The 72,089-nt window shown below is 36.7% G+C and overlaps 2 protein-coding genes across 3 annotated transcripts; both read right to left on the bottom strand.

Moving 5' to 3' along the window:
- Window positions 1-25,790: 25,790 nt before the first annotated feature.
- Window positions 25,791-41,550, bottom strand: LOC149223637 (ubiquitin-conjugating enzyme E2 variant 1D-like). 2 transcript variants are annotated; one of them, XM_089385898.1, is made up of 6 exons: window positions 41,399-41,550; window positions 41,213-41,251; window positions 27,904-28,043; window positions 27,632-27,757; window positions 27,096-27,222; window positions 25,791-26,182 (listed from the first exon to the last, which is right to left on the bottom strand). In XM_089385898.1, exons 2-6 carry the CDS (start codon window positions 41,247-41,249, stop codon window positions 26,124-26,126), a joined length of 489 nt encoding a protein of 162 aa, XP_089242024.1. In that variant the 5' UTR covers window positions 41,250-41,251; window positions 41,399-41,550; the 3' UTR covers window positions 25,791-26,123. The 2 variants fall into 2 exon arrangements, with proteins under 2 accessions (XP_089242024.1, XP_089242023.1); XM_089385897.1 differs by having other exon boundaries at window positions 41,213-41,527.
- Window positions 41,551-66,697: 25,147 nt separating this feature from the next.
- On the bottom strand, window positions 66,698-67,387 carry LOC149223638 (uncharacterized). Its single transcript, XM_089387958.1, has one exon. The coding sequence runs from the start codon at window positions 67,385-67,387 to the stop codon at window positions 66,698-66,700; it is 690 nt and encodes a 229-aa protein (XP_089244084.1).
- Window positions 67,388-72,089: the final 4,702 nt, after the last annotated feature.

A 72,089-nucleotide genomic window follows, 5' to 3' on the forward strand; every position in this document is an offset into this window, starting at 1 on the left:
AGGATTTAGCACGAAATGCTAAGGTAGAGTTGAAAAAAGATACTAATTTACAAAATAGATCCATAACTACAATACATAGGCAGCATGAGCTTTAGCGGATTATGTTGAAATGAAAGCTTCCAAGCAAAGCTAAATGGTACACCTGAGAGAAGGTGGAGGAAAAAATTCCTCAACTCATTCAATAGAAGCTTTTGAGGATTAATAGCCTCCTAAAATGTAGAGATATGATCTAGATTTGATAATTATAATTTTTTTAATCCATCTTAATGCTTTCGAAGTGGAAAAAGTGGAGGAATCAACTCACAATACCATTTTTATGGGTCGGCCCAAGTTTGGAAATTTGGGGTCCGAAACAATTTGGAAGCAGTTTGATGCATCAGATGCAATTTTTTGGGGGTAAAACTTTAACATTTTTTTGTGAAACCCCCTATAATTATTCTTTACACAAATACATGTCCAATAGCACAATAATTTCCTCAATCAAAGTCTATATGCAAAAGTTGTCACCCTAATGTTGATCTTCCTATTTCAACCACCATGATTGAAGAGAATACCACATAAACCCCAATTATTCATATAAAAGGGTTTATCCATGTGATTATGATGAAAAAGACTCTAAAAAATCTATTATAACTCTAGTTAAGAGAGGAGTGGTTCAAACTTAACCACTAGTAGGCTATCGAGCTATGTTACTCGAGAAAACGGGTTCCATTCTATTTGAGTGCATTTTATTCAATAGTTGAGCAGAGTGGCCAAGAGAGGATAGCGAGAGGAAAAATAGAGAGGGTTTGTGCATTGTTGTAGCCCACGAGCGACAAGTCTCATTTCTTCGTACTTGCATCTATTTCTATTTAAAGGAAAATAGAGCAGAGCAGTGTCACCTTCTAGCTAGGTTTTCTCCCAAAATGTTTCCTAGGTCATATATTTTGTTCTTATGGTTGTGAAAGATTGTATTTATGTATGTTCTCTATTCTCCACTTTTTCTATATTGCATGCATAAAATAGTAATTAATAAATCAATAAACCTAAGGAAAACTAACCTTCATAGTGAAAATTTCAAATCGACAAATATATTTTAGAAGATTTTTTGTGACAAACTGTCTAGCGGAATATCCATGACAATTTATGGATTGGATCACTATATTCCTCGAAGTGAACCAATTCAAGAAACTAGGTGGAAAGAAGCTCAACCTTGGATGAGAATATTGTCTATACATCAGTGAAGAAGGGGGTGAATATGAGTAACCTTCCACAACAAGAATATTAAGAAATGATTAGGCTCTTCCATATAAAGATACATGTCCATAAGACAAAAATTGATGCTTTGTTCGACTCAGAAACAAACGTGAATCTCATTTCAACAAAACTAGACAAGAAATTGGGATCGGATGTTTATGATCGTCCAAGACCATATCCATTGGAATGGGTAAATAAGGATGCAGAAATAAATGTAACTAAATAGTGCAAAATCAGATTTTCTATCAGTGTTGGTTTTATTTATGATGTAAAACTAGATGTAGTTCCTCCTGATATATATGGAGTGGTGTTTAGAGGTTACTACATGTATATGTGGGATGTGATGTTCTCACATAGAGCCAACCAGTACTACCTCATCAACGATGGAAACTCATTCACCATCAATGTGCACAAGGGAAAGTCTAAAATTTCACGAGCAAGTGTCAACCAATCCAAGAAACCGATTAGTTATAGCAAGAAGTATGTTTTACTATTTTTAAGAGAAGATCGGTGTGTAGAAGAGTTGGTGAGAGAAAATTCATCCGTGGAGGGGTGTATTAAGAAAAGAAACAACAACTAGAAGAGGCGCTAAAAACATATTTGGATGTGTTCCAAGAGCCTAAAGGGATACCACCCAAGAGGGAAGTGGTGAATGAGATCCAACTTTTGCCTAACTCTACGTTGTAAAATATTGGATTGTTCAAGTAATTTGTTATATAAGTGAGGAAAAAACAATTGTAGCAACTACTACAACAAGGTTCCTTTCAACCAAGTACCTCTCCATGTGGGTCAATCATCATCATGGTACCAAAGAAGGATGGGACTTGCCAGATGTATATTTATTACAGTGTGTTAAATAAACTTATGCTCAAGAATAGGGACCCCTTCCTAGGATAGATGATCTATTGGATTAGTTGCAATAAGCCAAATACTTCACCAAGTTGGACTTAAAGTCTAGATATCACAAGGTTTAAGTCAAAGAAGAAGATACCTTGAAGACCACCTTCAAAACCAAGCAACGTTTATATGAGTTGTTACTCATGTCAATTGGCCTATTTAATGCACTAGCTACATTATTGAGGTTGATGAATAATATATTATTCCCTTTTATAGATCCATTTGTTATTGTTTATTTGGATGATATATTGGTATATGGTGCTACCTAGGAGGAGCACATCTCACATTTTATGTAGGGCTAGAGACATTAAAGAAGCATTGGTTGTTGGAAAATTTCAAGAAGTGTGAGTTTACACAATAGTCTTTAGTGTATCAAGAATATATGATAGGTGGAGGATATCTTAAGATAGATCCTACCAAGACAAAGGCCATATTAAAGTGGTTGGTTCCTACTAATATTTCTAAGTTCATGAGTTTCATTGGGGCAGCACAATACTTAAGGAAATTCATAGCCTCATTTTCAGTGGTAGTAGCACCACTCCACTCCATAACAAGTGGTAACAGTGTCCAGGGGAAAAGGGTCAACAGAGGACCTTTGAGGATTTAAATAATAAGATCAGTCAAGAATCGTTTCTGGCATTACCAAACATGCAATATGCAAGTAGATATGTTATGGGAGCAGTCTTGATCTAGGGATGAAGGCCTATATGCTATCATTCTAAAGTATTTCATGGGGCAGTACTTGACTACCCTACCTAAGACAAGGAGCTATATGTTCTGGTGTAGATGTGAAGAAATGAAAACATTATCTTATGGGCAAGAAGACAGTAATCCATATAGATCACTAACCACTACAATACCTTGAGTTCTAGACTAAGATACAGTAGAGTGGGCATTACAAGTGGATGGGTATTTTTCAATAGTTTCATTTAGTGATAAAGTATATAAAGGGAAACACAAGCAAGTTGGCCAACATGCTTTCAAGGCCACCCACATCAAATATCACAGTTTTGGGAACTCTTATGCACATGGAACCTTTCACCCATGATGAATATAGAGATGCATATTCAACGGATGAGGACTTCAAGGAGAGGTTCAAGCAATTGCAAATCCAAAGTCATGTGCATGATAGTGACAACACAGTTGACTACCATCTCCAGGATGTGTTACTCTACATGTTGGATACCTTAGAGGAAATTTCAGCCTAAAAGTGCCCATGAAATTTTCATGTAATTTCCATATCATAATATGTAAACCAATCAAAATCCTTTAAATTTAAAAAGAGGTACATGTCCCAAATAATTTTGAATTGTTTAATTTGGTTATCCGTGAAATATTTTATAGCTAATTTGGGTATTAGTAAAATATTTTATTATTAATTTTGGTATTCGTGAAATATTTTATTAATGTTATTTACCTACCTTACCCATATGAATCGAAAAAGTATTAATGCAATGTAAATGTTGATATTAATGAAAAATCATAAATTAAAAATGCAAACTCATTTGACATTAATAACCATGCTCCTCAAAAACACCAAATAAATAGTCAAATATTAAATATATATATATATAAACAGTTAAATATAAAATATAAATATAGACAGCTATAGTTAAATAGTTTAAAATAAATTTAATTATATTTAAATATAAAATAGTTAAACGATATTTAAATAAAAAAATAGTTATAGATAAAAATAAAATATAGTTATATTTAAATATTAAATAGTTAAAAACTATATTCCAAAAAGGAGAAATTACCGAATTTCGGCCAAAAATATAAAATATAGTTAAATATAGTAAGCCCCAAGAGTTAGCTCATTCGGTCAAGTTGGAGCCTCGCCATTTGGGAGGTCACAAGGTCAATTCCCGAAAGCTCTTGGGGTCAGGTCTTGTTATAGGCCGAGGGGCGTTAGCCCTAGATTTTCCCCATGGACATAGCGCCACCCGCTGACCTAAGGTGTCCGTGAACCACGCCCAAAAAAAAAAATAGTTAAATATAGTTAAATATAAAATAGTTAAAAAATGTATTCCAGAAAGGACAAATTACCAGACTCTGACAAAAAATATAGAATATATAGTTAAATATAAAATAGTTAAACAATTTTGCCAATCATGGTGCAAGACAAATCATAACCCCTCTCAGGATCACCGTCATGTGTAAATTGGTCGATGAAAGCGTTGGACGCCGACCCGACCCATGCCCTCGCATGCTCGAGCATGAATGTGGGATGGCAACGCACATGGAACACGTTAATTGTGATGTGACGAGTCATTGGGCTCTTAATCTCTAGGTGGTAAAGGCTCATCGACCTAAGCATCTAGTTGTTTTATGGTGGATTTTGTTTCTTGGAGGAGAGCGAAGGCTCTCGGTAAGCGTATTCTTGTTTGCGAGGAAGGCCAAGCGGGTTTGCTTCTTGGACACAGTTGGTTCTCTCGGTTTCATGGCTTCCTTTGTCGGGTATGTACTTCTCTTTATTCCTCCTCTCCGACCGCGATCTACATACTCTTCTAATGTCTCTCGAAATCTAAATGGAAATCTCTGCAATATGATACTTGTGAAGAATGGGAATCGATGTCAGGAAAATTGGAAAGTTTTTGTTGTCTTGTCTTATGTAATGTCTGCTTTTTCTATGCTTGTATCCATCTTCTTTGGCATTCTTCTGTCTCGAATGGGAATGTATTGTCAATCTTTGGTCTGGAATCTTTTGGTGGATGAATGTATGTTCATTGGTGTTGGTTATATCATTGAATTATTGGTCCTGAGAATGGAAATGAGTTTGAATTCACTTTATCTGAGTTATTATGAATGTGGTGTGGGTTTTACTGAAGTTGGGCTCGGGGAGCTAGTTTGTGGAGTCTACTTCCTGAGGCAACAAAGCTATTGTGGCTTACCTTTGTATATTGATTCACTTGGACTCGAGGATTGGAACTACGGTACTATGCGTCGATGGTGGTTGTTACATTCAAACCTTAGTTTCTTTGAAAGGCTCGAGCGTAACAAATTCTGCATGTATGTTATATACCTAGGGGGGATAATATGGGGTACCAAGGGAGGTACCCAAGGTAATAATGTAATAATGGGATGGGCCATAGTAATAAATAAGGTGGTTAACCCATATCATGTAAGGGACCACAAGTAGTTAGTAATAAGGTAATGGGCCCATGGTATTAGTTTGATGGTATGAGGGAACCATGGTAATGACCCATGGTATTGTATGTATGAGGCCTATATAGAGGCTAGAGACTCCACATGGAGAGATGTCAAGGATTATTGTATGAACAGACATATGGCTTGTGGAGTGTTCTCCTTCCTTAAGGAGTGAATGTATGGTGTTGCCCTACCTTAAGGGTTTGATTAATAAAGAATCACTTCATATTATTTCTAGGTTTATTTTCATTTTCTTATATTTTCATATCAAAGTTATAACAAAGGCCTCATACATACAATACCATGGGTCATTACCATGGTTCCCTCATACCATCAAACTAATACCATGGGCCCATTACCTTATTACTAACTACTTGTGGTCCCTTACATGATATGGGTTAACCACCTTATTTATTACTATGGCCCATCCCATTATTACATTATTACCTTGGGTACCTTCCTTGGTACCCCATATTATCCCCCCTAGGTATATAACAATCTAGCTTTCATGTCATGCTATTGTGTCATGTCTTCAAAAAATTTGTAAATTCCTTGGTTGCGCACAGACAGTTTGGTTCAGGATTGTGGTTTATTTTGTTTGGTTGACAGCTTGGGGTCTTTTTGTTTGGTTAACATTTCATATGGCTCACCCATCCCTAGTGTCATTTCTTCCTAAAGAGGTGGCCAAGGCCACAGTCGACAATCAAGAAAATGCAAATACAGTGGTCCATCCTTTGACCAGCAGCCGAGAAGAATGGGTCATAAAACTGATGCTCAAAACATTAGGGAGGCAGCCCAGGCCTATTATACAAGCACTCTGGCCCAAGTTAAGCAATTGATTTCTACATGGGAAGTTGAATTGAATCAGCAAGCAGAAGCAGAAGTTCAAATTGAATATTGGCACGACTTAGTCCCTGACCCAAACCCGGGACATACCAGAGATCGCACCACTCAATACAAAGAAACTGTACATCTCTACTCGCTGATAAAGATTCTTGTGGCTATAGCTATCATGACCTCTCCAGTAGGCTCTGAAATCTGATCTAGGTTCTCAGGAAATTCCAAAAGAATTTCAACTCATCCAATTCCAAATTCAGTAGTAGAATGTTCATCTTGGCCGCATTGAAAAACACATCTCGTGTCTTCCTCAGCTTGAATTACCAGGTTCCAGTGTAAAGGACCTAGCTTCTATGGAGTCCTCTAATGAGTAGTAGTTTGATGGGATATGGTTGTACTTGTTTTTGTTTAATTTTATATGATGTATATGTTGACTATTTATCTATACTATAGCTCTTTAATTTGTAGATGGTTTCTCGACATTCAGTATTATAAGGCACTGTTAGATAGACTCAAACTATTTGGTTTTTGGATGGCATATAATGTTGTTTAGTGGCCAACAGATCTGGTTTCCCAATGGGCAAGTTGAGGCCACCAAGCGCCTCATCTATGGTTGTAACTTGCTTTTGATGAAAATGAATGAATGAATAAAAAGGTCCTGCCAAGCTGACAAAAAAAAAAGAAATAGTTAAACAATTAAAAAATATTTAAATGTAAAATAATTAAATAGTTAAAAAACGTATTCCATAAAGGAAAAACTACCAAATTCCGACCAAAAAATATATTTAGGTCAAAATTTTGGCTTTAGTAGACAATGTTGTTAAAACACACAAAAAAAAGTTAAATATAATATATATATACCGTTAAATATAAAATATAAATATAGACAATTAAATTTAAATATAAAATATTTATAAACAGTTATTTTAATAAAAGTGTCATATATTAAGGGATTTCGCTAAAAGTAAAATATTAGAAATATCTTTTTAAAAAATGTATTAAATCTTGTGCTAATAAATATTGTGGAACATAGATAAAGGTAAACTAATATTAAAAATTTGTCTACGTGACATTTTTTATTAATTTCTTGATTTTCCCTTAAGAGGCCACTTTTAGGTTGAAATTTCTTCTAATGAGTTATGTGTTCATAAAGGTGAGGTACTACAGCTTATTAGAGAGTCTCAGACATCCAAGGTTGCAAGGCACTTGGGTGTACGAAAGGCAGTGGCCAACTTCCTCTCCAACGAAAAAATATTTCATAAAGCTTGAGATTGTATTCATCGGCCTCCACATCGAAGATGCTAAAGTCAAGACACAACAACATATTAGAAAAATGATCTTTAAGTTTCCGAGAAAAATAAATGTACTAAAAATTTATAATCATTCTTAGGGTCTATATTCCATTTTTGAGAGACATCTCCTTAAAAAGAGCCCAATTTCTAAACCTCCTAGAAAACAAGCAATGGAGATGGATAGAGGATCACACCAATGCAATAAAAAGAATTGAGCATGTTGTCACAAGTTAGAATACCTATAGGTAATGGACCCTAGATTCCAAACAAATGCATATAAATCAAGATGTGGTGTGATTGTACGTGTATATGGTGAATTATGTAAATATGCATAATATGTTTGAGTAGAAATAGAGCATTAATATCATATAATGGAGTTAGAATTTTATGTAGTCATCAAAGCCTTGAAATTTTTTTGGCTTTTCAGCCTACCACATGCTTTTGTTATCCAATCTAATTAAATTGGACTCAACAAGTTTCTAACTCAAAATATCAAAAGATTGATCTAACACTTGAGAAGCACAACAATTTTATGAGATGCTGATTTTTCCTAAAGATATTTCAATGTATAGTCAAACAAATCCAAGGAAAGGATAATGCTCTCATTGAATCATCAATTGAACGAACCATTGATGATCTATACCAAGATCGAAAAGGTGAATACTCCCAATCTAAAGATGAATTAGAGCGAATTAACATTGAAAATTCCTTGGACACATCTCGTAAAACTTATAAGAGAAATATTAAATCCAAATCATCTGAAAAATTTGCATTCAATGAGTACTCAATACATGTTATAAACCTATCAAAAGAGAAATTAAAAAACATGAAAAAATATATATTCCTATTTTTTCTTTTAAATTTGCTAATGCAAATTTTATTTGGTAAAATTTGGCACCGACATTTCATAGCTAACAATGCATGACACCAATTTTCATTCTTCATTTCACTCCTTTATGTTACAAAGAGGAAATAAAAAGTAGTGATGGAATATAAATCTATGAACTATATAATTAACTTACATTATTTTAGATAATTACATTTACTAAAAAAAATAAGGAAAGAATTAATTACAAACATAATATTGATATATAAGGATGCTTAACCCATATTTCACCCACACTTTACTAACTTGAGTTATAAATTCGGGTTAATTAACTATATTTTTATGAAATCATCTCATTCTCAATTTTCATAGTAACATGATTTTGTATTAAATGACCATACAATTTTTCTTTATAGAATAAAAGGCATAAATATTCAAGCATATGTACCCCTTCCTAAGATAGATGATTTGTTGGATCAGTTGCAATAATCCAAGTACTTCACCAAGTTGGACTTAAATTCTGGATATCACAAGGTTTAATTCAAAGAAGAATATCTCTGGAAGACCACCTTCAAAACCAGACAACGTTTGTATGAGTGGTTAGTCATGTCAATTGTTCTATGTAATGCACCAACTACATTAATGAGGTTGATGAATAATAAACTATGCCTTTTTATAGATCCATTTGTTATTGTCTATTTGGATGATATATTTCAATACAATGCTATCTAGGAGGAGCACGTCTCATATTTGATGTAGGGCTAGAGACATTGAAGAAGCGCTAGTTGTTGGAAAATTTCAAGGACTATGAGTTTGCACAACAGTGTTTGGTGTATCTAGGATATGTGATAGGCAGAGCACCAGCTACATTAATGAGTTTGATAAATAATAAACTATGCCCTTTTATAGATCCATTTGTTATTGTCTATTTAGATGATATATTGGTATACAGTGCTACCTAAGAGGAGCACATATCACATTTGATGTAGGTCTAGAGACATTGAAGAAGAACTAGTTGTTGGAAAATTTCAAGGACTGTGAGTTTGCACAACAGTGTTTGGTCTATCTAGGATATGTGATAGGCAGAGGAGAGATTAAGATAGATCCTACCAAGATGAAGGCCATCATGAAGTGGATGGTGCCTACTAATGTTTCGAGGTTGAGAGTTTCATTGAGGCAATACAATACCTGAGGAAATTCATAGCCTCATTTTCAATAGTAGCAACACCACTCCATGCCATAACAAGTGGCAAGATTTTCTAGTGAGAAAAGGGTCAGTAGAGGTCCTTTAAGGATTTAAAGAATAAGATCAGTCAAGAATTGGTTCTAGCATTACCAAACTTGCAATAGCCCTTCTAAGTGGAGATAGATGCAAGTAGATATGTTATGGGATCGGTCTTGATCCAAGGATGAAGGCCTATATGCTACCATTCTAAAGTATTTCATGAGGCAGTACTTCACTACCCTACCTAAGACAAGGAGCTCTATGTCCGGGTGCATATGTGAAGAAGTGAAAACATTATCTAATGGGAAAGAAGATAGTAATCCACATAGATCACCAACCATTACAATACCTCGAGTTCTAAACTAAGCTACAACAGACTAGGCATTACAAGTGGATGGGGTTTTGCAACAATTTCATTTAGGATAAAGTATAATAAGGGAAACACAAACAAGTTGGCTAACATGTTTTCAAGGCCACCCACATCACAGCTTTGGGAACTTTTATGCACATGGAACCTTTCACCCATGATGCATATAAAGAGGCATATTCAAAGGATGAGGACTTCAAGGATATGCTTCAACAATTGCGCAGCCAAAGTCATGTGCATTATAGTGACAGCACAATTGACTACCATCTCCAGGATGTATTACTCTACAAGTTGGATAAGTTGTGTTCATAAAGGTGAGGGACTAGAGTTGATTAGAGAGGCTTCGACATAGAAGGTTGTAGGGCACTTTGGTGTATGAAAGGCAATGGCCAAATTGCTCTCCAAGGAAAAAATATTTCATAAAGCTTGAGATTGAATTCATCGAGATCCACATCAAAGATGCTAAAGTCAAGACACTACAACATATCACAAAAACTATCTTTAAGTTTCCAAACAAAATTGAATGTACTAAAATATTATAATCAATCTTAGGGTCTATATTCCATTTTTAAAAGACATCTCCTTAAAAAGAGCTCAATTTCTAAACCTCCTAAAAAAACAAACATTGGAGGTGGATAGAGGATCACACCACTAAAAAGAATTAAGAAAATGCTCAAAGCATGTTGCCACAAGTTAGAATACCTATAGGTAATGGACCCTAGATTATCCAAACAAATGCTTATACATCAAGATGGGGTGTGACTCTATATGAAGATGGTGAATTATGCAAATATGCATAAGATGTTTGAGTAGAACAGAGCATTGATATCATAGTATGGAGTTAGAATTTTATGTAGTCATCAAAGCCTTGAAAACTTTTTGGCTTTTCAGCCTACCACATACTTTTGTTATCTAATTTAATTAAAGTGGGCTCAAAAAGGTTTTAACTCAAAAGATCAAAAGATTGATCAACATTTGATAAGAACAACAATTTTATGAGATGCCAAATTTTCCTAAAGATATTTCAATGAATAGTCAAACATATCCAAGGAAAAGATAATGCTCTTGTTGTTCAATTGAACGAACAATTAATGGTCTGTGCCAAGATGGAAAAAGGTGAATACTCCCAATCTAAATATGAATTATAGTGCTTAACATTGAAAATACCTTAGACACATCTCATAAAACTTATAAGAAAAATATTAAATCCAATCATCTTTTAAATATTCATTCAATGAGTACTCAATACTTATTATAAACCTATAGGAAGAGAAATTTAAAATCATTAAAATATATATTTCTATTTTTTCTTTTAAATTTGCTAATTCAAATTTTATTTAGTAAAATTTGGCACCAACATTTCATAGCTAACAATACATGACACTAATTTTCATTTTCGAATTTCACGCCTTTGGGAATGTTACAAGAGGAAATAAAAATAAAAAACAATGATGGAATATAAATCTATAAACTATATAATTAACTTACACTACTTCAGATAATTACATTCATAAAAAGGTAAGGAAAGAATTAATTATAAACATAATACTCATATATAAAGATGCTTAACCCATATTTCACCCACACTTTACTAACTTGAGTTATAAATTCAAGTTAATTAACTATATTGTTATGAAATTGTCTCATTTTCAAATTTACAGTAACATGATTTTGTATTAAATGACCATACAAATTTTCTTTATAAAATAAGAAGCATAAACCTAACAAATCCTAACCCGTGTGTATGTGTGTGTGTGTTCAAAGTAGGCAGCCGCCTAGTAAGGGAACACACCTTGTGATGGAGGTGGGGGGTATTGTTGACATAATGACTCAACCCAAGCATAGGCAAAGTTGGCAAGGGGTTAGAACCAAAAAATATACTTAATATTTTAATCTTTAGCCACTCTAAGATTAGCTTAGCTTTTGTACTCCCAAGTATGCCAATCTCTTATCAACTGAGATACCTCCCATAGTTAAAACACAAGGCAAAGGGTGTTTCTTTCGGCTCCAAGGTAAGGTTTAAGATATTATGAAGACAAAACAAATATGTTTTCTTTGATTTCAAAGGCCAAAAACTTACTCAACCAACCTTTAAAAGATGGCTTGAAAAATGGCCACTTGTACCCCATAGTTAACAACTATTGAGAAAAATGTCATGGATTTCCTTGTGCATAGATATCTAATAAAAATAAATAAAACTATAATTAAATTATATTTATTTAATTAAGGTAATGGGAAAAAAATTGGTAGTTTTTTTTCTTGATTGCCTTCATTATCAACATTTCTAGGGATTCCATTTATAGCAATTATTTGCATAACATACAACTGAACTCTAATATACTTTTAATAATAATATGACTTGTGATCTTATAGACCATTGAAAACCTTCTCCACTAATTATGTGTAAGATTGAATGCTTTCTTTGGTGATTTTATGTTCACTTGTGATATGAAAAATACTTATGTACATATGGATTTTCAATTGAAAATATTATTCGTTAATTATGTTGAAAATAGTGAACTTACGTAAAATGTGATGATACTTGGTTAAAATTACTAGCTTCCACTTATGTCTGTAATTTTCGCTACTAGTGAGTCCATTTCATATGGCGTAATGCAAAAGAGAATATGACTTGATTCTTAACCATGCTCTATGAAATCCATTTACTCATAGCTCTATAGAAAACAAAACTAGACTTCATTAATTTTCTAACCCATGTTATGTTAAATGCACTTACAATTAAAAATGTACTCTATGGATTATGACCAAATGAAATTGCACTCGAGACAAATTGTAAAATAAGTATTTGTACTTGAAAAACTCTTGAACAAAGTTTAACCCTAGACATTTGACTACACTTGTGTGATGGCATGTTGACAAAAATACCAAATTTTGTTCCTGGTGTACAAATAAATATGTAACCCAAAATTTGAACTATTTAGCTTTCTTGTGTAAACAAACGCTGAAAATAATGTCAATGAGACAAAGTAAAGTTGTGTCATCACATACGCTGAGTGTGAGCACACACAAAAGTCTCATTGAGGAATGTGGAATACACATGCAAGTTTAATGGAAGAATGTGGAACAAAAAATAGTTGCAACCTAATAAAGTTGAACAGATAGGGATGATGCTCAACAAACAAGATAATGCTAAAGCAACATAGAGGTAGATGAGGAATCGCACAATAACTAGAAAGTTAACAATGAATGATTTGATGACAAAGATAGAGATTAGAATATCGATGAACAACTGGTAGTGGACTTGGCCAAATAATTTGGAATCATACTATCAAAGCTGATATTAGAATTGCTAGAGTGAAGCAAGTTGTAGACCATTCAAGTGTTAATGAAGAGTAGACCATTTTCCTTGTGCACACAATTTGGTATCTTATATTGTCTCATAATGTGATTATTTGAGGTTGTATTTATGCAATTTTGTTGTAATAGTGAATTGTATGTTATTGTGTATTGTAGGTGAAATAGACATGTGACATCCGCATTTGCAACAAATATCCCTTTTCTCCTCAATCACAACCCCTCTTAAAATTGCCTAACTTCATAGGTTGACTTCAATGTCCTCTAATAGGGCTTTCCCTATGAGTTATTGTACAATTGTATGTAGCTTGCCTTCTAGGCATTCTCTAATCACCTCCATCAACTCCTTTTGCTTTACTTCCTTTTGATACTCCAAATCTAATTCAAACTTTTGTTTAAGGAAATGTAACTAGGCTAAGTCTTCATAAATGTAATTTGATATTTGTATTTATTCAAGAAAAGAAAATTTATTTTTGTAATATTTATGAGTTTCTTGCTCATTGAAAATAGGTCAAGCACATTTTAAAGTGCTTCTAAAAAGTCAAAGTCAAAATGTAATTATGATAAGACCCTTGAAGGCATGTTACATCAAGTATGTCAATGTACAAGGTCATGGGAACACCTCCAAGATAAGTCAAATCCTCTCCTAGCATCAATGAAGTCTCCAAGCAGCAAAACTATGGATAAAAGTTGAATTATAGTGCAAATAATGGACAGTCAAGTCAGCGTAAAAGAGGAGGGACAGACCTCTATTTATAGAGGTTGTCCACTCCTCATTTGATACAAGAACAAGCTCTGAAATTCGCAGAAGGACGCAAAAATCCAAGGAAGCAGATCTACAAGAGAAGCAAGACAAGGAGACAAAACAACGAAGGAGAAAAGACAATTTCTAGGGTTTTTGCGGCCACACGTGCGAGGCTCAGGAAGGCATCCCTGCGGCCAAAATAGCAGAAAAATAAAAGTCTTCATATATCATTGTTTTGGGTGCAAACTAGGCCTACAAGGCCACTCTCTCCAGAGAAGAAGGAAGGAAAAGAAAGCAAGGAAAAGGAGGATTGTTTTAGGGTTCTGTTCACACGTGCAGCGAGGAAATCTTTGCAGATTTGAAAGCAGTTGAAGACAACAACATGAGAAGCCTCATTCAAATATGCATCTAGGTCTACAAAATATACAAGGAAAGCGAAGAAGTCTCTCCCTATAACGAAGTAAAGAAGCCCTAATGTTCTAGGGTTTCTCCTAAGAAGAAAAGAAGCCTAAGCAATAGAAGAAGGACGAAGTGTTGAGGAGCAAAGTGTCGAAAGACATAGTTCCATGTGCCAGAATTTATGGTGCAGAAAGAGGAAGGATTTGACTTATGCTTGGAGGATGTCCCAGTGAAAGGTCTAGGGTTTGGTAGTTGTTCAAATAAGAAGCTTCAATAAGAGAAATTACAAAGGGCTTTCCTCTCAAGAGTGGACAAGTTTTGTCCCTTGCAAAGAGCCAAAGTTTGTGTTCTTGTTATTTTGTTTTGGTAGCAGTTTGATGAAGTACACACATATGCACTAATAAGAAGAAGAAGAAGAAGAAGCATAAGCTAACAAGAAAAATAAAAAGACTCTACAAATTGTTATCAAGTAATGAAGAATCATCACAACACTACTTTGCCCTAGGTTCTTCAACATGGTATCAGAGGTAAGGTGACACATCAAGGAAAGTGCAACTCAAGAACACTCATCAAAAGAAGCATCTACAAAGTTGAAGCATCAAGCCTAAAAGTCTCAACCACTTCAAGGACAAGAAGGGTCTACAATCCATCATCCATCAAGGAGGTCTACAAAACTAACCTTACATGAAGGCACCTACAAAGAAGAAAGATTGGAGCAAGACCTACATTAAGCTACGAGTCATCAGGCAAGTCCACTTGAAGAAGGCAACTTAAAGAGCATCAAGATCCAAGGAAGAGAAGCCATCAAGCCTTCAAGGAGGAAGCAATTCCATTACATCTCAAAATCTATCAAGTAAGTACATGTCCCCTTCTGAATATACATCGTCTTTTTGTAAGGAAAGCAATAAATTGGTATGTACCAATAAATTTCTTGCATGGAAGAAGAGGATTGATCTACTTCTTAAGGAGAATGAACTCCTTGAACTTGTCAAAGGGAATATCACTATCCCTGCTAAGGATCAGACTCAAGCCTTAGCCAAGTATAATAAGGATGAGACAAGAGCTCAAAGGATTCTGATAGAATCAATCAATGACTCTCTCATTCCTTATGTCTCCAAGTTTGAGACATCGAAAGAAATCTATGATAAGCTAGTAGAGCTATTCTCCGTATCCACAACCGGAGAAGTAATATCTCTGAGAAATGAATTATACAAGATGAAGATAACAAAGGAAGGAATAGCTCCGTACTTTATGAAAATCTCTTAAATGAGAGATCAACTTCAAGAGCTTGGGGAAGTCATGTCTGACAGAGAGATGACAATTGTAGTACTCAATGCTCTCCCTGAGGAGTGGGGAAACTTCACATCAAGCATATATGCCAAAAAGGAAGACACCACTCCCAGTGAAATGTGGTCTCTATGCAGAACAGAAGAAACCATACTTAAGGCAAAAGGAGATGTGGGATCAAAGGAGCAAGCATTTGCAAACTTCGCCAAAAGATAGGGTAAATTTGGCAAGTTTGGTCAATGAAGAACAAACAACAAAGACATGTCTAAGATCCAATGTTTTGGATGCCAAGAATATGGACACTACAAAAGGAATTGTCCTAAGCTTAAGAAGGACAACAATATCAAAAGGAAGAGGGAAGAAGCTCACATAATTGAAGAAATGAAAGAAGACGGAAAGAAGCAAAAGAAGGAAGATCCTCCAGATCTCTACTATGACTAGGTCAAACTCTTTACTTCTAGACTTCTTTCAAAGTTTTGAGTAGAATAGGAGCATGTAGGAATAAATTAAAATTGCATTGCTAGAAACACCCTCTAGAATCTAGCAGCATGATCTACAATGAGTCCTAGACACTCATGTAGATGTAACATTTATGAGAAGAACAAAAATGCAAGTAGAAATATCTTCTAGAATATAAGAGCATGGCATATATAACTCAAGATATTCATGTAGAAGAAGCATACCTAGTATAGGACCTCATATATGATGAAAGAAATTTGATCATGATAAGAATCTTAGAAGACCTACTTCATCAAAAGAAAGGAAACATTTGCAAGGCAAGGATCTTTAAGATCCTATGACGGAATCTTCAAAAGAAGGTTCATGAACCAAGGCAAATGTCTTATTGGGAATCCCATTCATGGGATTCAAGAAAAAGGACGATATACAGGGAAGCTAAGATGAAGCAAGAAGGGCCACAACAAGGTCAATCAAATGAAGCAAGGATGATCAAAGGAGAATCAAGATGAGGTATGTATGCATCAAAGTTTAAGTCATGTTATCATTTGTATATTATTGAGTCATGGGTATAGTTCTATAACATGATCAAGCATGAAAGAATATCTTTCACCAAGGACATGCTCGAAGGCATGCACTACAATGCGATGAAGGTCAACAAAAGAATATGCTCACATAAGGAGCATAAGATTGTTGACTAAGAAGCAAGAAGAAATGTTGAAAAATCCAGAAAGCAAGCAATGAAGGAATGCTCTCACGAGAAGCATTAGATGGTTGACCTATCTATCTGAGGAGAAGCAAATGAAGAAAAGAGATCAAGCATCTGAAGAACACCATGATCATCGAGAATCATTATCTGACAAAGGCCTTGAAGATATCTCCTGAAAGAAGGCAAGACAACTCTGATAAAGAAAGGACCCTTGACACCTGTGAAGGCCTCGGAGATAAAAAAGGTGGAGATAACTTATTCTACTCTACAGAGATGTCGTTATGAAGAAGCCATCCAACAAAAGAAAAAGCAATATTAGGATAAAGTCATGATGGGCTACTAGGTCAAAAAGCATGTAACCTAGCAAGTACTATGAAGCATTCATGAGAAGAGTATTCTAAAGCATGGACAAGATGACAAAAGAGTAGCCAAGATGAAAAGAAAGCCTGATAGTCACTTTCCACGAAGCAATGACATGACAAACCAAGAAGGAAAGTGATCGATGGATGGTGCCTTACCTAGAAGAAGTTCAAACAAAGACTTCATGACATCAAGAAAGAAAGGAGATCAAGCAGCTGAAGGACCCACGAAGAAGAAGTTGTTGATGAAGGAAAGAGTCTCTAGTTAAGAGGGAGCTCTGGCAAGTCCCTAATAAAGAGGGAGTTTTTGGATCACCCCTGATTACAAAGGAGTGACAATTATGTTTTCCATTTCATGTGTCATGCACTAGACAAGGACTAACAGCTGTAAGTCTAAATGAAGGCCATGAATAGAAATGTACACACAGAATAGGCAACATTTTTGTCTTCACTTGGGAAGAAAGAATGGGAGGATCAAGTAATCGTCTGGCATCCAAGACGAGTAGGCAAGAGGACCGATATTCTTTGAGGGTTGGGAACCCAAGATAAGAATAGTCCTAGAAGGTCATACTCAAATAACCACTCGGTGGGTGACAATGATGAAGGTGTCTATAAATCATTGGTCTCGCCAGCATGGTAGCTCATGGTCTCGTAAAGAGATGGAGTTGTTAGTCAAGGCCTTGCACTATGACAATGTTGATAGATATGATGCTATAACAGATGGATTGCAAATCCGGTTTCTCTCGTGAAATCTTCAAGATTGAAACACCTTGTAATATTGTATGAATACCTCCCTATTCAAGAGGGAGTGTTGAAGGAAATGTAACTAGGCTATGTCTCCATAAATGTAATTTTGATATTTGTATTTATTCAAGAAAAGAGAAATTATTTTTTTCATATTTATGAGTTTCTTGCTCATTGAAAATCGGTCAAGCACGTTTTAAAGTGCTTCTAAAATTCAAAGTTAAAATGTAAATATGATAAGACCCTTGAGGGCATGTTACATCAAGTATGTTAAAGTACAAGGTCATGGGAACACCTCCAAGATAAGTCAAATCCTCTCCTAACATCAACAAAGTCTAGCAGCGAAACAACAGATAAAAGTTGAATTATAGTGCAAACTGTAAGTCGGCCTAAAAGAGGGACAAAACTCTATTTATATAGGTTGTCCACTCATTTGATACAAGAACAAGCTCTGAAATCCACAAAAAGAAAAGGGACTAGAAGGACGTAAAAAGCTAAGGAAGCGGGTCTACAAGAGCAACAAGACAAGGAGACAAAACAGCAAAGAAGAAAAGACAGTTTCTAGGGTTTCTGCGACCACACATGCGAGGTTCAAGAAGGCCTGCCTGCGGCCAAAACAACAAAAAAATAAATGTCTTCATATATCATTGTTTTGGGTGAAAACTAGGCCTACAAGGCCTCTCTCTCCAACGAAGAAGGAAGGAAAAGAAAGCAAGGAAAAGGAGGATTGTTTTAGGGTTCTGTTCACACATGCAACGAGGAAATCTTTGCGAATTTGACAGCAGTTGAAGACAGCAACATGAGAAGCCTCATTCAAGTATGCATCTAAGTCTACAAGGTATCCAAGGAAAGCGAAGAAGCCTCTCCCTACAACAAAGTAAAGAAGCCCTAATGTTCTAGGGTTTCTCCTAAGAAGAAAAGAAGCCTAAGCAGCAGAAGAAGGACGAAGTGTTGAGGCATAGAGTGTCAGAAGATAGAGTTCCATGTGCCGGAAGTTAATAGTGCAGAAAGAGGAAGAATTTGACTTATGCTTGGAGGATGTCCCAGTCAAAGGTATAGGGTTTGGCAATTGTTCAAATCAGAAGCTTCAATAAGAGAAAACTTACAAAGGGTTTTCGTCTCAAGAGTCTAGAGTTTTTGTCCCTGGCAGAGAGCCAAACTTTGTGTTCTTGTTATTTTGTTTTGGTCGCAGTTTGATGAAATACACACATATGCACTAATAAGAAGAAGAAGAAGCATACGCTAACAAGAAAAGTAAAAAGACTCCACAAATTGTTATCAAGTAACGAAGAATCATCACAACACTACTTTTCCCTAGGTTCTGAAATCGCACACAAGAAGATGGATGGATAGGACGAAGAAAAGACAAGGAAGAGAGCTACAAGGACAGCGTAATAAGAAAACAGAACAACGAAGTAAAGGAGCATATTTCTGAAGCAACTATAGTCACACGCGCGAGGTCAAGGAAGGTTTGATTGCAGCCATAGCAACAAAAAAGAATAGTTCAAGTATCATCATTGTTTGTTTGGAATTTAAGGTCTACAAGGCCTCCCTCTAAAGCGAAGGAGAGACCCTCAAAAACGAAGGAAGAATAGAGAAAGCCGAGGAAGAAATGGATTGTTTCTAGGGCTAGAAACAGTCACACGTGCGAGGTGCAGTAAGGGTATGATAGCAGCTAACGGTTCTTTGTTTGGGTAACAGATCAAGCCTCCAAGGACTCACAACCCTAACAAAGGAGCCCATTATTCTAAAGTAAAAAAGACTCTAATTGGAAGATGAAGTGCTGGAAGACAAAGTGTCGAAAGAAGTGCTGGAAGATGTGTCAAAAGTGATAGTGCAGAAAAAGGAATGATTTGACTTATGCTTGGAGGATATCCTAGTCAAGGGTCTAGGGTTTCACAGTTGTTTAAATAAGAAGCTTCAACAAGAGAAAACTTACCAAGGGTTTTCCTCTCAAGAGTGGAGAGGTTATGTCCCTGGAAAAGAGCTAAATTGTGTTCTTGTTATTTTGTTTTCGTAGTAGTTTGATGAAGTACACACGTATGCACTAATAAGAAGAAGCATAACCTAAGAAAAAAGTAAAAATACTCCACAAATTGTTATCAAGTAATGTAGAATCACACTACACTACTTGGCATTTGATCACAATAAGAATCTTAGAAGACCTACATCATCAAAAGAAAGGAAACATTTGCAAGGCAAGGATCTTTAAGATCCTGCAATAGAATCTACAAAAAAAGGTTCATGGACTCAAGTAAATGTCTCATTGGGAATCCCATTCATGGGTTTCAAGAAAAGAATGATATGCAAGCAGGCTAAGATGAAGCAAGAAGGGCCACACCAAAGGATAATCAAAGGAGAATCAAGATGAGGTATGTATGCATCAAAGCTTAAGTCATCTTATCATTTGTATATTATTGAGTCATGGGTATAGTTCTACAACATGATCAAGCATGAAAGAATCTCTTTCACCAAGGACATGCTCGAAGGCATGCACTACAATGACAACCCTTGACACCTTTGACAACCTTGGAGATACAAAAAGCGCAGATAACTTATTCTACTCTATAGAGATGTCGTTATGAAGAAGCCATCCAACAAAAGAGGCAATATTGAAGCAATATCAGGATGAAGTCATGATGGGCTACTAGGTCAAAGCATGTAACCTAGCAAGTACTATGAAGCATCCATGAGAAGAGTAATCTGAAGCATGGACAAGATGACAAAGTAGTAGCCAAGATGACAAGAAAAACCTGATAGTCACTTTCCACAAAGCAATGACATGACAAACCAAAAAAGTGATCGATGGATGGTGCCCTACCTAGAAGAAGTTCGATCGAAGACTTCATGACATCAAGAAAGCAATCAAGCAGTTAAAGGACCCATGAAGAAGAAGTTGTTGATGAAGGAAAGAGTCCCCGATTAAGAGGGAGTGTTGAAGGAACTGTAACTAGGTTCGGTCTTCATAAATGTAATTTTGATATTTGTACTTATTCAAAACAAAACAAAACGAAACAAAACAAAAAAATATTTTTACAGTATTTGTCAATTTCTTGCTCATTGAAAATAGGTCAAGCGCATTTTAAAGTGCTTCTAGAAAGTCAAAGTCAAAATGTAATTATGAAGACCCTTTGAGGGCATGTTACATCACGTATGTCATCATACAAGGTCATGGGAACACCTCCAAGCATAGTCAAATCCTCTCCTAGTCAAAGACTCCACAAATTGTTATCAAGCAACGAAGAATCATCACAACACTAACTTATCCTTGATGTCCCCAAAATATCATACAACATTTGCAAAGCATTTCTTCATTTGTCATCTCTTTGTTTTCCAGTTAAACACCCCATTTTACTAAGGATCAACGAACCTCCAACTTCATTTTCAATGCAATCGAACAAACATTGCCACATGGCTTACTCTTTAGTGGGTCCAACTCCAAGTCATATTCTTCTTGAATGGTAACTCACCCCACATTCTAAATTAATCAATAAGACCATACCTCCTAAAGGCTTATCCCACTAAACTCCATACTTGGTCCATGTTACCCAACTCCCCAAGTAAAGTTGTTCCTTTGCCCCTCTCTCTCAATAATCATTGCTCGCCTTTTCACTTTGGAACCTTCCCACCAACACTTTCTAAAAACTATTTCTTGACCATAAGAGATGTCCTTCCTTTTGTTGCCCTTTATCTAATTTTGTTTGATAAAGCTTTTACCGCCCTGAGAACAATTTAAAGGTAATTATCACACATCCCCCTATCAAATTGTATCTCTTTCTCTCATCAATCTCACCTTTTCCCTTACGACCCTTCCTACAACACCGTCTAAGAACTATTTCTTGATCATGTAATAAATATCCTTCCTTTCGTTGCCTTCTATCTATTAAATAGAATACTTTATCCAATAAAGCCTTTGCTACACTTGAGTCATTTAAAGATAATTATCGCACATCCCTTCTATCAAATCCTCTCTTTATTCATTACTAACTTTTTCACTGGGAACCCTTACTACCAACACTTTCTAAGAACTATTTACTGACCACATAACAATTGTCCTTTCTTTTGTTACCCTATATCTATTCAATAGAACACTCTATAGGAAGGATAAAGGTTGGCAACCTTGAGAACAATTTTAAGGAACTTACCACATCTCCCCATCAAACCCTCATTCAAGTTGCACCCCCATTTACATCGCTTCCCATTCACATGATTTGCAATAAATCTATATTTTTCATTTTATCATTGCAACTTAAATCTGCACCTCTTCAAAGATCATAAGCACCTTCCCTATCCAATCAAAGTGCCCATGAAGGTGCCATGTTTTGGAAAGTTGTACCTCTTCAAAGTTCAAAATCACTGCTATCACATCAAAATGCTATCACATCAAAATACCTTTCAAAGTGCCCTCTCATATCTTACCTATTATTTTGTTCACGTAAAACTGAACTATTAATTTAAAATCTCTTCAGAAAAAACACTTGTAAATTTTAAGTAATCAATTATTATTTTAAAAAATTCCTTTGAAAATCATTTTTAAAAATTGTAACTCTAAACTTAAATCTAACTTTCAGCCATAATTCCATTTGGTGATGATTAGTTCCACTGCCCAAACCTTTATTAACAAATTGCATTAAAATACATAACCTTTTATTTGCACCTATAAAATTGACTCTTATTTAAGAAACCAATAAATAAAACTCAATAAATATTTTACACAACTATATCCTAATAAATTCCACCCTCTTGAGTTTATTCCCAAACTGGAAATTAAAATTAGAATTCCACACTCGTGAGTTTATTATTTCCAAACTAGAATGGGTTCACTTGGATTAAGGGACAACACAATATATTTGGATTAAGGGACAACACAATATATTTGTTCAATGAATTCTTATATTTAATATTGGCAAATGAATTCTTATTTAATACATGGTTGATGACTGCAGCCAATTTCTAGAAAACTTATAATCAGAACTTCATCCATCTTTACTGTAACATCCGCCCCTATAAATCACAATCTAAATTTTTGGAAATATTAACTGAAATGGAAAGTGGTAGGCCACGTAGCATGTCAAAAATGAGTTGCGTACATGAATTTACTTTCGTAATATATTATATAACGAAAGTAATGAAAGTCATTATAAGAAAGGCATCAAGTTGAGTGGTTCAATAAATCATATTTGATTAAGGATTGGATTTTTGGTTGGAAGTTTTTGTGAAACAATAAAATCGTCTTATGATTAAAAGATACTTGAAAACAAAATTGTAGGATACAGTTTTGTAGATTTTAACTTGCCTTTGTTGGATCAAGTTTAATATTACATTACGTAATATTAAATATATCATATAACAATAAATAATGAAAGTCATTATATGAAAGGCAATGAGTTTGAGTGGTTATTCGATAAATCATATTTATAAGGATTGGCTTGGGTGGGTTTGGTTGGAAGTTTTTGTAAAACAATAAAATCATCTTATACTTAAAATTACAATATAAAATTGTAGGATACATTTTTGAAGATTTTAACTTGGCTTTGTTGGTTTAAGTTCTGACTATAAGTTTTCTAGATATTGGCTGCAGTCATCGACCATGTATTAAATATAAGAATTCATGCGCCAATATTACACTGGACAAATAGATTGTGTTCTGTTAATCCAAGGGAACTCATTTCACTTTGGAAATGAAAAAAGAGATTTAAAAAATAACTCCACTTTCACTCGATATCAAAAGTTATACCTACGAGGATGAACAGGGAAACAGCAAACTCGTGAATACAGAAATGAAAATAGAGAAATTTACAAAATGACCAACTTTCACTTGATATCAGAAGTTGTACGTACGAGGTTGAACAGGGAAACGGTCAACATTTGGCGACCCAAAATCCTAATTTAAAAATTAGTGTTGGCGATAACTGGTTTAAATAAAAAACGACAACCATCTTCACATTACATTTATGCTTTCACTTATTTCACAATTACAGCTCTTGAAACCCAATGCCCTCATTCTCTTTATGAGCATTGCTGCTACTCAGATTTTTTTTATATGTTTAGGTAAAATTACTCTAAATTTCCATATTTCTGCATAAATTAGATATTTCAGATAACATGGATGTAGTTATTATAAAACGCCGACCACATATTAATACCGTTTAATTTTCCCCCGATCGGGTGATGAAGGCGGCGAGACGGGAAGTTAATGAAAGGACAAGGGGAGGCTATGATAAGCCACCTTGCATAAGGAGATCATCGCAGGTGGACAGGATGGCTGGCAGACTGGGCATAATTACAAACAGCAGCAGGGAGGGAATGATCAAAGCCAGAGGTGGTGGAGGTGACGGCGCTCCAGTGATGAGACAAGGGTCAGCTCGCACGAAGGCAAACCGAGGAAGAGTGGGCTATTATGGTGAATGCAGGCAACAGAGGGAGACGACGCAACAGCACAAGAAAGGGAGGCAAGCAAAAGGAAGTGGATACGGGTGGAGTTATAAGGGCAGGTACGCTGTTAATGCCCTCGATGTAAGCGGAGACAAAGGAAAAAAGGTGGCAACCAAAGCAAGAGTTAAAGCAGGGAGAGAGCAGCGGTGGCTTCGACCTCCTGACCTTAGGATAACTCAGGGCAAGATTACAGAGAGTAGAATGAGGAAGACTGTGATGGTCGAGAGTAGGGGAGGAAGACCTTCGGGGACCGAAGGCAATAAGGTGGAACCCCGGGAAGAAAAGAATCAGATCCAGGGGGACATGGAGGAAGCGTATGACTCAGAACGGGACAGTCAAATGCAGACAAGGAGGAGCGGAAGGGGGAAAGGGAGAACTCTGGAGGACATGCAACCAGAAGGGGCTGATTTTAGAGACAAGAAAACCAGAGGCAGAGAAGAGGAAGATTGTATGGGACCACCCTCAAGCGCAATTGGGCAGGGAAGCAGGGTAAAGGAAGGCAACGTAGCCGGAGCAGGCCGTGGAAGGGGTCGTAGAGGAAGAGGGAGACGAAGTCAAGCAGGTAACCAGGAACGAAGCTTTCATCCATCGGCAGGAAGCAAACGCGGCAGGAAGACGATGAAGCGACAGGTTCAGTATGCGGAGAGGGCATACAGTAAAGATACGCATGCGGATATCAGGAAGATAATCCAGCATTTGGAGGAGGAGGCGACCCAGGAGCAATCGGACTCTGAAATGGAAGACTGGGAGTATCTGCTGCCAGACCCAGGAAATACTAGAGGACGTATGTCCCTGTACAAGCAGGCTCTCCATGTGTATTGGGTAATGAAGAGGCTGCTAGCAAAAGCCATGGAACAGGTGGCTATGGAGATGGCAGAATTGGCCCAAGGCATCCCAAATCTGAAGAAAGAGATGAATAATCTCCAGGTAACCCTTCTGATGCAGGATAGCAAGCTTGATGAGATACAGCAACAGTTAAAGAAGATGACTCCTGAAGTCAAGGAGGAAAATTATCAGCCGGATGCAATGGCAGACTGATCTCTTAAGATATGTTAATCATCTCCTTAGTTAGGAAGCTGAAAGCATGATTTCCTTTTGTTATATTTCATAATGCAGATAGGAAACAGTGATAGTCTTTTTGAATGGATAGTTTATTTAGCATGGACAAGTAGACTCAGTAAATTTTGTTTCTGGATGGCAATTAAAAACTTAAGATGGCCAACAGACCCGGTTTCCCTTCGGGGCGGGTTGAGGCCATTGTATGTCTGTACAGGCTTGAACTTGATTTAATATGAATGGTACCACCTTAGCTTACAAAAAAAAATACCATTTAATTTTGAAAGTTCCAGCACTTGGCGACGAAAATCCCTCTCAAATTTGAGTACCAAAAGGCAAATCTCACAGACCTATAATATTCTGCAAAACTATTTGTTGCATTCCTAAACTAAGCAGCAGTGGATATCTTTCATGGCCAAAAAACAATTAGTTCTCCTGCAAAAGTAACCTCTTCATAGTCGTGATGTTCACAGGCAGTCTTCAAATTTAGTTTACTAACAATTTAATTGTTTTCACATTCAATTTATTTCTGCTATTTTTAATGTAACCAGCTAGCTTTCTGGTACATACTACACAAATTGCACTTCACTACAATGCGGTACTAAGTGCACTAACGCTGCTGCAAGATAATCCTAATCCCAATGGGAGTTTTCGAATTGCCCACAGGCCACAAATGATTCACGGAAACATTTGTAACATTAGAAGTAATAACACTTCATAGGCGACTGCAGCAATACCAGTATAGAAAGAAGTGTCATTTACAAGGGCAGTGATATTTGGTTTATACATTACAATATGGAACACCCGACAACCAAACCTTTGTGATCAATTCTCTGCTCTTCATTACCTGCAGGTATACGTCTATGATCAGTCCATTACCACTATTTCTAAATTTTAAACAGATTGCATCATGGAGAACCACTTGACTCTTTCATAACTCATAAATGAACTGTTTCTCATAGCCCGTCAGAAGAGCTAACAAGATTTCAATTTACAAAGAATGCAAGCCCTGATACAAAAGGAAATAATCCTAATTTATTAATCTCACTTCTAATGTTTGGCTTTCATCAAACTCAATTTAGCATATAGATTCCACCCACGAAAAAAAGCACGAGTTTTGATATAGAATCTAGATTCCAAGTGGCAATTTATTTTGACTGTCTAGTAGACATGTAATTTTTTGCATGTCAAGGCTACTGCAAATATAGCAAAAATACACAATTCTGGCATCAGCACACACATCATATTGACACTTCACGAAAAAGTTATAAGCACCATAGATTCAAAGCAGAGTACAATAATAATTCAAGGAACCTGTTTCATGCTCTTACAATTTCAATTTTGACAAAGGAAAATAACAGGTGTACGGGTCATTTGTTAAGCTTTGTTGCTTTAAATTTTGCAAAGCAAGAATGAATACCCCTATGACAAGTGGTAAAGAGACAATAACTTCAACAATGGAAAGATCACATACACCGCATTTGAAGTCATGGGAAGATTATAACACAACGTATTGTCTTTTTATTGCATTGAATCAACCATAATATAGACAAACGACTAGCTATAATAATCAGTTATAGAAATAAATAACAGATCTGCAATAGGTTTGATGTCCATGACATCAATAACTTTGAGATTCATGGAAAAAGTCAGATTACATTAAAACGATGTCCAATTGATCCACAAATTCTTCGTCAACTTCCAAAGCAACTCAAAATGCCCACAGTAACAGTAACGAAGCACTTTCTAGAAGAAGGTACCTTCTGTAGGTTGTGGCAGTTTCCGGTTTTGTGGAGATGCCATTTCTTTCTTTAACTGCTTCAAAATATCTTCCATTGTATATTCACGCCGCCAATTTGCTAGCATTGAAAACAGCCTCGGTTCTACCTGCAGTGTTTATATTTTAAAGGTGAGCGCAAGGAAATTTGACAAGCAGAAACAACTACGAACAAAATTGGACCATTAAAATATTCCCAACTGAAATTCCTAGTGAAAGACATACTCTTTTGAAAATCTTGCTGAAAGACAGCATGTATTGGATAAGTACGAGAGTGTTTGACTTTAATATTTCATGTCTAAGAATACGCAAAAAAAATAATTCCAATATATAAACCAATAATAGAAATAACACGACCTCCTTACATTTATTTAAACCTTCATTGATAGGCAGAAGTCAAACCAGGAAAAGTGCTTGCAGTTCAAAAAAGTCAAATAGTATTTGCAACTAACGAAACAAAAAAAAAGTACAAAACCACGAAACCTATTCCAGTTTCTTAAATTTGGAGCCAATTCTTACCACGCCAGTTTCCTGATTCACACATGTCATGTTTATCCGAGAATGAAACCTAGCAGTTGGAGGCCTTTCAGGATAGTCCTTATCACAAAACAATTTCACTTGATAGATTCGGCCTTCGTGCACAGACTGAAATAAAGTCAACACTGTGAGGAAATGCATCCCATCTTTCACAGTTATCTATAATTAATAAATGTCAAGCATATAACAATGAAAATTAATTAATATAAAAGTGATCTCCTTGCAATGAATAGGAAAAAGGAAATATATCGTACATTATGAGGCCCAATAATAGTCCCAGTCCAGGAGCGCATGTATATGTCATCTCCATCATCCATCCCATAACTGACGGTTCCATCACCTATACCTTTCTCTCCCCTCTCAAGTTCTTCCAGAAGTCTAAAGTTTCGAGGGACTGGGCAACATCAAACAAATTGCATTATTGATTCCATGAAAATGCCTAACAGAAAGCTCATAAATTCATTATTTTGAGAACATCCAATTTAGTATTTTCTTGGCAACCGACTGTAAGTAGAGTATTCATCGTGTTCTAATGCAATTCCTATTTGATATGCAGCATACTATTCTAAGATAAAATTATACTGCTGTCACAGGATAGGTGAGTAATAAAACTCCCGTTAAACAGAACATTGGAATTCAAACTGCCCACATCAATGAAGATTTGCCTTCATATTAACAGATTAGACTCTCCCTCTGTAAGTGGATTGCTACTGAAGCAGGTAAATTGAGTCACGACTCAACCATATTGGTGCAATCAACTCTGAGTAGAGTCCAGTCTTTTTGTTCATTGTCAACTAATTAGAAAAACAATAATTTTATTAATAACTTATGAGCATAAACAAGTAAACATTTTTTCTATTTTCATGACCAACTCATTATCGGTAAATCTTTGTTATCATTTTTATTGTCTTGTGGTAAAGCGCCTCTCGGTGCAATTATGGCCCAGCAAACACAAAAACAAAAAAAAAAATGAAGGGTTGAAATTAAGGCAAATGTTAAGAATTAAATTCCTGGGAAATTATTTTCCACTAACATATATACCAGCCTCTGGAAATAAGGGTAGCAACAGCCACAGGGTAGAAGTTTTGGGTATCACATCAGTAGAGGTTGTTCTGCTTGCAAACTTCTGTTTCATGCCCAATAGAATGCCCTAAAAGATATTAACTGATTTATTTTACCTCGTACAAACGGACTAAAGAACTGCATGTATACCAGTCATCTCTCTGGTAGAGGTCACCAAACTTTAACTTGTACAATGCAAACTTTGAGGAGCTGAATTAAAATTGCAGAATACAGGGGTCCTTTCACAGACACAATTTTGAATTCCATACTATGCAAAACATCAAACACAAGTAGTTCAACTGGTCTACATATCCTGGAGAGGTATGTATTTCCCAGCAAACAGAAGAGGACTAACATGTATGCATCATTAAAATACCAATAAGAACACATATGGAAACAGAAAATTGCAGGAAAACAATAATTAAGGGATCTGATAAAGTTAAACCTGTTTCAAATGGATAGCCTCAACAAAGACAGTGTACTAAAATTGTAGGCTATGATATTGTGCAGGGCAGAACAAAATTGCTAAAGAGTAAACCCAGCGTTACATGAGAACATTCTTATGGTGTGTACTTGCCATGCCAGAGTTAGACCAACAAAGTACAAGGTGGGAAACGGAATGACCTCGTGTTGCACTAAAGTCAACTAAAATCACACATCTACAACAGACTAACTTAAAAAAGAACGCAAACCAAAGCATTAAATTGGACAAGCGATAGTAAAGATAAAAGCCAGAGCTTGTAAAATTCAACTGACACCCAAGAATGGTGTGTCCAGAGAGGGCTCCTTATACCGATATCACTATGAAGATTAGTTGCTATTTAAATATTTTTATACATGAATACATTTAATGAAGAGTTTGAACCTCTTGTGGTCATAACCAGTGTTGGAAGTAAATCAGCCGGGGTGCAAAATCATTGACTTAGAAATAACTCGATAATAGATTGGCCAATTCAGCAAAACAGTGGCACAATAAAAAAATATACAGATTTATACTTTTTAAAAGCAAATTGAAATATGAACTTAAAACAACCTCAGATAAGCACATTGCCACACAAATATGCAAAGGTACATAAACTATATGTATAAGATGCCCAATGACGTCCAGTGTATATCATACATTAATTTTAATTTTTCGGTAGATATTGGGCCAAAATTGAATAGTCCAAACAAAACCACATGAAATGATTCAAATTTAACTCTTCAAGCCCTCTGCACTTCCACAAGCATAGGACATTAATTGTCGGTAGATATTGGGCCAAAATTGAAGAGTCCAAACAAAACCACATGAAATGATTCAAATTTAACTCTTCATGCCCTCTTCACTTCCACAAGCATAGGTACTAGGTCCTCCTCCTCTAGCAGTGGAACTGGATGGCCCTCAGCTGAAATTGAACATCTAGTGGGGTCACTGGGCCTGGCCAGCCTGCAATGGCTCATCTGTCACATGCTCTACTCATCCCAAATACTATTGCTGAAATCTATTGCGATAAATAAACCCACGAACACCAAACCAAAAATGATCTAGATTATACTGAACATGCAATGAAAGATAGCAATAACACAAAAGAAATGGAGAGGTACAATGAAAACCAATTTCTATTAATGAAACAATCATGACAAACACTGATGACTGTACAGCTACAATGGCCAAAATGGTGGTAGCTATCTCTAAAAAGAAATGTGTCTACTACACTCGTTCACAAAAAAGGCCATAACAAGAGGCTAAAACTACATTTTATAATTATACCAATAAATCCTAAGATGCAAGAACCCTAATCCTAACACAAAGTGAAGGTGAGGCTGAGGAGTGGTTGGTAGAGGTAATGTGTACATTTATCCCATTGACTAGTAAGTGTCCCCTAGCTGTGGGGAAGCACTCCCCCGCCACCCCCCCCCCTCCACCCTCCGCCCCTTCTCCAAGCTAATGCTCACACCCTCGAAGCTTGCTTTAGAGGGGAGTGCTCCTGGTACCATCCCTGTTACAACTAGACCAAAGGAGAAGAAACTAGAAAATGCTCGTGGCAAGAGGGTTAAGAAAGCTTAGTAGATTATAAAATTCTCTCCTTTTCACTTTAGAATCTAGATTCTAGAACTTATAATTATTTTCCTTCATTAAAGCCTATTTTGTAAACATTATATCACAGTTGAAGTTTGAACTGCTGACTACATATTATAACTCTTTGGTGGAGTGCTCCTGGTACAATCCTTGTTGCTACTAGACCAAAGGAGAAGAAACTAGAAAATGCTCGTGGCAAGAGGCTTAAGAAAGCCTAGTAGATTATAAAATTCTCTCTTTTTCACTTTAGAATCTAGATTCTAGAACTTATAATTATTTTCCTTTATTAAAGCCTATTTTGTAAACATTATATCACAGTTGAAGTTTGAACTGCTGACTACATATTATAACCCTTTGGTCATGATTTTTTATTCTTTTCATGGTTAATATTGTTTGTTAGAGATTTTTAACACAAGCATTAAAACTTGATACAAGGCTAATGTTATGGTTGATCATTGGATAACTGCCAGATGACTGATGTTATTTTTATACTAAATGGTTCATGCTTTAATGATTATTATTGGTCTACTACAAAAATCTACATTTTCATATTTTCTGCAACTAATTCACCATTCTGCATGCATCAAAATATACTAAAATATATCTTATATAAAAAAGACAATCTTGAAACACTTCACTCCCAGAGCCTTTTGGAAATTGGAAATTTGCAATCCTGCTCCAAATAGCTATGTGTAAGATGTTGAGCTGTCCAAAAAATGGAAGCCTTGTCATAACCATAACTTTTCACTTGTTGGGGCAGCAGGTGCGAGGAGGGGGGCAGGGGGGTTTCCTTTACCAAAAGGAAAACAAGAAACATCATATGCCTCATTAAATGGAGATACTTCAAATAATCAGACCCAGATTTGGCTCTCTGGATGAGTCTAGATTCTGAAGAACCAAGGCATCAAAAAGATGACAATGGTTGGAGATTCAATCATAGTCATTCATTATATGGTCTTTAAAACTCTCCCTAAAAACCCCCGTCTTAATAGACTGCTATGTTGCACTCAAATTGTTAAAAGGACTTGAAGTCAAATTTCTTCATGCCCTGGGAGGACTCAAATTTCAATCAACCAATAGATGTAATGGCCAATAAGGCCTGCTCCTTCACTTTTGGTCAAATTTGGAAAAGTGGGTGGGACAATGCCCCAAGATTTTTACCCACTCTTCTTATTAAATGATCACAATAAAAATGCTGACAAGTGGCAATTCAATTACGACAAGGATTTGCATAGGACATAAGGGTGGCTTGTTGTGTCATTAATTCATTCTGACAAGAGGCACTCTTTATTATCCCTGGTAAAATGTCCAGATGGGATGGCGCAAAGCGTGTAGGATTTTTCTTCACCTTTTGATGGACATCTGGAAGTTTCAATTCTGGTTTAGTAGGAGAGATCAGAGACTTACAATTCTGCTCTTTTCTTTTCCAGTTGGAAGGTCTGGTTCTAGTTGGAAGGTTGGATTTGGAACATTTTTAGTGGGGATTCCTAGGAGGAAGCTGTGAGAACCTGAAAGCTTGACTTTAGGAGCAGGGAAAACAGGACTTGGTTGCAATTTGGATTTCGACCTCAAGCTTCAAGCTCAGGCACTCTATTTGTTAATTCTATGCTTTTCTTCACCTTTTGATGGACATCTGGAAGTTTCAATTCTGGTTTAGTAGAAGAGATCAGAGACTTACAATTCTGCTGTTTTCTTTTCCAGTTGGAAGGTTTGATTAGGAACATTTTTAGTGGGGATTCCTTGGAGGAAGCTGTGAGAACCTGAAAGCTTGACTTTAGGAGCAAGGAAAACAGGACTTGGTTGCAAATTGGATTTTGACCTCAAGCTTCAAGCACAGGCACTCTATTTGTTAATTCTATGCCTTCTTGTTCACAAGATAAAAGAAATTCCTAGGGAACTTTAGGCATATTCCCTTGTGGAGTTTTTCAGAGAGGGATGTTTTCTTAGACAATACAACCCAGCCTAGGACTACTCTCCTTGGGCTCCTCCTTCAGGGGTTTACTAAGTCTGAATAGTTGCTTCCATGAGATCTTGTATAGGTATACTTGTTTTTCACATTCTAATATGATAGAAGAATTCTGGGCTAATACTCAAATTATATACTTTGGATCAAGCGAAAAGGAAAATCACCAAGACCACATTTTTCATTCAATTAGAGATGTTGTGGGTGCCTTTGTGACAACAGTCAAGAAATTCTAGCACAAGCAAAATGGGGAGGATGGAGACATGGAGAAGGGATTGGGAGCACCATTATGAAAAAGAACTAAAACCAACAAGAAAACAAATGCTTAGGATGAATGCCCAGCTGGACAAGCATAAAAAGAAAATAATCCTTGTGGAAGTAGGGGAAGAGAGCATTAGGTAGAAACTGCAAGATCAAGAAGACTTAATACAAGAATTGCAGGAGAGAGTTCGACATTTGGAGCTGGAGCAACATCCAGAGTTTGCAGATCTGAGGTCCCTTGTGCCTCACCAGCAATCTTCATTGGTTCCTTTGGACAAGAGGAAGCAACAGCAAAGGACGAAGACTCTGTGGAACAACATTCTGAGCATTTCAGGAGAACAGACCCATCCATGGTGTCATCAGTTGTAGGAAGAAAAAGGACTGCCCACTTTGGGCATGATAACAAAAATGCTTAATATTATGATGTATTTCAAGTTTGTGATTTTGCTAGGCCAGTTTGTAAGGCTTATACTGGCCAGACAGTTAATAGTAGCAAATTAGCAATAGAGTACTGATAATAGGGCAGCTAGGGAACAATTACCAACATCTTCTGGGCATTCTGGAAGAATTTGGACTGTGTCAACTCTATTTTGTTTGTATTAAAAGGCTGGATGGTATGGTTGCAGCTCCGTCTTTTAAGTCTTATTTAATAGAAATAGTAACCATTTCTGCTGTAAATAAATCAGTGAATTGCTTGTTGCTCCATTTTAGTTCTTTAGCTCGTTGGCGGAGAAAACGAAAAACAAAAACAAAAAAATTGCACACAAGTCAGATGCTAAACCTCAAAAAATGCATGGGAAGGCCTTGAAAAATATGCCAAAAGTTCATGTCCCAAAAACTGCCAATCAGAACTGCCCACTTTGGGCATGGTAAAAGAAATGCTTCATATTATGATGTATTTCAAGTCTGTAATTTTGCCAGGCCAGTTTGTAAGGCTTTATACAAGCCAGAAAGTTCATAGGAGCAACAGAGTATTGATGATAGGACAGCTAGGGAGCAATTTTGAATTACCAACATCTTCTGAACATTCTGGAAGTATTTGGACTGTGTCATCTCTTTTGTTTGTATTAAAAGGCTGGATGGTATGGTTGCAACCCCCTCTCTTTTATTTAATACTAGTAGCCATTTGTTCATGTTTTGGGTCTAATTTAGTGCATTGCGAAGGGAATTTGCAAGACAAAGTTTATCTGTTCAAAAAGGGAAAACCTTGCCAGAATCAGAACTTTTCACTCCTTGCTATAGTTTTGGGTCTAATTTAGTGCATTGGATATAGAATTTGCAAATTGATTCAAATGCTGTAGCACTGAGCATCAGAACCTTGAGAAATTACAAATATCAAGACCAATTCTGAGATGGCCCTAGATGGCAACCTAGATCAAAAACTCAAGCTCCTGTTGCATAAATATGCAAAATAAACAACAAAAAGATACCTAGGATATGCAAAAGATCAGATAGAAATTGTTGCCCAATCTGAAAACAATTTTTGTCACAGATTAAACACCATGTAAGCGCTCTCCCTGCGGGGGAAAACCATGTAAGCGCTCTCCCTGCGGGGGAAAACCATGTAAGCGCTCTCCCTGCGGGGGAAAACCATGTAAGCACTCTCCCTGGGGGAAAAAACCATGTAAGCGCTCTAACATCACATTGGAAGTATGTTCTGACAATCAAAAGTGCAATTAACATGCCAATGTGATAGTCACAAAAAATAGTTTTAGTCTAGGTCATGTGGTCTCCTACACCAACTCCATGCTATGTTGTGTTGGTGGTATAACCAAAAACTGTACTCCATACACTTTTTCCTATGGAATATTCTGCCACATGCAATCTCTAATCCCCAACCTCCATTATATTCTCATCAGTGCACTTTTTACACTTTATCCTCCTTTTTCTATAGAAAATCGCCAGACCATATTAAAGTCTCTAACCACAACCTATTAGAACCCTTCTATATTAGTTTGCTATCTAACACCACATTTCTCTCTGTTTGGAGAATCATTACCATTTTATATTTACATTATATCACAAATTTAACTTCCTAAATGCCACCCACATAACCTTATTATAAGGGCTCTCACCTAAGCTCAAAATATTTTTCTTATAAGAAGGCTAGTCAAAATAGTTTTTGGCTTCAATTAAAAGGTAATTGTGTCCATGGGTCATGACCCTTCATGCTCATAGCATAGCCAAATCAAGTTTCACCTTTATTACTCCTGGTTTGGTAAACAAGAAAAATCAATTTCATCAATTGTAAATAATTTCTTCGTAAAGGTGGTATTTCTGTCAAGACTCTTTAAAGGCTCTCACATTCTGACTTACAGCTCTTATGCTAAACTACTGGGAACGATTTAATGACAATATTTATAGGGGATTGAGTTTGACGGCTTCATAACTTAAAAAGTTCAAACCCTGATATTTTCATTTCCATCAATAAGGACAACTTTTCATATATGTTAGATATTATATGTCTTTCCAAATATTAAGAAATAAAAAATTTTAATATCCAACATACAAAAGAGTATTACGTGGGGTTTTTCTCCAATTGCAAAATTCAAATTCTTCGTAGAATGGCATATCTACGTCCCATTGGCATACACATTGCCCTCACAATCTTACCCACAAATTTCAATGACTTCTCTAGGGACAAAAACTACCTTAAACACATGAATCTATAATAGAAAATTCCATATTGTAATGTTTAGCAGCCTTCCGTCTATATGAAAAAAAAGAGGAGTTTGAGGTTATTGGACTAATTACTTTAAATTTCAATTCATCAACGTCATTCTCCTCCATTGCCGTATCCATTTGTTTAACAGCTACTTTGTGCTAGTTTCATCTTTGTAGATTAAAATAAATATTCATCGGAAAAACATCACTATTTTGCTTCATAACATTTTATAGTTCACATCATTTCATTCTTCAAGGAAATTTTACAAGAAACAATCTTCCAATACCTATTCCAACTACAAGTTTTATCTTTTCAATCAATCATCGCAGGTTTTAAATATACATTCAACAAGAGAAAATATGAACACTGCATGTGCAAATGGTACAATAATACTCTATCAATGTCCATCTCCAATTTCCTCCGTCAAACTTTGTGCTTTCATTATTTTCATCACCTTATCAATAGCAAAGTAGCAAAATCAACTGCTTCCACTCCATCACTACGCTACTTTTTCTCCATTACAAGTTCCATAAACACAACCCTTCACTCATAAATGCTCTTCCCAGTCACCATCAAAATATGGTAATATTGATATGATCGCACCATATCAGATTTCCTTCCCATGGCCAAGGAAGATATACAATGTTCCACCAAGAATCCAGGACGGGGAGACGCACAAGGGGTACATGTGGGAGTAGGGGATGGGGGGACGTCGGGGTATATAATGTTTTTTCCTTTTATATATATATATATATATATATATATATATATTTCAAATTCATATACAGTAATGAAAGCATAAATACAATGATACATAATTGAATTAAATAATGAAATATAGTGATCCATACTCAACATCCTTACTAATACATACATGATTCATCCATAGACCACGAGATTCAATAATAAAATACTCTGATCCATATTCATCATTCATTATTCACCATTCTAGAAACTATATTGGTTTAAAAATTAAATTCATCATTCATCATTCTAGATTCTAAATTGATTTAAATTTAAAATTCATCATTCTATAATCTAATTACTAAGCAAAATAGACTATAATAGATACTGAAGTCTGAAGATTGGAATAGTAAATTGATATAACTAAAACTCAAAAACAATGGATTGATGAGTCTAAAAGTCACTCTAAAGTACACAGAGGGCTTGGTGCTCTTGATTAAATAGTAAATACTAATTCCATACCCTTGTACATGACAAAATGCAATGGAAACATTGCAATCCATCGAATCATGAATTCCTGGAAAACTGTTAAGTCTGCTGGATTTTGAGTGAAATCTAAAATTTTACTTTCTCCATATGAAATCCAATGAGGTCAGAACCACTCTCAAACATCTTGAGTCATTTCATGGTAATGTTAAAAATTTAGTTAAAAGGATGAAAATGAAAGATAAAGGAGAATGTCACTTTTACTTTAAGAATTTAACATTACCATGAATTGCATAGCATTAGTAGGGCAATATGGTCAAACACTAGGTTTCCCCTATCATAAATCATTATTTACAAGCAAATTTAAGGAGGGGTGTATAGCCCATTTTGAGGGGGGACACCCAAGCATCCCCCTTTTGGGGAGTCGCGTCCCCCACACTGGGAAACGTCCCCCCCATGCGTCTCCCCGCATCTCCCCAAAAGGAGGACGTTGAATTGCATAGCATTAGTAGGGCAATATGGTCAAATACTAGGTTTCCCCTGTCATAATTCATTATTTACAAGCAAATTTAAGGAGGGGTGCATAGCCCATTTTGAGGGGGGACGCCCAGGCATCCCCCTTTTGGGGAGTCGCGTCCCCCTCACTGAGGAAACATCCCCACATGTGTCTTCCCACGTCTCCCCAAAAGGGGGATGTGGGGAAATGTTTCCCCAGACATCCCCCTGTCCCAGGTGCAAGGGGTGCGTGCACCTGACACTGGGGGACGTGTCCCCGTGGAACACTGAAAATATAGACTTGAAATTTCTTCAAAAAGAATAACAGCTAAATAAACTCTAAGCCTTCAAAAAAGGGGGTTATCAGAGCCTTTTCCAAACTTTAGTTGAAATAGATTGCTTACTTTTATGTTTTGCAATTGTGTATTGAAAATTCTAAAAATGATGAATTCCGTATAATACAAGTTGAATCCTAATAGCAGGATATTGTAGCAAAGGAATAAATTATGTAAATCTACAAATTTGTTCACACTGGAAATTTCCATATAACTAATATTTTGCTAAAACAAAAATTTGCAAAGTATATTTTGAAGTAAAGATAGTTTCATAAAATCTAAGAAAAAGAAAAACTAACTATTTGAATTCATGTTGACCATTAAAATGTTGTGAAAATATTCATGAAACTTGTAGTAAGTTATTCTTGTAAACCATTAAAAAAGCATTGATGTGTTTAGAGTCTAGACCAAAAAAACTAGTTCAGATTGATTTCTCAACCTTAACTATGAACCGTAGCAAAGGAAAAGAATCAAGAATCCACTGTCACCCACCTAAACTGTGACTCGGAACTAAAATTGGATTTGCAGTGGGCTGAATATAGCCCTCATACCACATTGATACCATCTTTAGAAGTGGGCACAGAATGTTTACAAATTAGGGACTCTTAAGCATAACAATTCCATGGCTAACTTGGGATGGCAACAGAGACGTAGATGCTAATATATTATATTATGACTTATATGCCCTTTTAGGAGTAAATCCGACTCAAAAGGATGTTTGAAAGCTGGCTAGTGGCTATCAGTCGTTTATAAAGTTTCTGGATAATTTCATCGAGAGGATTCAGAAGGCAAATGCCAATTGTTCCAACAAATGTCTCGATAAACTTCACCCAGTCAGTTCATGAAAAACCCCCCGACCATTTTGGAAAACTCATACCCTAAGATTCTTATGGAAATTCCCAAAATTTTATACTTTTAAGTGCACAAAAAACCTTTCAAGTACTAATGGATGCATGCAGCAGTGTTATCAGAACCGGACTGGTCCTTAACTGATGAAACCCAAAAATGTGAACCAGACCAAAATCAGAGAAAAACCATTTCAATAAAATGGTCAACCAAAACATACATAAAATATCCAAATTTTCAAAAAATAAAGACATATTCATGTGCATCCATAGGAATCCAAAACATTTATGCACAAATATGCAAAGTTTCTCATCTATATAGCAGGTAAAAGCACATATAACCAAAATATGCACTGAGTGCAATACATCTTTGAACCAAAATACATCAACAAAGCAGCTCTAAATGGTTTATAAGCATAGTACTAAAGAGTAACTACAGTGACATAGTCTAGACTCCTAGAGTCTAGACTCTACAATCTGATCAAATGGCACTAGTGTCTGGCCATGGTTGCATTGATTGTTGAACTCCTCTGTCATAACCCTAGTGAAAATGTACCCTTAAATTAAGCTGTGTGGAGAGATTAGTGTTCTTGATTAACTTAAGCCAGTTTCATTCTCCCATTAATGATAGAATCAAGTAAAAATGTTGCAATCATACAAATCCTGAAATACTGAAAAATGTTAAGTCGGATGAATTTTGAATGGGATCTAAAATTCTACTTTCTCCATATGAATTCCTATGAGGTTGGAAACTTGGAACCACTTTCAAACAACCTGAAACAATTAATGATAATGTTAAAAGAATTAAGTAAAAGGATATAAAAGGGAAAACAAGGAGAGGAGAATATCAACTTCTACGACAAGAATTTAATGTTACATTTAATTACTAGGGTTAGGTTTTGTGGGGCCCTAGGGCTAGATATTTTGCTTTCCTTAAATTTTTTTATTAAAAAAAGATTGATGGCCTCTAGCCGTACCTTATGGCACCGTACAGAACTGGCCAGTTCAATATCAAGTAGGACTAGCCAGTTCCACCAGTTCCAATAACACTGGTATGCAGCATTTTGAGCTTTTAAACAAAGAAGGCCAATCCTATACTCAATTGGCATTTTGGAGCAATTCCTTTATTGCTAGTGCAACTTAAAAACGATAACCTTCGGACGAAAGCATGATCATTTTTTTTGCACTTCAAGAAAAACGCATGAGCAAAATTTTAGACGTCAGCTGTATAAAATATTCTTGATTGTCAGGGATTTTAATGACCCACTTTAGCAACTAAAAAGTTGTGTTGACAGAAAGGCTTCACCTCTGCTATCATATATGCATGTCAAAGATGATCTCTGCTTCCAGCCTCTATTCCAATGCTCATGAAGATGACACTGTACTTACTACTTCCTCAATGCAGCATAGGCATCACAAGGTGCCGAAGGAATCATTGGTTAATTGATGAGATTGACGCATTCTAAGGTGACCAACGGGGCTCCAATCTCACTGTGGCCTCCCATCACCCAAAGAGCATGAGCTCTAGAGGGAGGAGGCCTGGTAAAAGCCCTGGGCAATTTTGGCAAAATAGCTATCAAACCTAGCAACTCAGCTTAAGGAAGTCTGCTCTTTGCAGGGCAGCATTTAAGGCATGTTTCTTGAAGAATTTTCAGAAAAAACTAATTAAAAAAATGCTCAGACAAGAACCAGTGGGGGCAGACCACACCCTGTGTGGCCACTCTATCTAGTTTTCAATTGCAAAAGCCTAACAATGAACAATGTCTGGTAGGGATACATTTCTACACTCACGAGATGAAAGAAAACATAGGAAAATGTGCCTGGTTTCAATCGCAACCTAATTTATTCGCAAAATACTAAGATCGCCTTCGCCGACTGGAGCATTCCAGAGTATTAAGTCGTCTGGATTCAATTCTCGCTGTAGGCTGCCCCACCCAAATGGCATGTCAGAAAGGACGTTGCCGTGTGCAAGTCCCTGGGCATCTCGAACCTGCTAAAGGAAGTCAATGCTATGTGGTGCAGCCCCCCGAACCAAATCCATTTTTTTAACTTTACATTAGAAACACACAAAAAAAAGATCCTAAGGTTCGATCTACAGTCTACAGCATACACTTGACAGACAGCAAACGTGTCAACCCCAACATGCCAGTGGATAATTCCAACCTATGTGCACTTGATGACTATGTTTATTTCAAGATTTCAGCCATGCCTGCTAGATTTATGTAAATTTACATAGTCATGAAGGATGAAGCCTCTCCTCTGGAAATCATAATCGTATATGGAAATTTAGTCATAAACACTGTCATAAACATTGAAATTACAATACACTGTCCAGTCAAGCCAGTAAAGACCAGGTTTTTCATACCCCACCAAGATTCAAATACCTATAGACACATTATACCCCTTTCTGCGGGCGGTCTTTCATGGGATTGGTTCAGGTGCAAGTCCCTGACGTTTTTGGCAAAACAGTTACCGCATCTGCGGCGAAGTGTTCTCTTAAGTGTTATAAGCCAAGCAGATTAAATGTAATACTTCCATAAATGAGTAAGGGCAGACTTGTCGCATAAACGGAGAAAACTAAAAAATGCACAGATTCGACCATGGCTCTGAAATGCTAAAACTAATGGCGTCAATTACAGAAGAAATTTTAAAAATTGTCATCACGCTCTAATCTTTGAATTCATGAAATACAGGCATGAGGTACTTACCAATGACGCTCGATCCTCCTCCTGAGCCCATGGTCATCGCTGGTAAAAGAAATTTATCACCAACCCAACACAATAGACTTTTTATTATGTTGAACCCACTGCAACCAACCGAAAACACAAACCCAAAAAAAAAACAGGAAAAAGGAAAAAAAAATCCGATCTGGCACAACTCTAAAGGCCACCCACCTCCAATGTGTCACAGCAAACTGAAACAGAAAGGAAAAACTATAAAAGCGCCGATTCAACAGACCGCTAAATGGAAACCCCACAGAGAAAAGTAATGCAGAGAACACGCGAAGAATGCAAGTGTACAAACTAATAAAATAAATCTGATGGGAGAGGGCTTTAGATTGTTTTGAAGAATAATTTCAAGCCCGCATGATCGGTTTCTTTAATATTTTTTTAAATTTTATTTATTAGATGGTTGATATCATCGTTGTGTTTATTTGTTTTAATCAATTAATTTATTTTAATTTATTTAAGATTAGAAAAGACTTTTTAATCTTATTTTTTAATTAATTTATTTATTGAAGATAACAAACTTGTGAATGGGGGCATTCACAATGTTAAAGTGGAAGTGGGGTTCATGAGAATAATCTTCATGTCTATTTTTTTTTGGTTTCTCCTCCTTGCTTTTAAGGAAAGCTTTTGCTACCTTTGTTAAAGAAGATAGTGAAATATGTGTTTGAGTATTATTGATGGCATTGTGATGTCATACTCTATAAAAACATTACATGACATTGGTTGTAGATTAATATTGGTTGAGAAGTGTAAGGAATTTATACATACTCTGTGAAGTAAGGTTTTGTTTTTGTGTGGATGGAAAAATTTGAATAATGGTTGTGATATAAGTTGATATAGATTAGGACTATGTATTAATTTATTTATTTTTATGTGAATAATCAAGAGTATATATATAAAAGTTTGGTAGGTATTGTTTTAGAATTAGAAATAATTGATATAAGTTGATATATATTAGGATTATGTATTGGATTTTTTTTTATATATATATAATTTTAGATTTATCCATTATTGAGAGGAATTAGTTTTTTTTAATATGCAATTTTTTTTTAGGGTAAAATATGAGGAAAAGTTTACACTTACAGAACTTTTATTCTTCTCTATGCTTGGTAGATCTAGAATTAAGATGGATCTATGCTTATTCTATTAAAACCCTCATAATATATATAGCTACATAAATATGTGAATGAGATTTTTCTTTGATATCATAAACCTTACAAAAAGAATTTATTATAAATATTAAGCCTTTATATGGTTATCAAGTAAATTTAAACATAAAGTTCTCAAATATCATAGTTACAATTATGATTCATCATTATTTAAATTTCTTAAGCTCCAGAATTAAGATGGATCTATGTTGGTTCTTAATAATATTATTTATATCTATAAAAAAAAAAAAATTATATTTCTATCAAACAAGCAATTAGGAATATTGAGGCCTTCACGGACTTTATTTGGCAAGCTATCCCAAATAAAATAAAGGAAACAATTGCTTCTATTCCTTGGTCCTCCAAATATTGGGAATGCAATCAACTTGAAAAATTAAATCTAACCAAAATGGGTCTATTGCCCTATTCCTTATGGCAGACTCCCTCTATCCCCAATTTCTTCCCTTCCAACCCTTCCTTCTAGTCCCTCCCTCTGAAGGACTTCATCAAACTTAAATTCAATGGAGCCTCGAAAGGAAATCCAAGCCAAACCAATTATAGTGGAGTCTTTTGTAATGCTCATGGGTAAATTCTACATGCTTGTCCAAGTGCCATATGCCTCAACAACGATAATGTTGTTGAAATCTAGGCACTACAGTAGGGTCTCTATTCACAAAAAAATTCACAAGCTCATTGTTGAAGGAGATTCCAATATCATTATCAATATCTTCCACAAAATCCAATGTGGATCAGATCCTTCCAAAGTATTTAAGAGTTGGAGGTTGGAAGCTTGATTAGGTAATGCTACAAAACTCCTAACAAAAATCACAACTCCTATCCTCTCCCATGTCTACAAAGAAGGCAACAAACTAGATGACAAGCTAGACAATTTTGGTCTCAACATAACAAATTATCCCCTTGACTTGGATTGGAGTGAGGACATTTCAGAATCCATTTGAGCTCAATATCAAGATCTAGCTAAAAAGGACCTTATCCACCAAGGAGGGTGCCCAGGAGTGGGTGTTTCCACCCCTCCCCCACCTTGATATGATGTGAACTCACATGAAAGGGGGGTGTGTCACTTCATCGATAGTGGCACAAAGTCAGCATAAGGTTAAACATCATTTGAATATTACATGTCGCCCAGGGAGATACAAGGGGACTCGACTGGAGAATTCTATCATATTAGTAGAGCTGGAGGGAAAAAATTAATAGTATAGACCACAAGCTGACCATTCTAGCCAGAAGATCAAATAACATCTCCTTCTTCTTGGATGAGGGTAGTGACCAACCAGCGCGGATGCTTGAAGATTTTGCCCAGTACTTGTTATGACTCACTAGTTTTTTGGTTGCAACACTAATAGTTTTTTTTGTCTTTTCATGTTAATGCATGTCAAGGTATGGCATAGCCAACTTGTTTTTATAAGTTTATATTTACAAGATGCTCTAGTTATATGAGGTCTTAGCAACCTTAAGACTCTGAACTTATGTTACTAGTTTGGTTTCCCTTTAGGCATACCAATATCAAAAAAAAAATGGTCTATGTAATCCTCATTTGATGTAATGCAAAGTGCCTAACTTTAAAAAAAAAAAAAAAAAAAATCACATTTCTATAAATAAAAATATTTTTATTTTTTATTTTATTAAAATCCTAACAATACATATAATTACATATATATGTGTTGGCCCTTTTTTTTTACATGCTTTATAATTTTTTAATGTGATTATCATTGATTTAACAAAGAGAGAAGAGTTAGAAAAAAATAAATATATTATGAGTATTAAGTTATAAATGCATATTGTTTAAATTTAAATATATAAGTTTGAAATATAATGGTTATATCCTCGAATTGGGTGATACGAGACATGCATGAAGAAATGGAAGGGGACAACTTGTTGCATTCGCAAGGTGAATTAGTTGGTGATGTGGAGAATGCACCCCCCCCCCCCCACCACTAACCACTAATACGTAGATAGTGAAAGGATATCCACCACAAACCCATTCACTCTCGAAGGAACTAGAGGGCAGTGGACTCAATTAATGCAGGATTAATGTAACAAGAAAAATGGAGGTGGCCATTGATGTTTGTGATCACATCAATGACTCTTGTAGAATTATGGTGTACCAAGGAAGATTAGATGTGATTTTATCATCGCCTCAATTAGAACACATGTGGAATTTGCCAAAGGAGAGCTTCCTCTGGAACTTTATGTAGATTAGGGAGTCCCCCTTCATGTTGTTTATACTTATCTGAAGGAAGGATCAGGACCTCCTAGCCTAACTCCTCCTTCCTACAACCATTTGAAGCTGACTAGTTTTGAAGGAGATTTTTGGATAAGTTGGAATCACGTCAACTCAGATGAGACAAGTGAAGTACCTCTAAGTATCCTCCTCATAATAGCGACAAGACTTTATACATAGGAACTCTTAGCCATTGAGAGAAAGAATGTGTATCTCTTTGGTCTAGTTAACAAATATTTCTTGGCCATAAGATTGCTTTGTGAATTAAGAGAGCGAAATGCTTGGGACATTCTAGAAGGAGTTAACTACACAGGGCTCTAGGCCACATGCCTCACTAGTGAGCTTACTCCAAGAGGGGCATTAGTGGTCGGGTAGACTACAACAGTACTCAAGCTTGTTCCATAGCTCACTCCTTGTAATGACCCCAACCCTCCCACTAGGCGATGCCACTCACACAAATATCAAGACATAACCAAATACATATGCATTATTTAACCAAACATAAATTTATGTGCACAATGATACATTAATAACAAAAAACAAATAGTAGTACATTGAAATATGTGCTAGGAAAATTCATGAAACACACACATAATGGGGTTTTTCCACTTATTTGATAAATTCTCTGATTGAATGTGGACCTCAGATGTTCCTCTCAGTCATAGACCATGTTGCTCAAGTTTGCTCAACAGTTGGTCACCCCTAAGCTATGGCCATGACTCCACTTAGTGTCGGCTTCTCGAGCTAAGTATATGCCTCATACCAAATGTAAATGGGCCAAGGTACCAAACCCAACAACCACCAACCAACAAGCTCACATTCCCCATCAGCTTGCACATATGTGGTGCACACCCTTCTTTACACTTGCAATCCCTTAGGTTGTGTCACCACCTCCAGTGCGACTTACTCAGCTATAAAAGAATGTCTAGAGTCTTGTGGCTTGAGGATTTCCTATCGCCCCCATGGGTCTAAAAGTACCCTCCAGACCCTCACAAGGCCAAGGTACCAAACATGACAACCTCTAACCAACATGTTCACATCCCCCATTAACCACACCGAAATGCACACCCTTCTCTGCACTTGCAGTCCCTCGAGCTTTGTAGGCTATTTCTAAGGTATCGGTCAGGGATGTTCAGAGTATTGCGGCTCCATGACTTCCTGTTGCCCTCATGATTCTCTAGATACCCTCCAATCCCCCATCTAGGGACTCATCTCCTTCACTTATTAATTGTCCATTGAATAGGGGAAGCCACCCTTTTATTGACATAATGCCCCTTATAATGATAAATTATAATATTATAATATAATTTCAAATTACAATGCCTATTTCCTATCATGGAGTCTCAAGCCCCCCATACTCTTTCATCCTTCAATCTGTAGCAAAATGGAAAGTGAGCTAATTGTCATGTCAACTAGGCCCACTAGCCTGATCATCACACATGAACTATGGCCTTAAACTCATAAGTGTGTTAGCCCATCAGAAAAATCATGATACATACATACACAACCATGCAAGCCTCAATGGAACTTGACTCACTAGCCTAATAATATTGGTCATTTGACCCAATACATAGGCACACCAGCCTTAAACATATTTGAAATGTGTCCCACTCACTTAACATATCTATACATGCAAAGGCATGCAAGCCTTAATGGGACTCTGGCTCACTGACCTATTCAACATTTTGACTCACCAACTTATGTGTCACGTGTACATGCATATTACCATTCAGGAATCTAGGTTAGGGGTGTTACATTCCCCTCCCCCTTATTTATGCATTGTCCTCAGTGCATTGACATACATGTATAATCAAAATTTATCAATAGTTGTAGGTACTATTGTTTTCTTAGCACCCTCTAACTCCCACTTGTAGCTTTAATATTGCAACAAGATCTCTGAACTTATGCCTAGTTGATGGTTCTACTTTGATCATGTTGTCCACCGTGTGCAGCGATGGAAATTGGAAGTGTTTTATATGCTCCAACATTGTATACATTCAATTCCAACATGGCCTCCTCACACCTTTTTGTTGGCAGTTGGAGTCTCCAAGAACCCAAAACCAAAATATATGAGGTGTTGTACATCCCTACACTTAACTCTGTTGTCTAATTAAATTCCCTGCATCTTTGTTTTTTTCAATAATTTCATATTATCTTCATGCTTCCATGGGACCTTATATACAAAACAACTTCCAATCTCAACCATGTTATTGCATCATCTTTCAACACAACTATGGAGACTACTTTATTCCATGCTCCCACTGGAGAATTGGTGTCAAAGGTTGCCAAAAACAAAACAACAACACATGCCACTTTGAGGCAACTACAAATTGGACATTCACCATTTTATTATAAATAGAGAGGTTTTCTCCACTCATTCTTAACATGACCATTTCATCGTATGAACCCACTACTCCAAATGGTTTCTAATTAAGATTGAAATACACAGCATATTGTAACAATGTGTCCAACTTTGTTAAACACGCCATACTGGTTAAGACGTTGCTAAGAATCTGGCTAAAATACTGTCACATAATTGGTGCATTGTATATCCCCTTGATTACCAATAAATACCACGTATCTGATTTTAATACTCGAAAGTAATTATTTCACCCCTCTACTACAAAAGGATACAACATTTAGAAAGTTTATCAAAGGAGTAGACCTCAAAAAGGTCCACTTGTAAATTCTTTAATGTTCTACTACACACCACAGGTCGATCTTCAATAAAGCCTTTAGATTAACTCAAACAAAAACTTTCACACAAGTTCAATGCAAGAATGGGAGAACCTTCGGTTGCACATAAACAAAATGGTCATTATTGTCATCAAGAAGACTCTTAACAACCAATGTCGATAAGTGGCCTTGAAATCCATGGAATAGATGACTTGGGTTTTCACAAAAACAACTTGTGTTAAAATTATCAACCTCCTGGTGTGCCTTGTCACATGTTATAAGGGTGATACATTCTTGGATTTAGTTTCACTTAATTTCCTTGATTGTCGAAGGGCATCCATAGACACTTCATCTTTAGCAATAATTGCATCGAAGCGATCACCTAACCATGTTTTTGAGTTTCTTAATGATACTTGTTGGTGGATAGAATGATTTGTAACAAGATGAACTCTTTTAGGTCCTATATACTATCCTCAGAAGGGGGCACTCCCATTTATTATGTTTTCCTAGTACGTTCTAATGCTTGTAAGGATTCAATAAATAATCCTACAACTCTAGGTTTTCCTAAAATGGCAAGTCTTTTTATATATGTTTCCTCAAATAGTTTAAAGGTCTCAGTTTTATGATAAGTTCCAAGCGAACACTCCATGCCTGGGCCCAAAAAAACATTAACATATTTTGTGAAACGCATCTTTTCACAACAATATCCAAACAATTGGAACCTGAGGACCAAGTTCTAAATTTCCTAATAAAATATTATCAAATACATCATATTATTATCACAAAGATAGCCTATTCTCACCAATTTACCTATAAAACCCATCTTCCCACAACAATGTTCAAACACTTGAACCCATGGACCAACTTATATTTTTAAGTTTCCAAATTAATTCATTTCTCACATTTTTGCACAGGAAAGACATTTGCATTGCCCTACAGTATGAACCACAATTTTATCAAAGCTTAAAAGGAATTTCCAGATGAATTGTGATTGCTCCATGATGGACAGTTTGATCAGTCCAACTCTGTCATATTATCAAATCCAAATGCACCTCCTTTTGCCATATCTAAGTCCAAATCAGAGATTGAAGCCCCACTACATGCACTTGACAAAATAGTGTTTGTAGAGGTAAAGTTTGAATATGGTTGTTTCCTAGCCACAAATATAGAATTGACTAGAACTTGAATGGAGGCAGATATGTTGATTATGATGTCCCATTTGTTGTCTAGACCATGTGAAGTATTTCATGCCAATATATGTTACAAATACATAATATTTTATTATCATCTATATATCCTATGGACAGAATACAAAATTGATATACAAATGTCATAACTTCTAAAAGAGTGCAGAACCATGAACCCTCCCTCAATAACTAGCCTCGTGATCAAGATAGAAGAGGTGGCATGATATAACCGCCAACTTAAATTCTTATTTTGCATACCAAGTGTGAAGTGCATCAACACCCCCATAAATTTTGTACCAACATCTAGGGCTGCAAAAAACACATAATTCTATTGTTGCCACCATCTCTTTCTGTAGAGGAATGCACAATAATTGAAGATAATACATGTTATGATCCAAGAAGCAATGTTGAAAAGAGTAGCAAGAGGCACGCCAATGAAGCCATATGTAATTATAAGCATTTTAATCTATGAAATCTTTTCTTGCTAGGGGAATAACTTACTCATAATCTAAAATGGCACAGGGAAAAGTGCTCCCAAAACGAAAAGCCATACCAATTTTTCATCAATTGATGGTGTCCAAATAGGTGCCTTGGACTGATAAGATCCCAAATGGTAGATTTATGAAATGTTACTTCATACTTTGGACATGTCCAATGGATCTTATGGGGTAAAGCATCCCTATTGCAGATGTTATCTGTAGATTTTAGCATCCACCATGCAACACCCAGATTTCCCACACCTGCAAGAATTGTGCCCACAAGCTTAGTATTGTACATATATCATGGAGGAAATTTCATATAGTGACAAAACTTGAGGTCTACATGGAAAGAGAGTGCCTATATGCTCTTGAATAATATATTCGTTATAGGCTTCCCCGACAATATGTAACCAAACATGTACTCTACTATAATATCATCACCTGGTTGCTAGTTTGTAGTTTCTTGAATGGCTCTAATTGGAAGAGTTGTTAACCAAGCCAATGAACATGCTAGTATCAAACCCCATAATGGAATTTGAACCTCATACTTCCATACAATTGATAATAAAAGATAGAATTCCATGTTACCTACTTACAAGACAAGAAACCACCATTCTAGGACTCCCTTATAAATCCTCATCAAGCGTGCATTCACATCTTATCTACCGGCATTTAGAGCATATATGCTCCTCTTAAGAATGTCATGTCCATTGAATGGGATCACATGTGTAAAAGTTGTTGCAATTCTTGAGAAGTCCAATCCAATAGAAAGAGAAAAAAGAGGGCTGAGATATAGCTTGCCATAGTCATTATAAGCCCTTTCATTCCAATTAAACTGTAGTGTCAAGGTTCGTGTTGTATCATGTTTCTAACCAATAGCAGTAAACAAATAACTAGAGAAAATGGGGAACTTCCTAGCTTCAAAGATTTCATATTTCCAATAAGATAAAGGAATGACTATGTAAATGAATATCACAAACCCAACAACAACATTCAAGATTGAAAACCATGGTGTGACTAGGGGACTTCCATGATATGATGAAATTCCAACTCGGTCAAAGGAGAAGGCTCCTAGACCTAGACCAATACAATTTGAACCAAGTTGATTAGTTGTGATATTATATGACCATATCCAACAAACCCGTGAGAAAAATGTTAGAATTGTGAACATGTATCCAAGCAGTGGGTATTATGTGAAGTTGGCCACTGTAAATATTGTGAAGAATTGCATATGTAAGAGTATCTTATGAGAATGGTCCTTTTCATGAAGAGCCTTGAAGAGAGATAGTTGTGCCAAGTTGGAATTCCACCACATATATGTGGGTTCTACAACATAATTCCTCAACAAGCTAGCCTAGTCATAACCTAAAATCTATGTTGTGAGCACCATGATGAGAACTACAATAAAACTAACATTTTGCTTGTAAAAATATTTCATGACATTGATTGCCTCTACTGAACATGCATCTCCACCACCATATGAGATGTCGGAGTTATCAAAGGTGGTTATGATAACATGCTCTTTGATGTTGAGGGGGGTCGAATTCACATTCCATTCCCACCCAAAAAAGGGTACTCGTAATTTCTTAGTTGGTACCATAATTCAAGAACTTATTTGTAAATCATATCATTACCTTGTAATTTCCATTCGCCTCCCCCTTCATAAGGTTAGTGTAAATTTCATGGCATCATTTTCAAATTGATAATTGTTATTCAATATATCATGTAACACACCATGGAGAAATTTTCGTCATCTTCCTCAAAGGATACAACAAGCGTACATTGGCAAAGCATCACAAAAAAATCTATCTTGATGATTTGCAATATGAAAGTCAATCAAACTTTGTTCTTACACAATGACTAGAGATTTTGCCACTCGACCTTGCACTTCTAGTAGCACCCTGTCATTAAGGCCAAGCTTGCATCTTGGCATTCCATTTGTGTCGATGCCAAAACATCCTTAACAAATGAAGCTACATGGGATGGCCTCATGGTAGCTCCTATGATTGCCACACCATGACCATTAAAAGTTGCGTATAATTTCCATATGAACCCATAATTGTCGTATTTGCACCGCATAATCCACTGGCATGTACATTAATTTATTCTTCGAAACACTTGAAATTTTCGCTATGTTATTTTAATCATTTTGAAGGATTGGGCTAACTTTAAGAGAAAGTTGTAATAGCTATAATAATTTTTGTGTGAACACACTTGAAAATTGTGGCATCATGGAAAATTTGGAGGAAATAAAAACAAAAGAGCAATGGAAGCATTACAAGCATGATTTTGGTGATACCTAATCAGCCGAGGGCTTCTATTTTGCATGCATTGTCTATAGAAATATGGTGATAGAATTGCAACTGCTCAAGAATTTTAATCTAAATCATGAGACACAATTCTACTCTATTGCTCTACGGAAATTAATTCACAATTTAGAACAAAATTTGCAAACATGGATCAATCACATACACAAGTACATAGATTTATCTAGGGGAAAACAATTGGTAAAAACCCCTTAAGCCTACTTGCATTAATCAAATGAATAGATAATGCATAAACATTTTCTTTCCCTTTCCAACCAATGCAAAGTTTTCTTCATCCTCTCCCTTGGATGAACTTCCATCTCTAGTATTTCTCCTGATTTCTTCTTGTACCAAATCAGACTGTAAGCGTTCCCAATTCGGTAATTTCTCCCTCCTATTCACTAAGTCCTAGTAGCTATGCAAACTTTTGGGAAGGCCTAGAAGAGCTAGGCTCACTAGGTCATCTTCTACAACATTCACATCAACCCCTCCAAGCTCATATCGAACTTGTGTAAATCTGGTAAGATATTGTGGAATAATATCATTCTTATGTATCATAATGTTTCAAAGTTTGTCTTTGAGGGCCAGTTTTCTATGGTCGCTGCTATTCTCTGTGAATAACTTAGTTGGTGCCTTCCACATTGCAAAAGGAGTTTCTTTTCCATGGAGATTTGAGACAATGTGGTCTCTCACTCCCTCTAGGATTATGCTTCTCACCTTGGCTACATCTTTCTTCCATTGGGCTAGGTTTTGGGCATCAACTGATCCTGATTTTGGAATGTATGTCTTGACATAATCCAACAATCCATTGTCATCAAGAACTACCTCTATGCGATCTTCCAGACAATGAAATTCGAGCTACCATCCGGGGCATACTCTAGTCTCAAGCCATTGAAAGACATTCTCCCAACTCTTAAGAAATTATGCTACATTGAAGCTGCCAATTCGAACCTCTTGAGGAACAACATCGAAATTTTTGTTCTAATGTGAACCTTGCTCTAATACCATGTAGAAATATGGTGATAGAATTGCAACTTCTCAAGAAATTTAATCTAAATCAAGGGACACAATTCTACTCTACTGTTATGCGGAAATTAATTCACAATTTAGAACAACATTTACAAACATGCATCAATCACATACAGAGTACATAGATTTGTCTAGGGGAAAACAACTGGTGAAAACCCCTTAACCTTGCTTTCATTAATCAAATGAATAGAGAATGTATTACAATTAATTTCTTGCTCTGAGCTCAACCTACAAGTGAATAATTGTTCTCTCCTCTCAAATGAAAAGCTCTGACCCAGAATTAGTCAATTTCTGCCTCCACTTGATCTCCTATTTCCTTTCACAAATCCTAAGGAAATTGGCCCCTATTCTTTAGGAATTTCCTCCAAATTGATTGCACAATTCCCAAGGATTGATCATTGATTGCATGCAACACTTGTACACTCAAAACTAGTCTACAACTGATGTTACATTGCCTTGGAATCTCCACCACAGCTGAGCAATTCGAATTCCTTGCATGCATGAGCTATTTTTGGTTGATTGATCAGTTAACTAGATGATCTCTGAGTTAGATTGTTGTCCCACTACACAATTAACCTCCAACTAGTTCTATTAACTGTTAGAACTAGTTTAACTGAGTACAACTGGAAATAATTGAACTAAATTGCTACAAATTAGCAATCACACATGCATAACTGAACTCCAAACCCTCTAACTCGAATTTACTGAGCTAACTGAGTGACAAGATCCATGTCACCTCAATTAACTACCTATAAGTTGTCTATTGATATGGAAATTTCAAATTTTCTCAATTTGACGAAGGCTAAGTCAAATTGAGCCTTTCTTGCTACGTTTCTCAACATTGTCAATTTCGTTGGTTGAGAAGGTCAACAAAACCAACGATGAGAAAATTAAGAGTTCAATGCTTCTCTCCTTATCTATTTTAGATTAAAAGGCCTTGATCCAACCGATGAATTGATAAGTCCTTGAATCTATAAAGCTCAGTTTCAACTTTTATCTACAGGTTGAAGCACCAGAGGGTTAATTTTTGCGCAAAATAAAATTTGTGAACTTTGTTGTACCATCTATCATTTTCTTGGTATATAACAATTCCATTTAACTATAGTTGGAGGGTTCATTCTGAATCACTTCCCATACCTATAAAATGGTGTTAGGTGCATACAATTGGTACATAAGAATTCAAATATTGTCTTCAACAATAAAATTTCCCTTCCCCCTTAGCTTACTCACTTATTATAGAATATGAGGCTCCACTGCACCATGTATTCCCCTGATACATCTGCCCTCTGTAATTATTATACAATGGAACAAAAATAGCTTCTAGCCCTGGTTTTCAAAAGTAGATATCAGGGCCTTGACAAAGTGGTTTTAGCAGAGCTCTTTTGGAATTTGATATCAAATGAGGCAACACCATGTAATCGAAGTTGTGTGAGCCAACCTACCCATCAAGTCACTTGGCATAGTTAATCCCCCCCCTTACTTTGCACCCGATATGTATTTTCCACCGCAAATTTATGTGATTAGCTAATCTTTTCCATGTGCTAGATTGATTTGGAAAAAGTACATCAACCATGAGAGAAGGACATTGCTTTACTAACACTTGCTATCCATGCATACCCTTTGGATAAAACATAAAGGGATGTGGTAACAATGTGGATTATAAACAATGAGGATTTCAAGTCTCGATTTGACATGAGCAACTTGACTAATACTTTTTTTCAATGACCTCAAAATATATTGTTAATGGCACAACCTCCTTAAAATAAATTAGCTTCCAGCTCTTTCAAAGTGGCACCATTAATTACATGCATTTACCGTCTCGTTGAATATTGGCAAGACTATAGTGTAGTTGGTTGTTGGCTTGGCGAGAAGACCAAATATTACACATACCCATTTAATTCAATTCCTCATGAACATATTTATTGTCTAGGGTACTATTTGTTGGATCAGTATTATTCAACATATAATGGTTATAAGCACATAAATAGAATGGGCATCACCCTTGCAACGATGCTTGCCAGAAGATGTTGAACAATATAATATTTAATAAAACACATCTGCCAACCTTGAAAAAATTTCTTCATTTATCCTTCTATCTCTGTCTAATAAAAGAAAATCAAGACCTTATCCCGGCGCTAGCTCTAAACATAACCTACTATAATTGTGTTGTGTTGCAACAATGGCCTTATCCCTTAATGTTGCCATACTCCAAACGCATGGGGAACACATGCAGTTTTTTCCATCCTGTTATTACGATATTCCATGAAACCAATATTTCCTCTGCTTTCATCAAACAGTAGTACACAACTTGTGCGCTTCCTATTAGACACCTATATTCAAAGAAATGGTAACACTAGCCTGACTAGGTTTCAAACTTGTTAATTACAACTGTTAGACAATACCCATTCTGCTCCATATCACCAAATCATGACAGACTCTATCACGACACCTTCTTAGGTGTCATACTTCACTAATTAACATAGTCCACTATACCCACCAATTATGACAATCCATAACTAATTATTGGTCTCATTTTTTTTGTCAAACAATTTGTAAATCTGACATTATGGTAGTTAAAATAGTTGAAATCATTTTCACCACAAACACACATATTTTATTTATTTATCTCAACATCTTTTACCATCTAAACATTCATGAACCATAAGAAAACAATCACGTATGAGATTTATCAGTTGCGGAACATGCAACATAATATTTACATGGAAACCCTTTTGGGAGAAAACCACGAAACTTTGTTTTATAAATATTTGTAGGCACCAACCTACTAAATACACCAATCCCCTTTGTTGTTAATATTTGCAGGAACCAACCCACTAGAGACACTAATCCCCCATTGTTGCAAATATTTGTAGGCACCAACCTATTGGAGAGACCAATACCCAGTTCCACAAGTATTCAGAGGCACCAACCTTCTTCACTGAGTCTACTTGCTTATTTTTCCTTCACTATGTCTACTAGTTTCTTCTTCCTTTACCAAGTCTAGTTGTTGCTTCTTTCTTCACCATGTCTACTTCTCCCAAAACTTGTTTTTTGGCCTCTTCCAAAGAATGATCATGTACCACGTGTCACGTATCCAATGTTGCAAATCTGATTTTGAATTTTTTTGTTGAGGCACTTATCTATGTCTCCTCAGATATCTGAAAATTTCATAGATGAAAATTCCTAGAAAAGAAGTTACAACAAAAATTCCAGGATTGCATGTTTGAAACTAATTTCAGGATCATTCAAACACCCTAACTTACACAAGGCATATCTTTGAAAGTATAGTGAACTAAAGTCTAGAATTTTTGAGGTGCTGCTATATGTCTCCACAGGTCTATGGAAATTTCACATTCTAAAACATCCAAGAAAATAAGTTATACTGAAAATTTCAAATTGGCTTGTTTGAAACTTATTTAAGGACTATTTAGAAACCCTAAATTCCACAATGCATCTACGAAGTTACAGCAAAACAAAGTTTGAAATTTTGAACACATATACACATAGATCTTGCCTCTATTTCCTCAAATTTGCACGGTCTGAAACATCTGAGAACTTAGCTTATAGCGAAAATCCCAAGTTGCCTCATTTGAAGAAGATTTTAAGATCAATCATAAACCCTAATTTCCATAAGGCATATCTCATAAAGTATAATGAACCAATGTAATAAATGTTTAAAATATGTATATGAAGATCTCCTCTCTATCTCCTCAAAATTTCACTATCTAAAACATCCTAGAAGAAGATTTATAGCAAAAATGCCCCCAAGAGTATCCTTGAGCTTCTTTTGCACACCTTAGATATCTTCTTACTTGGATGGTCTTCAAATGCAATCATCTATCCTTTATTTAGGGTTTCTACATTTAATTGTGGGGTTGATTTGCAAAATTGGCTTAGGCAACTTGTAATTTCTAGTTGGGTTGACCTAATAGAATCTTTTAATCTCCTCATTCAAATGGAGTTAAAGGGTCTACCATATACCATTAGAAAGGTCTCAAATAAAATTTTCAATAATATATCGTATGCTCCCATTTGAGGTTGGTATTTAGCGTAAAAAGGCCTTCAAAGATAAGGTATCCAAACTGGGCATAAAAAATTTGGGTATCCAAATAAAATTTCCAACCATCTTCATCTTGCAATCTTTAACTTGGACATTTGTAGTTTCCCCCCATATTTTACATCAATGGTAACAATATTTCCAAAACACAACAAATTACAGATATAACCCTAAATACAAATATGTAGTAGAAATAACACTTCATTTCAATAATATCAAATACTGAAATATGCTTACAAACAGAATGGAAATAAGACTAGCTCGGGCGATGGTAGCTTATCTCTGAGAAGAGATGTGGCGGCTACATGCCTCTGAACTGTGTTCCAATGAGGCTTAAGGGCCTATTTGTTATTGAAAAACATGAGAAAACCCTAAACAACGAAAACCCTAACCCCAAGAGATGTAACACGAAGAGTTTGTGGGCTTTGTTGGGGTTAGTTGGGCGGACAACTTCTCGAGGTCATAAATTGGTCATATTATCTTCGTTTGGCGTGTACAATAACTTGTTGGAAAGGTCTCTCCGAGTACTACAAGATTTCCCATAGGCCCTTGCCTTTGGTTATGGGCCTACATCAAACCTCAAAAAACGTCGTTTAGGGGTCAAGATTGCTCCGAAAGTTCAAGACCCAAAAAAACTGCTTAAAATAGTAAATGATGACTCATAAACAAGGAAACAAATGAAACTAACTGGAGGTTTAGGTGGGATAGGTGGGTGGCCACCAATATCCACTTGGATCAATAATACTCCCTCTGTCTACAACTCTCCTCATGTATGCAACTTCTCCCTCTTTGACATCAATGGCAAAGGGTTGTCCCCCCTAAGCTTGTGTTTCCCTTTACTAATGAGATGAGAGGGATATCACTCGTTTCTTTTAGTCATATATGCAAATGTTTCTATGGGAAGGGTTTGGTAAAAATATCTGCAACCTGTTCCTTGGTGGTAATGTATTCTAGCTTTATAGTTTGATTGGCTACATGTTCTATTAGGAAGTGGTACTTGATGGGAAAATGCTTTCTCTTTGAGTGCATAAAAATATTCTTTAAAATTTTGATTGCACTTGTGTTGTCATAGATGATTGAGATTGGCTAATGATATTCTACTTTGATATCCTTTAACATATGCTTCATCCATAGAACTTGTGTGCAACATGTTGCAATTGCAACATATTTAGCTTTTTCCGTGGATAGAGAGATTGAAGTTTGATTCTTGGTCAACCATGATACCACATAGTTTCCTAGAAACAATGCTTGTCTACTTGTACTTTTCTTTTCATCAATACTTCATGCCCAATATGTATATATATATATATATGTATATATAGAGTGAAGTACTTAGTTCTTGAATACCAAAAGCCAAAGTCTAATGTGCCCTTCAAATATCTAAATATTGTTTTTTCTACTTGCACATGTTTCTCCTTTCGTGTAGATTGAAATATTGCAACCAATCTTATTGCTTGCATGATGTTTGGCCTTGATGTTGTCAAATATAGTAGGCTACCAATCATTGACTTGTACAATGTTTGATTTCTTCTGGAGATTCATCATCTTTGTTCAATTTGCATCCTGTGATCATCTGTGTCTTGTGTTAGCACTTTGTAATCTTCCTAGGCCGAGGAAGAAAAGTACAAATGTAACCGCAAACCACTTTTAAAGATGGGATCTAGCCCTTTCAGCTTGAAAGAGGGATCTCTATGTATGATTTAATTTCCGCTTTCAAGATTTTAGGCTAGATATTGAAGTTCGACGTGGGTTTTTTCAAAATTTTGGTTGAAAAATGATGGAAAAGTCCATTAGGTATGGGGACATAAACTTTGGGGTCATCATTTACAAATTGATAAAGTAGTTGTAATAGGGCAGGGGGTAGGCAAAATCCTGGATCTTTAGATGTTTATGGTGTGGCTAAGAAGAAAAAGTAGAAGATCAATTAAATATAAAGCACATTGAAATGAATTTTATATTTAATATCATGAGGAAAACATTATTACTGTTTAAAACAAGACATAGTAGAGTACACTTAAGTAAATTCAACTCTTAATCTTCTTGCAACAATCAGGAAGGGAAATTCATATGGAAACTAAGAAAAGGAATAATTTAACATAAGAGAACACATCACCATTTGATTGACACAAGAATCCTAGAACAAAACTGCCTATGTATTTATGAAAATTGATCACTTTGAGTAAAATCCATGACTTACATCAATATATAACTATTTTCTTCATACATGTTCCAACCCTTACTAAGTCTTATTACAAAATATTTATAGACTTTCTATTGAATTAACTTCGGATTCCAAAAAAGAATTTATTACAAAAAAATATCTAACAAAGATATAGATATTTCTAAAACAAAACTAGAAAATAGGAATTTTGGAGAAAATTTGGTTGTTATGTTGAATCTTTCAGGAAGATTTGTTGCTGACTGTAGCTATTTTCTAGCCCCTTCTGTTTGTCTTGTTGCCAAAATTGTAGGTCTTCTATTTGTGCTTATTCGACCAACTCCAGTAATTGGTCCCATCGCTCTTCACCAGGGATAGAAAAATTTACCACATTTCTGAATCTTTCATCTACCTCTATGTAGGTTTGGAAAGTTGGCTTGTTCAGAAACAAGTGATGAATATCATGCTGAATGTTGAGATCAAATTGTAGGCCTTCCAAAAATGCTTCTCCACTTATAGTTCCCTTTGCCTTTGCAAATTTAGATGTAGCTACAGTTATGTTGTATAATTGATCCTAGTAATTTTCTAATGGAATCAATTTTCCATTAGAATTTCTAAGAGTTGGAAGTCCTTTCTCCTGCAACAAAGAAAACTTATTGTTAAATCTTTTTACCTATAGCTCCAATTCTTTGCACTTATTCTCCAACTGCACCATAAGATTTTTCTTAGTCAATACTCTTTTGACTTCCATTACAATCTTTGTCTTGTCTTGAATATTTATCTCTTCAAGATCATCTATAGTCTTGGAGTTTAGCATTCTTATAATTTTATGTGCTTCTTCTGGCCTATGTTCAATATCAACTTTGTTTTTTTCAATTGTTGCTTTAACTCTCTGTACTAGTTCTTCTTGTTCAAAAATAATTTGAATAGATGGCCATAACTTTGTAACATTTGCATTGATATTGTACCAAATGATGTGTTTGGCTTCTGCTAACATCTGAATTATGAGGGATTGATCCTCATACTTTTGAATCTGCTGAATTAATTTGAAATTATTTTGCACTTCTACCAAGTATGCATTGTCTGCTTTGATCTTGCTCTCCTCCATCTTGGTGAGTGCTTCTGTTAATTTCTCCATTTCCTTATTTGTCAGTGATAATTCCCCTAAAGCTTGAGCTAGATTTTCTGAGGAATCTTAAGTTGATGCTTGTGTTGTTTGTTGCATTGAAATACCTACTGCTGATGTACCTGGTGTTGATGTTCTTGTTGCTTCCCATTGCTCTTTTTCCTTCAGTAGTGCTTCCATGTCTTGTTCCATTTTTTGGATTTGAGCATTCTATTACACTACTATTATGAACAAATTTTCTTTCTCCATCTCCATACTGGTGACTTCCTTAGCCCGAGGGTGTTATGCAGTTGGGAGATTTAGTTGTTTTTTGAGGGCTTAAATATCTTCATTCTTGTTCTTAATTATCTCCTTAGTTGCCTTGACATCACTAGGACCATATCCTAGTTTAATAACTAAACCTTCTAAAGTCTTAATCCTGGTGTCTTTGGCCAAAGAAGACATTTTTTCAATCTTCAACTGTGAGTACATATTATTTAAAGAGGTATGCAATTTAGAAGCAGCCATGGATGAGCTGGTTAGTGTCAAGTAAATCATCTCACTTGCTTGCTTATGAAAATCGATCTGATTGATTGCATGAACCTTCTTAGTATCAACTGAAAATATGTAGACATTACAATCTTCAACACTTATGGGGGCTAGCACTGTGGGTTCCAAAAAGGCCATTTGAAACTGCCCCTTTTTTAGTCAAATGAAGACAACAATCTGTGTTGAGTGGTGGCAGTTTGCTTCCAGAATTATGAGTATGTTGAAGCTTTTAGAGCTTCATTCTTCAACTTGATCTCCCTATACCTTATAAAAATGCTCTGCTTTAGTGGAACCTGAGACGTAGAAGAGATATGAGACTGAGTTGTCTCCTCCATGTATGGGAAATAAGTGGTAGGAGTGCCTATCTAAGCCATACTAGTTTTCTTCTATGAATCCTTTTCTTTTGAAGATTATTCTTGAATAGTGATCACTTGAGGATCAGCCTTATTATCAGACTTGGTAGTGGTCTGTGGATCCTTCTTTCTTCTCTTGAATACAAGGAAATTTGTAGCATGAGCTTCTGAATTTGTAGGGGACATGATTTCCCTTGTTCTCTTGATTTCTTTGTCTTTAGGAATAGGAGTTTGTAAATAATATTTACTGACTAACTGCTCTTCAACCTCCAGTAATGTGTCTTCTGTCTATTGCTCGTGGTTAGCATATTTCTCTATTCCCAGCCTAGGTGTATTTGCATATGGAGTGCTCTTCTGTTCAACCCTCAACTTTGAAATTATCCCTAAAGAATCATAAGACCATGTGAAACTTGGTTTGAACTTCATATGCTTTAAAATTGTCTCCACCTCTTTTGCTGATGCTATGGTATTTACAATATATGGACCTACATTTTCCTTTAGTTTAAATTGTACCTTCTTCTTATTTGATACAAAGTGTAATTAATCCATGTTCAACATGTGTCTAGCATATTTTGTTACATGTCAATTTGTCGCCATGACACTTGATCAGTTTATGGGTCTTTTTACCATCCGTGAACATGTTTGAATCAACTCCCTCAGAAGTCAAACAACCCAAAATATCTTAAAGTAGATGAGGAATTTGGGGAAAATAACTGTCACACCTTGTTAAGTTCCACCTGCGCTAATTTTTCTAGAGTTTCCCGTGCATTCGCTGGAATTAACTCTGAGAACAGTGCAGAGCTGTGCTCTGTCTGCCACTATAAACCCGTGTAGGTGAATTCAAGAAAGTAAAAATAAAAAGTACATTCTAGAAACATAGTTGGTCGAATATTTCCCAACTAAAAGCTTCCAGGTGATGACTATTCGAACTATAACCCTCAGATGATGCATCTTAATCCCTTTTCTCATGGAAATCTAATCCTCAACATGCCTTTGGGATCATACTGGTGATATCCCATCTCACCGAACCTCAAGTACTCTAGTTTTTCAATTTCTTCTTCTGCAACTTGTTCCAAATAAAATGTGATATAATATTGAGATGAAGAGTTCAATTATCCTAACATATACTTCGCTATAACTTTTTTTTTTTTAAAGAAACGGTTAGACTGATATATTCCTTCTTGGCTGAAATGCCTCAATTCAGATTACAAAATGGGGGGGAGGGGCTCAGATTTTGCCTCATCCAGTAACCATATGGCTGTCCTCTTCAAGATCTTTCTGATTTTACATTCTGTTCTTCTAGCAGAATTTTCTATCTGTCCTAATTTAAAAGTGCAAACAAATTGCTTCAGCAGAAAACAATAATACATTTTTATTGGGCTGCTAGGGGATGGGATCCCAGCCTTCTTCTCCGTCTCTTATATAATTTCCGAGAGGGAGACTAACTGCTATATTGGCTTCAGCGTCTGCTTCTTTGTTGTTTTCCCTCTTTATGTGAAGAAATTCCAGCTTATGGAAGGAGGATCTAAGAGTGTTGATTCTGCTCAGCAATCTAGATAGTCTTAAATCAGAGGGAGGTGAATTGTCCACCATGGCGTTTATAATAATCTGAGAATCCCCAAAAACCACTGCCTCTCTGATTCCCAATTTCTTAAGCACCTTGAGACCCTGGAGGAGAGCTAGTGCTTCAGCTTGAATACTGGTGTTGACGCCCACTCCCCAAGCATAACTAGCTTCCGTTATACCTTCTGCACTTTTGATAACCCCACCAGCTCCAGATCTGCCAGGATTTCCTTTAGCTGCACCGTCAAAGAAGAGTGCTTTCGTCACCTTTTTGCTGCAGAATTCGGCAAACTCTGAGTCATTTAGTCGGATTTGCCAAGACTTTAAGGGTGGGGGGGGATTCTTTACAGTGTCTGAGAGGTGGAGATCCAGGGAGGCACCCCAGACTATATCTTGTTCCGTGAGGTCCTTTATGCTTATCTGATCTCCCAAACATTCTTTAAGATGGCTTTTAATTTTAACCCAGATTAGCTTAGGAACACTCTTCTTATTCATAAAAATCCTTTGGTTTCTTTCTAACCAGATATGCCAGCAGATTAGCTTGGGCAGGGCGTGCCATGCATCTCTGATTTGCGAGTTCTGAACAGCGCCCCCTGGATAAATTCGTTTCCATTTAGAAAAAAGCTCTGAGCAGTGGTTGAATGGTCCAAAGTTCATGTTCCATGGCTCTAAGGCCTCCTTCCACAAGTCTGCAGCGAACTTGCAGGATAACATCATGTGAGACGCGTTTTCCTCATGATCCTCACACAGAGAACAGCGTGATGGCCCTGAGTACCCAATTTTCTTGAGTCTGTCTTCTGTCAGGATTCTGTGGTGACATAGCAGCCAGCAGAAGGTATCCACTTTGGGCAGCGTTTCTGAAGACCAAACCCCCTGCCATGGCCTCGGATCAGGCGGAGCACTGGGAATTCGTGTGAGCTGGGCATATCCCTTAGAAACTGTATAATTGCCAGGGATCGGTCCCCAGCCTCTGGTATCAGCTTTCCTTATGTTCAGTGGAGCTTTGCCTTTCAGATGAGCAAGGAGGACAGCGTAATCGTGAACAAGATTCGCAGGCACCTCCAGATGCTTCCACCGCCACCAATCTCCATTGTCCCAGAGGGACAGATCCCACAGAGTTTTGATATTTTCTGAGTTCATCCATTCTCTCAGCGTGGCTAATGAGTGATCTTCTGCCAACGGATCGCTTCCCATAATGCTATCTTCCCAGATGTGTATTCGCTGTCCGTTCCCTGGGATCCAATGTGCGTGCTGATTGATCAGAACTACGGAATTTTCACAATGTTTGTGGATCGGCGTACCTGCTATTCCCTTTGAATTGCTCAGGCAGCGCATTCTCTGCCCTCCGTAGTATTTTTTCCACAAGGCCCGTTGTGCCCAACCCGGTTTTGGAGCGATAATCCTCCAAACCAATTTGGCACCCATCGCTGTGCTTTGGATGTTGAGATTTTTAAAGTTTAAACCGCCTTCTGATCTAGGCAGAGAGATCATATTCCAGCTTAGTAATGGGATTTTTCTCTCGTTGCCTTTGCCCCCTTTCCATTTTTTTTTTTTTTTATATACTCCTCCATCTTCCTCATTATACCCTTGGGCGCCATCATAACTGTTGCCTGAAAAATGGGCAGGCTATTCAATACAGACTTTATCAATACTGTCTTGCCTGCTAGATTGAGCCAATTATATCCCCAGGACTGAATTTTAAGCTTGAATTTTTCCAACAGCGACATCCAATCTCTGCTGAGGATCCTTTTTTGAAAGACAGGGAGCCCCAGATATTTGAATGAAGTCCAAGCAGCGGAGGCTGTAAAACCAAGACAATTAGAAATAGCTTGGATCAATCTGGCAGAGGTGTTCCAACAATAAACTTGGCATTTGCCTTTGTTGAGCTTGCTTCCTGAGTCTGCACAGTACTCTTCCACTACCTCTTTAAATCGGTTTGCCAAAACCACTGAAGCGGCTCCCAGCAACAGAGAGTCATCAACAAACAGCGCATGATTTATACTTTTTACTCCTCTTGCAATGTTTATTCCCATTATTTCTTGCTCTGACTGTTTTCTGTTCAAGAGGAAGCTTAATACTGATGCTTGGAGGACAAAGAGCAAGGGGGAGAGGGGACACCCTTGCCTCAGCCCTCTTGAGGCTTTGAAGAAGTCCGTGGCTCTCCCGTTTACCAGAGGGGCAATCCATGGCTCACTAATGCAAGCCTTGATCCAATTGATGAACTTATGCCCAAACCCGAATTTATGTAGAACCTCCAGCAAGAATCTGTGTCTAACCCTATCAAAGGCACTTTCAAGATCAAGTTTGATAACCATTCCTTTCTCCTTCCGGGCCAAACTTGAGTGGATTGCTTCTTGAACCAAAATATAGTTGTCTGCTATCTGTCTTCCCTGAATGAAGCCCCCCTGATTCTCTGGGATGATGTCCGGGAGAATTGTTTTCAACCTGTTCGCTATCACTTTTGTTATCAGCTTATAGCCAATATTGCAAAGTGAAATAGGGCGGAATCTGGAGAAGGAATTTGCACCTCTTTCCTTGGGGATAAGGGCCAAGAAAGCCGAATTAGTGCTTCCCCCTATCTTCTGACAGTTTTGAGACTTCCGGACCATCCTACACAAATCTTTTTCGATAATCTGCCAACAGTGCTGTAAGAATCTGGCTGTAAAGCCATCAGGGCCTGGAGCCTTGTCCGGCTCCATAGAGAAGAGGGCGGCTTTGATTTCATTGTTTGTGACTTCTGCTTCCAAGAACTGATTCTTTCTGTTAGATATCCGCTTGGGAACCTCATTTACAGTCAATGGAATTTGAGCTTGTTCCTCTTTTTCGCTATACAACTTTTTAAAGTGCTGAAAGGCCACATTTTTTATGCTTTGAGTGTCTCTATAAATAGTGTTCTCTTCCCTGATTTCGGTGATGCTGTTGGAGTTTTTTCGAGCTTGAGCTTGTTTATGAAAAAAGGATGTATTTCTGTCACCTGCCTTGAGCCATAGCCTGCGAGATTTGGTCCTCCAATATTCTTCCTCGGCCAGGCTTGCTTTAAGCAGCTTTTGTTGGAGATCTGCTTCTTTTTCAAGGATTTCTTTTGTGATCTCCTCATTTTCTGAATTAAGCTGATGGGTTTCTAGCTGCTCTTGTAACTTCTTTCTTTCCACTGTAGGGTTTGGGAGAGATTTTGCCCAAACTTTAAGAGCTGCCTTCACTCTCCTGAGTTTTTCCTCCCACACAAAGAACGGAGAGCCATTCACTGGTTGCTTCCACATATCCTTTACTAATTGCAAGAAGGTTTGCTCCTTGATCCAGAGAGGATTGAATTTAAAAGGAGTGGGGCCTTTATCCCAATGAGCCGAGAGATCTAGCTTAATGGGCCTGTGATCAGAGACACTGCATGGAAGAATATGCATTCTAGTATCTAGACCAAGAAGTAAAAAAGAGCTTTGAACAAGAAATCGATCTAACCTTGCAGCGATGTGACCTGGACCAAGCCTTTTATTGGACCAGGTATACTTGCCTGACGAAGATTTGATGTCGATCAAGTCCCAATCCTGGAGTAGGTCTTCAACCCACTCTCGCGCTGGATCCCTTATTATGTTCCCACCACGTTTTTCAGTCGCATATAGTGTAAGGTTAAGATCTCCAACGATGATAATATTTGCTAGATCTTCAGATTCTGCCAGCTCTCTGATAGATTCCCAACAATTCTTTTTTTCTCCTGCATTGACCGGGATATACACATTAAAGAGACAAAGAGTCTCATCTGAATCAACGTGCTTTAGTTTTGAGAATAGCCAGTGGGTTTTGGCGATCTCTTTCACCCTTGTGAGCTTGCGTGGGTTCTAGAGGGTACCCAGACCTCCTCAGGCACCTCTGGCTGAGACTGCTTGCCCTTCACTTTTTTTCCAGAGATTTTTACCTATGTGGAGGAAAGCCTTGTCCTCCATTTTAGTCTCCTGGATGAGGAGTATGTCAGGATATTCAGATCTTATCAAACTTTTTACTGCTTCTTCCTTGATTTTGCTCCCCATACCCCTACAATTCCAGGAGACGATTCTCATTACTTATTTTTGGAGTGGAGAGCTCCTTTAGAGCTCTGGGGCGGATTTCTGTTCATCTTCGGAGTCTTAGCCAGGAGTTTCTCGAGAGTGGGTTGGCTTCCTTGCAATTTGTCTTTGTACGTCTCCTACTCTCTTTTCTCACGGGTTGATTTTCTGCCCCTCAACGATCTTCTGGCAGAGGTTTGTGTTTCTCCTATCTCACCTTCTTCTTCTGAATCCTCTGAACCTTGTACTTCCTCAGCCTCTTCTGAGGGTGTATCTTCCATTCTATCTGTTTTGCTACCTGTTTGCTTTGGTTCCTGGGGGGGCTCTTTTTGAGCCGATTCTTCCTTTTGTGTCTCTAACTCATGGACTTCCTTAGATGCTGAGTTGGGTTGTATAAATTTGTTTCCTTGCTCTTCCCTATGTGGCTTTTGAGACCCCATTTGAATTGCTTTCCCATTGACATTTCCTATTTTTGGGGCTTTGCTTTTTGTCCTTTTGACCTGCATCCACCCGTCCTCTTTGCCTTTCTCTGTTTCAATGTTTTTTGGACATCCTATGGCGAAGTGGCCATAGACCTAGCACTTCCTGCATTTGAACGACAACTGTTCATAATCTAGCTTTTGGAGATGCGTCCAACTGCCAACTCTGATCTTTATTGCCTCTGGCAAGCCAACCTCAAGGTCAACTTCAACACAAATTCTTGCACAATCATATTGATCTTTGCTGTTAGCTCGGTCAATGAATTTACCCAGGGTATTCCCGATGTGCCTAAGGGATTCCCAGTTCCAACAATGCATTGGCAGGTTAGGCAATCTAACCCACACAGGCACGGCAGTGGGCACGTCGACTGCTGGATCAAAGTCTGGCGTCCACTTATTGAGATACAGTCCTTGAGGGCCCATGAAGTAGGGTCCATTTCGGAAGATCAGGTCCTTATCTTCCTTTTCTGAAAATTCGAATAGAAAGAAACACTTCCCCAGAAAGTAAGAAGTGACTTTGCCCGATATCAGAGGCGCCCAGTTCCTTGAGACCCAGCTTTCAGTGGATCTGGGGGAGGGCCAGAGGGCAGTGAACTGTCCCACCAAGGCACGTTCAGACAAAGAAAGGGCAACCTGGATCGGTTTCTCAAGCGGGAGCGAGATCTCCGGAATATCATCAAGTCGTTTCAAAAATTTCGACGCCTCTGTAGTTTTCTTTTTTGGCAGCGAATTCAGCAGATTTGAGAAGGCCTCTGCTTCAGTGGGGAAGGGAAAAGAAGACTCCATGAGGGAGATCTCAGCTCGTCGAGCTCCCCCAGATCTCTCCGGGCATAGTTGCTCAGAACAGCCTGCAGAGTGGTCGATCTAGACTGCCAGGAAGACGGTCTGGCTGCACCACTCGGAAGCCTTCAGGCGGCCGCAAGGCAGAAGTCTCAGCTCGATGCAGCGGCAGACGGCTCAGCACAGCGCTCTTTGATCAGTTGACGCTCAGATCAGCCTGCAGAGTGGTCGTCTGCCAGGAAGACGGTCTGACTGCACCCCTCGGAAGCCCTCAGGCGGCCGCAGGGCCGAAGTCTCAGCTCGATGCAGTGGCAGTCGACTCAGCAGAGCGCTCTCAGTTTATTCTCTCAACATATACTTCGCTATAACTTGTTTCCCATAGTATTTTGAAATATATGTGCACTAGAGGTTTCTCTTTAGCATAGGCCCATTTCCATTCCAACTATGGGAATTCATTCTTTGTGCAAATACCATCTAGCAGATATGAAGACATGCAAAATTTTGGTTGCTCACATTTTGCCACATTCTTTTCTTTCGAAATGCAATTTTGCAATGATTGTTCTATGAGATCAAACAAATTAAAAATAATTCCTTTGCCAAGCACACAGGTATAGTGTTGCGACTAAAGGGATGTAAATCCAAGATATAGTGTTGTCGCGCTTTCCAGAGCTAATTCCTCTGTCTTGTATTGACCTGCCAAGTCAAGAGGAAGTTCCATATGAGTATGTTTGCGGCTTGTAGCAACTGGGGTGTTAGGCTAGGTCTTTATATTTCGTAGGCACATTACAAAAGGTAAGGATGCAGAAGCAAGCAAATTTTGCAGAGGGTGGCTACAAAATGTTAAGGTGTTAATGGTGCAATGAGAAAATATAAAATTAACTAAGTGTGGGAAGGATAGAGATAAGGGAGCATAAGTAAACCAATAAATTAAATCTCTTCACACATCATATATATATATATATATATATATATTCATCCTTAAATTCATTTACTTTTTTAAATGTGAGATTTAAATTTTGTTCCATAGAAGTAGACAAAGGATTGTATTCAGCCATGCTAAACTTCTTCAACAATTTTCTAATGTATTTCTTTTGAGAAAGAAATACATACCTTGGATGTTGTGATACTTCAATGCCCATGTGGTAGTGAAGGTGTCCCAAGTCTCTCATTTCAAATCTTTTCTTCAACTTTCTTTATAGATGCAATATAGTTTTATTTGTTTCCTGTTATATATAGATCATCTACATATACCACAAGATAGAAAACAATTTTTCCATTTTTCTTGAAAAATAGAGTTACATCACCAAGATTAAAGTTTTTAATTTTTTTTTAATATGCTTCGTCAATTTTTCATACCAAGCTTGTGGAGATTGTTTTAGGATATATAAGATTTTGATGAGTTTGCATATTTTTGTTCTTCTCCCTTAACAAAAAAACCTTATTGTTGGGACATGAAGACATTTTCTTTCAATTCTCCATTCAAGAAAGAAATCTTCACATCCATTTGGTGAATTTTCCATCCATTCTAAGGTTCCAAGGTAAAGAGATTCTGAATGGTGGCCCATTTTTTCATGGGGAAAATGTGTCTTTGTAATTGACACCTTCTTGTTTTGCAAATCCTTTTTCCATGAGCCTTAAAGTGATTTTTCTAATTTTTACTTGTTCTTGTAGACCCAAGTGTAGCCAATTAGTTTAGTTCCAAACGCAGGGTCCACCAGCTTCCATGTTTCATCTGTATAAGAGCATCATAATCCTTTTTCCATTCATCTTGAGAAGAAAATTATTTAAAGGAAGTTTTTTCAAATTTAGTAGAAAAATATGTTCACAATCATATGAAACATCCATATCATCAACTGAATCAAAATTATTTACATCAATTCCATTTTGTCTAGTGGATCATTACCCAATTAGAATTTGTTCCTTTACTGGTGACCTAATTGATTGGTTATACCCATTGCAACTTGAGGTGATTTGTGTCCCTTTTTCCATAAAGTTAAATGACCATTGTTGTGGTGTACCTACAACCTAGGTGGAGTTGACTACTGGGGTATATATTTTGATTCTTTATGAATAAAACTTTCTATGTCTCCACCAATCTTACAATACCTCTTAAAGTGAGGAATTCTCATCCAAAAGTGTCCAGAAACTCTTTCTCCAAGTTTAGATCTAAGGATATAAATAATGTATCTTTGAAAATTTTGAATGCTTGTAGGAACCTACTTCCTCTTCAACATCACTTATTATAGTGTGAGTACTAGTTGTGTCATGGTCAAGGAGCCACTTTACCATTATCAGTATGGGAGGATGGCTAGTATTTCCACTATCAAGTGGAGGCCAGAATTTGTGATGTTCTAAAAACCACACCATCCATTTCATCTTCATGACTTCTTCCTTTGAATTCCCCTCCACATCAACCACCTTGATGGGGCCTTTACTCTTAGAGTGCTTAACCTTTTGAAGGGTTTTCTAGATGCTTGACTAATATAGAGAATTCATGTTACTTGTGGTTGGGGATGTGTCAAGGACAAGATTGATGTTGGGATTTTTGTTTTTGTTAAGCACTAAGCTATGAGATGGTCCACACTAGAAAGAGCTTGCTTTCTTGGTGGTGAATTTCATTTTCAATTGTCCTTGAGTATGATCTAGGTGGATATTGGTGGCCACCCACCTATTCCACTTGACCCCCACCATTGCTTCTTTCAGTTTCCACAATTGTAGCACAATTTACTATTTTTGCCATTTTTTTCGGGTCCTGAACATTTGGAGCCATTTCGAGGCTTTAAATGATGTTTTTTTTTTAGAACAGTCAAACAAAAATCTTGAAGTATGTTTGCATTCAATAGTTGTATTCCTCGGATAAATCTTTCTAATGAGGTATCATATATGTCAAACCAAGATTGTAGCAAAAGTTATGACCCTAGGAAGTTGATGTACTAGTTTAACCCAACGGGGCTTGTTTACATTATTTTGTCACACTCCCAGTCTCATATCTTGAAGTGTCACACTTTATGTCATCAATGTCGCAAGTGTCGCAAACTGATGAATGTTGTCGCAAACAATGTATTCACCATGAAACATGTTTGTGAAAATCAGAACAATATCCTCTTTTCATGGATCCTCAACTCACTCTCCTTCCCTATAATAAATCTCCCACCATCCACTAATGGTTGGTCATTGGTTGGTTGGTTGCCATCCTACTACTGAATTGTGCCTAAATGCTACCCATTTAAAAAGAAGAAAATATGTTTGAAGGTTAAGGTTTGGACTTGGAATCTGACTTGAAGGAGGCTTTGAACATCAAGGCTTCATTGGTTGTAATGTTACTTTTTCCATATATTAATAATACAATATATACTTTATTTCCATAAATGTGTCAATTATTGTCCATTTATCGTAATGCTCCTTGATTTGTTACATAATTTGTATTAGAAAATGTTATGCTTTGCATAGTTTTGTTGTCTCCACTTGACCCTTTTTGCAGACACTCATCTACACCAGTGAAGAGGAGATCGTAAGCTTGGAAGCCAAAGAGTCATGCTCAACATCAAGGGTATTACCATCAGAGAGAGGTAGGAGATTTATCCTCCTTTGTATTTTTTAATATGAATTAGGAAATATTGCATGTAGTTTTCTTCTGTAGTTACTAGATCCTCCCATAGGACTAGAGGGATCGTTTCTGTCCGCAGAAAGGATTGTCTGCACAAAAAAATGGTGACTCTGCTACAGAGTTCATAACCCTTGAAACCAACTTTTGTTTTTGGTCTCTTTTGATAAGTTCGGCCACCTCTTAGTGATCCGTAACTTTGATTGATTATGGATCTGCATACTGAGTGGTGTCTTGTTTAGAGTGTCAAATATGGATATCTGTTCAATTGTTTATATTTTTTCCTAATTTTTTTCTAAAAAGCAAAGCGTTTTCAGTACAAATTTTTCTCATTATAGTCATGCTAGTCCAAAATTGAGATTTTTTAGGTTTTTTTACAAAATATCTAGAATGTCTTGATCTCTAAAGTTTTTCTCCTGCTCTATTTGCATGGAATTTTTGCTGTTAATTTCTTAATGGTTCGCAAAAGTTAGTTCCATGTTTAAGTAGTGAGAATGAACTTTGGTCGAATCATTCTTTCTTTGGGTAATCGAATTTACTGTTTTGTTACTTGCATGTGTTACTGATTTGTTGTATGATAAGCATTTTTAGTTCTTTTTGAAAACTGGAGAGAAATTGCATTTGCATTTGTTAAACCTTCATCTCAAAATTAATCATTACTTATGGAAATTGCATAAGATTACATTGCTCTGGAAATTTGTTTTTGAGATTTTCATTGAGCATAGATTACATTGCTTGGTGTTGAAAGATGATAAGTGCATCCTCATTCATTTGAAATTTTAGCGAATTAAAATTCATTTACTTTTTGGTTGTTGCATTGGAATCATGAAGTTGAAATTGAAAGGTCTAGTTAGGAAGATATTGTTGGTTGCATAATTGATTGTTGCATCAATGTTTGCACTTATTCCCTACACTAGATAACTTTCATTGAAATGAAAATAATCATTTTTTCATATTAGTTGCATCGTAGGTGTGCTCAGGTGACATTGATTTTTGAGCCTTGAAACTGAAACATAATTCAAGATCAACTTTAAAATTTATCTCAATTAACCTAAGGACCATTTGGAACATTAATGAAAATATATAGATGTCTAGGCTAGAGAT

The sequence above is a fragment of the Pinus tabuliformis genome, chromosome Q (genome assembly GCF_031772625.1).
Source record: "Pinus tabuliformis cultivar Carrire ecotype Pingquan chromosome Q, CPIR1, whole genome shotgun sequence".
NCBI classification, from domain to species: Eukaryota; Viridiplantae; Streptophyta; class Pinopsida; order Pinales; family Pinaceae; genus Pinus; species Pinus tabuliformis.

What these genes read in the sequence shown, in the direction of transcription:
- LOC149223637 (XM_089385898.1), bottom strand. Translation starts at nt 41,249, where the DNA reads ATGACCATGGGCTCAGGAGGAGGATCGAGCGTCATTG. An exon ending in AGGAGGATCGAGCGTCATTG is followed by an intron (nt 28,044 to 41,212) that starts GTAAGTACCTCA and finishes GATGTTGCCCAG; the next exon opens with TCCCTCGAAACTTTAGACTT. An exon ending in ACTGCCACAACCTACAGAAG is followed by an intron (nt 26,183 to 27,095) that starts GTACCTTCTTCT and finishes GTATACCTGCAG; the next exon opens with GTAATGAAGAGCAGAGAATT.
- LOC149223638 (XM_089387958.1), bottom strand. Translation starts at nt 67,387, where the DNA reads ATGGAGTCTTCTTTTCCCTTCCCCACTGAAGCAGAGGCCTTCTCAAAT.